General features: G+C 44.4%; 1 protein-coding gene and 1 long non-coding RNA gene across 2 annotated transcripts; one reads left to right on the top strand and one right to left on the bottom strand.

Annotated features, from left to right (window-relative positions):
- Positions 1–18,541: 18,541 nt before the first annotated feature.
- On the top strand, positions 18,542–28,751 carry PTGS2 (prostaglandin-endoperoxide synthase 2). Its single transcript, XM_090048862.1, has 10 exons — positions 18,542–18,928; positions 20,827–20,943; positions 21,089–21,232; positions 21,959–22,102; positions 22,447–22,628; positions 23,166–23,249; positions 23,504–23,750; positions 24,662–24,948; positions 25,515–25,662; positions 25,839–28,751. The coding sequence occupies exons 1-10, from the start codon at positions 18,874–18,876 to the stop codon at positions 26,246–26,248; spliced, it is 1,818 nt and encodes a 605-aa protein (XP_089904988.1). The 5' UTR covers positions 18,542–18,873; the 3' UTR covers positions 26,249–28,751.
- Positions 28,752–35,401: 6,650 nt separating this feature from the next.
- LOC149864135 (uncharacterized) lies at positions 35,402–66,008 on the bottom strand. Its single transcript, XR_016442632.1, has 4 exons — positions 65,910–66,008; positions 54,848–54,968; positions 50,159–50,346; positions 35,402–35,756 (listed from the first exon to the last, which is right to left on the bottom strand). It is a non-coding gene; the product is annotated as an uncharacterized LOC149864135 (long non-coding RNA).
- Positions 66,009–72,089: the final 6,081 nt, after the last annotated feature.

The raw sequence follows: 72,089 nt of genomic DNA, 5'->3' as shown, positions 1-72,089 counted from the left end.
GGCTGAAGTACTCAATGACATTTTTCACCACAGTCTTCACAGGCAAGGTCAGCTCCCAGACTACTGCACCTGAAAGCACACTTTGGGGAGGAGAAGAACATCTGGCAATCCCAAAAGAACAGGTTGGGGACTACTTGGAGAAGCTGGAGGTGTACAAGTCCATGAGACCAAATGTGATGCACCTAAGGGCACTGAGGGAGTTGGCTGATGTGATTGCAGAGCTGCTGGCCATAGTTCTTAACTCATGGCAACTGGGAGAGGTCCCAGATAATTGAAAAGGGCAAGGGAAGAATGAGGATCCAGGGAACTACAGACTTGTCAGCCTCACATCAGTCCCAGGGAAAACCATGGCAAAGGTCCTCAAAGAATGCAATGGATTCCTTGGAGGAGAAGGTGATTGGGAACACTTGGTATGGCATGCATCCAGATAAGCATGCACATGCCTCTTGCCCTGTCTGAAACCCCTTTGAGACAGGGCAAGAGGCACGTGCAGAAAAGAAAAAATGTTTTCTGCACTGCAAACTTGCAGCACGGGGAGAAAATTAGACCCCTGGATATCTAGGAGACTAAAAAAAAGCAGAGTCTTAAAGTGAGGCAGGCAACTGGAGGCTGGTTCCTCCACGGAGATGCTCTGGCTACAAGTGTCTCTGTGATTGGCCCCTCACCCCGGTGCTGAAACGCATGGCCTGCCCGTGCAGAGCAGGCAGCTGCTTCAGCACTGGGGCTCCAGTGCTGGTAAGTAGGAGGCCAGGGGGCTGGAGGGTTCATGGATTCATAGATTGTAGAGTCAGAAGGGACCACAATGGATCGTTGTGTCAGACCCCCTGCCCCTGGCAGGAAAGAGGATCGAGGTCAGATGACCCCAGCCAAGTGACTATCAAGCCTCCTCTTGAAGGCCTCCAAGTTAGGTGACAGTACTACCTCTCTTGGAAGCCCATTCCAGATTGTGGCCACCCTTACTGTAAGAAAATTCTTCCTAATGTCTAACCTAAATCTACTCTCCACTAGTTTACTACACTCATTGTTCCTAGTTACTCCCTGGGATGCTCTGGTAAATAGTGCATCACCAGTTCCCTGTTTTCCTCCCTTAATAAACTTGTAGGCAGCTACAAGGTCTCCCCTCAGCCATCTCTTGTGAAGGCTGAAGAGATCCAGATCTCTCAACCTCCCATCATAGCCTCTTTCATAGAGGCCACTAATCGTGCGAGTGGCCCTCCTCTGAACCTTCTTCAGATTCTCCATGTCCTTCTTGAAGTGCAATGCCCAAAACTGGGCACAATACTCCAACTGCGACCTGACCAATGCCACATAGAGGGGGAGTATCACCTCCCTTGATCTGTTGGTCATGCATCTGCTAATACACAACAAGGTGCGATATTGGCTTTGTTGATGGCCTCATTACGCTGCCGACTCATGTTCATCTTGGAGTCAACTATGACTCCAAGATCTCTCTCAGCCTCTGAGCTGCTGAGGCGGTCATCCCCCAACCTGTAGGAAGAATGAGGACTATGGGAGAGATCCCCTCTGGCCCTGCCCACTTCCCCCAGCGCCCCATTCTCTCCCCCCCCCCCAACTACCCCCCCAACCCTCTGATCACTTTCCTGCCAGGCTCTGACCCCCACCATCCCTGCTTTGCCTGGCCCCATCCCCCACCTGCCTCCCTGACCCCCCCATCACTCTTCTGCTCTGCCCCATCCCTCCCAGACCCCCCAATCCTTGCCTGCCCATGCTCCCTGCCCTACCACCCCTGCATCCCAACAGCTTCAAACAAAACAAACAACCCCCCCATCACTTACCAGCAGTTCCAGCTGCCCTCTGTCACTGGGGCCCCGCCCACACAGTGTGGGGCAGAGGGACAGCCCCAGTGGCCCCAACCTGGGCTCTTCTGCCCCCCCGTGCTGTCCAGGGGGCTCTGCCAGGAGTCCCCAGAGCGCCCCCCCCCCCCGCCCCGCTCAGAACCTGCTCCTGGGGTAAACGGAGGCTTTTTTTTTTTTGCTTTTTTTTTTTTTTTTTTTTTTGCTTTTTAAAGTGGTGGTGCCTGGGTTGGGGGGGTAGCCATGGGGATCTGGGGGTGCAAGTGGCAGTGGAACTGGATAGGGAAGCCATTAGGGGGTCTGGAGGAGCACGGGGGTGGGACTGGGTAGGGCAGCCATCAGAGGGCTGCAGCAGCTGGCAGGGGATGGGACCAGGTGGGGCAGCAATTGGGGGACTAGGGCAAGGCATGTGGGCCCTGCAGGGGGGTGGCAGCCCCTGCAGGGGGAGGGCCATAACCTCTGCTGGGTGGCCGTAGCCGCTGGGTGGCCATAACCCCTCTGAGGGGACCGTAAACCATATGGGGCCATAGCCTCTGTTGGGGGGCTGTAACTCCTGTGAGGGGGGGGCATAACCCCTGTGTGGGGGCCATAGCCCTGTGGGAGGGCAGCGAAGTATATATTCATGTTTCATGAATTAATGAATACATGTATTTAAAGTTCACTTCTCTATTATGATAGAGACACTGGTAGGCTTCCACATTGCTTTAACACTGTAGATATATCAATAAAACATTGCCCAACTGATTGCTGTCTCTGTCTCGTGCTCTCTCTCTCGCTCTCTTTATAGTGGTCTTTTGTTTTATTTGTGGAGGAACATGGATTTGGAGATATTTGACAGAGTGACTTTAGGATTTTTTTTTTTTTTTTAATCGGGGAATTTTTCAGTTTTCCAATAGGGAACACTAGAATTCCTGTTAGGGAGGCCAGTGACAGGACCCTGCTTGCTCAGAGCTGGCACAGTGGATCCATCTGGCTCTGGCTGACCTCCTGGACAAATGGGGCTAGGAGGGCATGCTTTGACAGTTCAAAGCAGGCTACCACACCTGGAACACCTTCCAAGTAATAGCTGCCCAGATGGCCAGGCAGGGGGCACACATGGCAGTAGTGCTGCACAGAGGCCAGCCCTGCAACCATAGCCCACTGGCAGCTGGCCCAGAGGGGCAGATGCCTCTACTAGCTCTGCAGTCCCCATCCAGGTCTGGCAGGTGCTCAGCAGGTCACAGCCAGGCAGCAGCCCCTGCTGCAAGACTGCTGCAGAGGGTAAAGTATGCAGGGAACTCTCAGCTGCTTCAACCCCTTGTGCCAACTGCACTGCTGCTTCCTCAGGTACCAATTGGCTGGGCCCCAGGAGCTCCTGAGAGTGAGTAGACCTGAGCTACTTGTAAAGGAGGTTTTTGTACTGATGAGGCCAGGACAGAGCAGCCTTTTTAAACTGCTGGGGACAAGCATATGTGCTGGCCCTGGGCTCTAGCTCCCCCTGGCCACAGATCCAAGAGGAGCCAGGCAGGGTTATTTTGCCCCAAGTGACACAATTTGCTTCACAACAAAGTGCATGTCTGAGCATGTGCGCTGAGGCAAAAAGCCCCAGCTGAAATTTGCACTGCTTCTATCTGAGCTGCTGCAAGTGCATGTGCTTGCATGTGTGGACATGCCCATTAAGGGAACATCATGCCTAACTAATATGATTGGCTCCTATGATAACATGACTAGCTCTGTGGATGCAGGAAAAGCAGGGGGCATGATATACCTTGACTTTAGCAAGGCTTTCCATAGCATTCTCACAAGCAAGCTAAGAAAGTACAATTTGGATTAATGGTCTGTCAGGTGGATAGAAAACTGGCTGGATTATCAGGATCAGAGGGTAGTAGTCAATGACTCAGACTGCTAAATAGACATTGAGCTAAGTAGAGTGCCCCAGGTATTGATCCTGAGGCAGGTTTTGTTCAATACCTTCATCAATGACTTGCAAAATTGGATGAAGTGAACCCTTAGCAAGTTTGCAGATGACATCAAGCTCATGGAAGTAGTAGATACACTGGAGGGTAGGCCTAGGATTCAGAAAGACATTGACAATTTGGAGTATTGGACCAAAAGAAATCTCATGAGATTCAATAAGAACAAGTGCAAAGTCCTGCAGAACAATCCCATGTACCAGTACAGGCTGGGGCCAGTACAGGCTTGGGACATAACAGGTCTGGGCTTTCCCCCGCCAGGACTGTGCATGTGTGCATTAGTTGGAGGTTATGGTGCCTCCTACCTACCTTTCACCAGGGGATCCATGGTCCTGGCATTTATGGGACTACCACACTGCCAGCAGTCCCACCAGGTCTCCCTGACCCTGGCAGGGTGCAGTTTTAGTGGTCGTGCCCAGGACCTGAGGCCTCCTCCTTCCCCATTGCCCCAGTCTGTACCTCCAAGTTTGTCCTGGCACAGGAGCTCAGCAGGGACATGTTCTTCTCCTGCTGGCTGCTGATGCAGTGAGTGCCCCCTCCAGCTCTGAAAGCAGGGCAGTAACACTTACAGAAGTAAAAAAATCAAATGGAAATGGGTACAGACAGCGTGAGGAGGGTGGTACTCAGTCTATCTGTAGCTGGAGCTTGGGGAACCCCAGCAGTAGGAGGTTCACCTTCAAGGACACCAGCTGCTCCACCAAACCAGGATCCAAGCAGGTGTGGTAGGGTGTCACAGCATCCCCAGCAATGCTGAACTCCCTCTCACTTGGAACAGAAGCCAGTGGACAGGACAGGACAGGTGTTCCCAGGCAACCATGGCCAGATAATACTGCCATATATGGCTGTGGCTTGCCCAGTAGGCCAAGGGGTTGCAATCCAGTGGCTTCACATCCTCAGTGAGACAGGTAGCCACTGAAGCCCTGGCACTACCTGCCTGAGGCTGGAGTCTGGTGCATTTGGATCCCCACCATTCAATCCATGGCCCACACTGGCAGTGGCTGGTGTGGAGGAGACTGGCTGGCACCAGTGCTGGGAGTGCTGTCATGGGAAAATGGACCCCTTCTTCCACATCCCCTTGCCTCTGCCCTTCTGCCTCCCTGACTCTACTGACCAGCACCTGCATCCAGTGATCAAGGGTTTTGGTGCTGCCAGTGTACACACTCCCCTTCCTCCTCAGGTTACACATGCCTACCAGCATGTGGACTGTATTCGACTACAAGGGATCCACCCATCTCCTGATGCCCTCCTTCAGCCACCTCACCAGTGCCTGCACATCTGGTGACAGAAGTTTGCCCCAGGAAGGAACACTGAACCCCTGGAACTTCTTCATTTGGTTCTCCAGTTCCCTCACTATGGGGATCACCTGGCTAAGGAGGGCATCGGCAGTGCTGAGGGTCTTGGTGGCCTCAAGGAAGGGCTTGAGGACCACCAAGATCTGGGAGATGGTACTCCATTCAGCTCTGTTAAGGGGACCGCTGATCCCGATCTCCCTGAGCAAGACCATCTCATGGATGGCCTTTTGTTGCTAGACCAGCCTTTCCAGCATGAGGTATGTGGAGTTCCACTGAGTCTCCACATCCTGCATGATTTTGTGCTGTGGGATGTTCTGTTTCTCCCACAGCATCTTGCCCCACCTTGATGCTGCGGTGGAAGTGGCCCACCACCTACCTACATTTTGAAATGAGCTGCCTGATAGTGGTAGTGGTAATACCATCACCAGAAGCCCTGTCCCTCTCCAAGGCATCCCTGACTATAAGGTGGAGCCTGTGTGCCACATCATGGACAGCCTTGACCATATTGGCCCATTGTTGGTGATCATGAACCCATAGGTGAGCTCGCCCTGCCCAACAAGTCAACCTTGTACCATGCAGTTCATGGCCACCATGATCTCCCTTGCCAGGTGGGACTCATCCAGCACCTTGGCTTGGAGGAAAGCCTACTGACGGCCTGACTGATTGCACCAGTGCTCTGTGAGGGAGAGGTAGGTGTGATCGCCAGCTGCTCCAGGTGTTGGAGATTAAGTGCAAGGCTACCTGTGGCCCTGCCTTGTGAAGATCCTCCCTCAAGTACTCCCTGTATGCCTCATACAGGGAGGGCACCACTATCCTGCTAAAGGTGGTGCATGCAGGCACTGGGTAAGATGGGGCCATGAGCACCATGAGCTGCCTGAACCCTGGCCACTCAACTAAGGAGAAGAGCTGGCCATCCAGAGCAAACATCTCCCCAGTGCTCTGGGTGACCTTGCTCACCTTGGACACATGCCCCCCTTTGTCTGCAGCTTTCCCCCACTGTTCAAGGGTGGCCTGCCTCTGCTTTGGGGGAACAGGGGCTTTGGAACAATCAGGTAGTTCCCTTTGGGCACACTTGCACTGATGCTAGGTTGACCAGGAAGAAGTGCAAGGGGATGCTGCCTCCTGAGATGTAGTAGCATCGCCGTGGTGGTGAAATGTTTCAACTCCTTGCCCCGGATGTTCTGCCTTTGGCAGTGCTGGCAGATAGCATACCTGGGTTTATCTGCCACCTCAAAATGATCCCACACTACACTACTCCCCTGCTTCTGGGTTGAGGGTGGGGATTCTGCCTTATCCCCCTCCTCAGCAGGCTGAGGCACAATAGCAGGAAGAGCTGACTCAGCTGAGGCACTTTCCTGAGCTTCCACAACCTTAACCTCAACCTCTTCCAAGGTGCCTTCCAGAGAAGGATACCTGGGGTCTGGGTGAACTTTGAGGGGTGTGGAGCACAAACTCAGATTTGTCCCCAGTCCCCAGAATTGCTTTAGCTAGGGTGCTCAGGTCCCCTGGTTCCAGCTCCAGCTCCTCCTCTGACAGTGAGAGGCTCCTGCTGGGAGATGCAATTGGGCAGTCTTTCTGCTGCTGGTGCCTATTTCTGGAGTTAAGGGAGGTGGTGCAGGTGCAGGGATGTCAGGTAGTACTGCTCCCACCTCCTTGCTTCCATCAGCAGCAGAAGCCTCATGGCTGCTAGGGAAGAGTATACGTCTATGTTGTGGGGGTAGGAGGACTTGCAGCTCTAGCTCTCCCCCTACCCTCTCTAGCCCCTCTCCCTCCCCAGCCAGAAGACCTGGCACCTGCCTTTCCAGCACGCTTCATATTAATTTTTTCATGTGCTGCAAAAGGTATGTGTATGTCTGTCTTCTTCTGTGTTGTTTTTTCTTTACTCTGTGTTGTGTGTGACTCTGCCACGATGATTATTTATTGATGATTAATAACTATATATGGTGTCTTCTTCTGTGATGTGACATATGAATTACAAATGTGAATGTGTGACTTCTTTTTCTTCTTCTGTGTTGGGTTTTCTTTACTCTGCATTGTGTGTAGTGTGATTCAGGCAATGCACTGCGCTGGTATGATAATTGATTATTAATAACTCTATATGGTGTCTTCTTCTGTGATATGATATGGATTAGGAATGTGAATGTCTGACTACTACTTCTTCTTCTGTTTTGTGTACCTAAAATAATAATATATTATCTTCTTCTTCTAGGACTCTGAGTTCTGTGTTATGTATGTTAACCTCAGTCTGAATCTCTACCTGTCGTCTTCTTCTGTTGTTTTTAGTCTGTATGTAAACTAACTATGACTAATAATATTAATAACTAATAACTATATACAATCTCTTCTTCTCCTATGAATATCTGACTTCTATGTTGTGTGTAAGCGTGTGTAATGTGTGCTTTCCTGCACAGTGATGGATCACACTGCCATCAAGTAAAGTAGAGGGATTCTAACCTAAGCTAAGCTATACCCTATCCAATCCTTTCTAAGGGCAAAAAGGATCAGGTGACTGACTAGGAAGCCAAGCCAGTCCAGTACCTTTCAGACGCTGTCACTCACTCAGGTGAAACATCTCACAAAAGGCATGGAAAGCCTGCAGACAGAGGCTTTTATGCTGTTTCTATGTCCCTCCCCCAGACACTGTGATTGGAAGGGGACTCAGGGAGAAATCACATTCACTGGCCAGCTAGAGATGTCAGTCCTTCCCTCCCTGCTCCCCCTCCCTCTACTAAGTTTCTGTTTCCCCTGAAACACCACCTCCGAACCTCCAAATCTTTTCTGAATCGATTCAGAGGCTCCTAATCGATTCAGAAAGTTTTAAGTTTCAAGCAATTTGATTCAGATTCAGAGATTTGACCTCTAAATTGGGCCAAATCTTCTCTAGATCAAATCACTAACTGAAACTTTGCACAGCCTTACTAAGTTTCTATTTGTTAGAGGTTGAGCATTTTGCAATGCGAGGGTGGAAAAGTACAGAGTGAAGAATTAAAATTGGTTAACCATGACAGGAGGTTCCTATTATTGAACATGATGATGATGTTTCCAAAATAGCATGGATAATGGAAACACTTGGAACATATTAAAATGGCTCTAGGACAAACTTTGTGCTAGTTTAAATGCAAGCAGCTCCACTGATTTCAGTAAAATTTAACCATTAGAATCAATAGAGACTGCCTCTTCCCTTTCATAATATTCTTTCATGTCATCTACAGAAAATAAGAGATCTATTGATATGATCAATTGTTGCTTTTCTTGGAACCCAAAAAAGGGAAACCATTTCTATTAGAAAGATTTTGTATCCAATAGATGCTGTCTTGGATGCTGTCCAATAGATCCCTGCTCAAGCCCTTAAAGTGGCAAGCACCCATAGGTGCACCACCACATAAATATGTTTTTATTAGCTCTGCATTTGACCTATTGTTCCGGAAGAACTCAACAGGAAATCTCTATAAAGTTTCATAGGCTGATAGTTATTTACAGGGGAAGGTGCCAGTTTCTACCATTAAGGAGAGAGAATCTGGTGGGTTTCTAAATTACTTACAGCCTAGAATAATTTAGACTGGCAATTAATAGAAGGTCTTAAGCCATCAGAGGCATAAGAATTTTGTACAGCTTTCCAATAACAGGAATGGTGGAAATACAACCTGTTTTTCAGGTGGAGCTTGATAAGTTTGTGGACAGGATCCTATGACAGGAGCTGACCTGATTCAATAACATAGGATCCCTTCCTATGTCTTATGTTTCCAATGATTCTCTGGGCATGGCTTTCTGTCCCACATAACACAGAACCAGCATAATTAAAATATTGTATATTATTCACTGCACCATAATATCACTGAGGGAGGCAAAAGTACAATATGTGCCACCCTTTTGAATCTAAAGACAATTTTTTGTTTATATAATTAAATAAAATAAAGCAAAATATACCACCAGACAGTGTATCATTCAATAAAAGCAAATGAAGCTACTACTGTATCTGATATTTGACTGCTGATCCTCAAATTAAAATATTTGGGTACTAATCCATCTTTCCTATAGAGACACCGTACATTAAATTTACAGCTGCTTTGAATTCTACTGTAATTATAGTACTGACGTATTTTGAAAGCACAGAATTGTTGACTAACCACTCATAAATGGGTGGGTTCAATGGAAATCTACAAATTTGGCCAAGCCCCACCAAAATGCTTGGCCCTCATAGGCCTCAAAACTTTTTTAGTGCCTTCGGCCCTCCTGGATTCAGCCCTTTTTCTTTTGTGATGCCCCCCTCAGTCTAGGTCCTCTCTCCCCACCACAACCCTGGCCTTACACTGTTCAGTCCCTGGGCCCCTGGCCCTGGTCTTGCCCTCTCAGGCTCTGCACCCCCATCCTGACCTTGGCCTTCTTGGGCTCTGAGGTCCTGGCCCTGGCCTTGCCCATCTTGCCCTGGCGTTGGCCCAGCTACTTGACTACCTACACAACCAAGTTATCCTGCTGTGCCTTCCCCTTTTCAGTAACCGGTGCCAACAAACCTGGGAGGGAATTCATGGTGAGGGATACTATTTAAAGCAATTGACAAAAGTGCAGGAGAGCAAAGTCTAGGACTAAGTCATGGACATTTTTTTATATGCTCTAGGTTTGTGATCCCTAAAGTATTACAAAAAAAAAATCACATTAAAAAAAAGAATTTCAAAAATCTGAAAGAAGGGCAATAAATATTTTATGCTAGTCTCTAGTCATACGGAGTTGTCACCCAAGACAGAGACAAACTGTGGAGGAAAAAGTATGGTAAGAGATAATGTACTGATTTGGCTATTTTGCCCAAGATAACCTGTCAGTCAACATCCATAGCAAGTAGAGACAGCTGAGTTCAAGGCTATAAGAGGATAATAACTAATATAATTTATCTAACAACAATAGTGATGTGTCCAGGGGGACCCAGAGATACATACATCTGTTCAGGGCACATCAGACTATTTAACAAGGTTCAGTTAGTTTCAGTTAATAGAAAGCTAAATCACTGTAGCAATGAGCTATGGTGATGTAGATCGTTGCTACAGCAAAGTAGCATTGGCAGGCACAAACCATGGCAATGATGCTACTGTGCAATAGGGCTGGAAATGACCTGTGAGGTGTCGGGACTGCTCAGTATTGGTGGTTACAGCCATTTAGTATTTGCTAAGGCAAGACAAACTACTGTGCAGTAACAACTGTGTAGTCGGGCACACATGTAGACACACCCAAAAAGATTGTAAGCATTTGAAATTCTAAGTTCTATTAATATAGTGCATTAATTGTAGTTATTATGTTTGGCAAGGAAAAGTTCTACCGTGAACCAGCTGAAACTGGTTGGTACGTTATACAGTGTTATACTCTGCTGCCAAAAATCCAAACCTGTGAGAAGCCCCTTAGAACAGATTATATGGCTCCCTCTGCCAGATCATGCCAGTTCATGGGGCCAGTGCATGGCTGGATCCAGCACACAAGACCAGGCCTGCATGCTGGATCACACCCTCTGACAGACCTTGCATGCCAACCATGCCAGTAGAATCCGGCCCACAGGGCCAGAAAGTTGAACACCATTGGTCTAACTCATTTTTAAAGGCTGGAAATGACAAACCTATGAGTGCCATCTAGTGGTTACTAATGCAATTAGTTTAACCAAGTCAAAAATGCCAACCCATCCTGTAAGGGTTGTAATGTAGTAATATTCTTGCCAGGATTCAGCTATAAATATTTTAGCCACACAACACAAAACCTTGAGGTATATCCAATCAAGTCTCAGTGAAGTAACTGAAAATTGTTTGCATGTATTTGAGGGCGTACTCATTTTTTTTTTTCAAAGCACCAAGAAATGATTAAGTCATGCTAGAACAAGTATTTGCCCAAATTAAGTTCTAATAACTATAATTTGAAACTTTAGCAGCACAAAAGGCACTTTGAACTATTCATCTTTTCTTTTGTAGTTATATTACTTATTGCCTTATTTTTTGTGCTATTTATGGGGGGGTATTTACACCTAAAACTTGAATATTTTTGTCTTCATACAGAATTTTTGTGATATGGATTATAAATCTATTAAATGTAAGGATTATAGCTTAGGGATTACTTAGAAAAGCTGGACATATACAAATCCATGCAGCCAAACGCAATGCACCTGAAGGTTCTGAGATAATTAGCCAATGTGATTGCACAGCCTCCTGCCATAGTCTTTAAAAACCCATGACAAGTAGGAGAGGTCCTAGATAAGTGAAAAGGGGCAAATATAGCACCCATCTTTGAGAAAGGGAAGAAGGAAGATCCAGGGAACTACAGACCAATCAGTCTCACCTCAGTCCCAGGAAAAATTATGAAGAAGGTCCTCAAGGAATCCATTTCTAAGTACAGTACTTGGAGAAGAAGGTGATTAGGAACACTTAACATAGATTCATCAAGGGCATATCATGTCTGACCAACCTGATTACCTTTTATGATGAGATGGCTGGTTCTGTGGATGCAGGAAAAGCAGCAGGTGTGATATATCTTGACTTTAGCAAGGTTCCCACAACATTCTCCCAAGCAAGCTAAGGAAGTACAGGTTGGAAGAATGGTCTGAAGGATGAATAGAAAACTGGCTGGATCATCAGGCTCAGAGGGTAGTAGTCAATGGCTTGATGTCTAGTTGGCAGCCAGTGTCAATTGGAGTGCCCCATGGGTCAGTCCTAGGACTGGTTTTGTTCAATATCTTCATCAATGAACTGGAAGCTAGGATGGAGAACACCCAAAGCCTATTTTTAGATTACACCAAGCTGTGGGGAGTAGTAAATACACTGTAGAGTAGGGCTATGATTCAGAGATACCTTGATGAATTGGAGGATTGGGCCAAAAAGGAATCTCATGAGGTTCAATAAGGACAAGTGTAAAGTCCTGCATTTACAACAGAGCAATCCCATGTACCAGAACTGGCTAAGAAGCAGCTCTGAAGAAAAGGACCCCTTTTGGGGGTTACAGTGGACAATAGGCTGAATATAAGCCAACTGTGTACTTCTGTTTCCAAGAAGGCTAACACCACCCTACGCTGCAGTAGTAGGAAGGAGCACTGCCAGTATATCAAGGGAAGTGATTCTTTCCCTCTTTTAGGTACTGGTGAGGCCACATTTGGAGTACTTTGTCCCAGTTTTGGGGGCCCCACTACAGAAAGGATGTGAACAAGTTGGAGAGAGTGCAACAAAAACAGTTGGGAGCTGGAGCACATGACATAAGGAGAGGCTGAGGGAACTGGGCTTATTTAGTCTAGAGAAGAGAATACTGAGAGGGAAATTTAATAGCAGCCTTCAACTACCTGCAGGGTGGTTCCCAAGAGGATGGAGCTAGACTGTTTTCAGTGGTGGCAGATGACACAACAAGAAACAATGGTCTCAAGTTGTAGCAAGGGAAGTTTAGGTTAGGTATTAGGAAAATTGCTTTCACTAGGAGGGTAGAAAAGTACTGGAACAGGTTACCCAAAGAGACTGTGGAATCTCCATCCTTGGAGGTTTTTAAGACCTAGGTAGACAAAGCCTTGCATAGTACGATCTAGTTGGGAATGTTCCTACTTTGAGCAGCGGGTTGGACTAGATGACCTCCTGAGGTCCCTTCCCACCCTAATTTTCTATAATCCTATTATGCTATGATTCTATAATTAAAGCACAGGCATGATCTAAAAGGTAAGAAGAGCTAAATAACAGCTTTCTACCATCACTTGATTTATCATTTAGAAAGAAAAAAAGTTAAGCAGAAGAGGGCAGTAACACTCAATAAATATTTGCTAATGAGATCAGTTGTAGCATTTATTCAATCCATTTCTTACACTTCAAAAACTAATCCAGAAAGCTGGTACTTCAGGATTGTGCATATTTAGGCCTGACAGGATTTGAGTTTTATTGATAAACATCAATAAATGTTAGTTTCACCTCACACTCACAAACTATGGAAATGGAAAATTACTTCTATCAGTAATAATCAAAATTTATAGAAAGGAGACTATAATAGAAGCAGTGGAAAAAGAAGGGACAGAGGGTGGAGGAGATAAAGAGGAAAACAACTGGCAGCCTAATGATTCATCAATTAAAAAATTGTTTGCTCCTTTCACAGGTGTGGTCCAGAGAAAAAGGGAAGGGAGAGGGGAGGGTATAAGTATGAGTTTTTGCAGCTCCAGCCAGGTGGCAGCAGGGTCCCATGTTCCCAGGACTCTGAGCGTGATGCTGCCCTCCTTTTCTGTCCCCGTGCAACTGCCATTGCATGGTTGCCTTCACTTAATTTGAGCAGCACCAAGGCGATCTATGTTTGCTATAGGATTGTGAAGGAAATTAGCTGGATCCACCCAACCCTGCATCATCACCCTGGAATGTAAGTTAAAAGAGTTGAGAAGGTGCCACATTTTGAGCCAACCTGTTTTCTGTCCCCAGCCTGACCTCTCTTCCCCATCTGTTGAGAAGGGTTAGGACAGTGAAAAAGTCTTGACTAGTCCTGTACCATCAAGGTCCTCCTTATCTGGTGTGAGGACCAGGGGAATCTTCCTCTGCTTACCAGTGTCTCGAGAAGACTGGAGTAACTTATTCATTATTTCTTGTTTTTACATGATATGTAATAAACACAGTTTAACAAAATAGATGAAAAATGGTTTAGGCCCCTGTGACAGGCTCACAATTGCCACACCACTGATGGCATGCCCTGCCTTTTTGATTATGTCACACGAGGGTCTACTTGCCTACCACAACTTCTTGTTATATGGGGTTTTGCCTGGAGGTGTTGTTTGGTGGTCTTCCTAAGACCCTGGGCAACTCCGCTGGCACTTCTTCTATGGGGTTTCTCCTCCCCCCAGACACTACCCCTTTCCATGCAGGTGTTATGGATCAGCCTTGATAGTGTCTTGGCATGACAATGGTTCTGTTTCCTCCAGCGTTAAGGCCTGGTCTTGTGGCCAACGGCAGGGGTACAGCTGTGGCCTCTTAGACTACCAAAATGGTAATGGGACAATACTTTAACCAAAACAGGTTGAATGATATGGTGGGCAAGGAAATGATGCCCTCTGTGCTCAGTGCTTCCCTTCAGCTCTTGGGACTTCTTGAGGTGGGACACACCCTGATCCCATGTAGTCTTACACCGTGGGTACCCCATGTTGAGCCTGCACCTTGGGCTGGCTACCACCTGGCTATGTATTGTAGTGTCCCGCGAAGTGTTTCTCCATGTCTACGTGACACTCATTGCTCTGCCAACTCCCTGCCAGGAAGCTTTGGGTCTGCTCAGTTGGGATGAGTAAAGTTGGGGGTGTTCCTGGGCAGGGTCTTTCCCTCTGTGGGTCCCAGCAGTGCCCACCAGGCTGCCATCTCCCAGCCCCAGCTGACCTATGTGCTCCTGTGGGGGTTGTTGCAGGTGTCGGTGAGCAGTGTCAGATCTGGGCCCCTTGGGCCATCAGCTGCCACTCCCAGGTTGCTACCTGGATTGTTTACCGGTGCTGGCTGGGTGATCCAGGTGTCCTCAGACTTTCTGGTGTGCTGTGCCCTGGGGAGAGCCTCCGACTTCCTGCTGGCAGTTGGCTGCACACCTAGGTCCTCCCTGGACACTCCAGTGGTGGGACGAGTAGGCGTTGCCTCTCTGGACGTGCTCCATCTGCAGGGATGTGCTGGCTCCTTTCCAGCCACAGGGGAAGCATCCAGCTCTGCCGCCAGTGCTCCCTTGTCTCTCCCTCTTGGCTCGGCTCCTGGGCTTCTTTTTATGTTCCAGACCAACTGATGGGGCATATTCCAGCCGTGAAGTGCCGGTCAACTCACCTAAAGACCAGCCACCTGGACGCCGGCACCACAGTGAGTAGGGTGTAAACCTGCCGGAAACCCATAGACTCAAGACCCATGAGTAACATACACGGTTCGACTTTAGATGGTATCATAACATGTAAGTAAGAGGTATGTCTTCAGCTATAATAAAACAATTTATCTTTTCCTATTATATTCCAGTATTTTTTCTCCTGTCTTAAGTAGAATCCCTGAAATATTTCTTCTTTTCTTTGCTTATTTTTTAAAATAGTTTTAATTTAGCTAGAAGTTTTAAACTATTCTGCCTATGAAAGCTGAATGCTAAAAATTATACTTGCCTTGCTGTGTATCTTCAAGTGGGACCCTAAATCAGCATAGATATGCATACTGATAAAATACTTTCCATGAATAAATACATTCCATTTAAGGACCTTAATGTGCTTCACAAATGTTGACTAATTTAGGGTATGGTACTATGTATATTAGGAGTATAGTTTTTCCATCTTACAGGTATGTGACTTGGACAAGACCCAAGTTCACCCAGAAGTTCAACAGACCTTCTAAGACCCTTCCTTCATTTTAATCATAGGGTCAACCCTAGGACACATATATTATAGGCCACTGTACCTAGTTTTTGCATATACCCTTTGGTATACTGCAGCTCAAATCACTAAGGGAAACATTCTGTTCTTTCCAGGTTGTCAAAGTGGTCATAGTTCGGCCCTCTACAGAGGAATTCTATTCCTGGCCATGTAGGCCTGCACAGCTATGTAGTCACATAGATTAAGCAAGTGAAGTATTAGGCAGAGCATATATATGTGTCTCTTCTGGGTACACAGTGGCTTTAGATGCCTGAAAATGGAGCCAGCCCAACCCATGATTTAGCTTCAAAAGCAGAAAAGGACCATATGCACATCCGTCCCTCTTTTACCCCCTTAGGTCTGTGCTAGGGTACTCACCTGGGAAGCCAGAGGTCCTGGGTGCAGGGGGGATTTGAACAAGGGCGTCTCTTTCACCACCCATGGCAACAGCATAGCTATGACATCACAGGTCATGCATTACACAGTCCCTTTTCCAGTGCTCCTTTTGAAGCCAAACTACTAACATATTCAACTGGAAGAAAATGGACAGAGGGTAGTACATGGGGGAAGTTTCTGTCTAATTAGGAACAAGGCCTCAGCTACAACTTAGGGTCCCCTCTCGTTCCAGCAAACAGCAACCACGCTAAACCATATGCCCCTGGCTTGCCCCTTTCTTCCTGGCCCTCCATACTTTCCATATACCTTCTTATGATACCCCAGGGGTCACCTTCAATGGGAGCTCCAAAGAAGGGACAGGATAATGGCTTGACTATGGTGTGAAGGTTGGAGTGCTGGCCTGAGAAGTTAGGGAGACTCGGGTTCAAATTCCCCTGAGATCAGCGGTGGGGAGAGCTAGGACCTCTGTCTTCCTAGGTGAATGCCCTAGCTACCTAAATAACCAAGTAAAAAATTAAATGCCATTCTATGTAATGAAGGTTAGGCTATGAATAGATTCTAGCCTTCCATTATAGTGTTTCCTATACTTCTCTCTGAGGTGGTTGTTGTTGTTGTTATTATTATTGTGTTATTAAAGAGTGTGGAAGGAGGTGAGGGGCTGAAGCCTGGGAGAAGGGAAAGCCAAGAAGCAATTCAACCATCCCAAAAGCTGAGCTCTCAGCTGCCCACAGATGCTACCAAGAGACTCAGAAGCAGAAGCCCAGCTCGCTGCTGCACTCAGATCCACCAAGGTGAAGCAGCCACCTCCTGAGCTTCTAGAAAACCCATGCTTTGGAGCTCTGTTTCCCCTCAGGAAGCAAGGAGAGGAGTGTGGCCGTCCTGGGAGGGAAAGGACTTACTGGTGGGCTGGAAAGGAAGAAGGTATCACCTGATCTTAAAGAAGAGCTGACAACAGAGGCGGGGAAGGTGTACAGGGTGAAGAAAGTACAAGCAACCCTATGCAAATGCAGAGGGAATTTCCCAGTCACCAGAAGCGCAAGATACACCATTTCTACATCACTTTTGCCCATAAATTGGGAGTTGACGTGAGTTGGGCCACAGCAGCCTGCAAAGCCGTAGCATCCCAAGCAGAAGAGCTTGCCAAGACACAGCTAGCACTCGCAGACTCCCCTGGACAACCCCTTCACTATGATCCTGCCCTGCGCTTTGGTGATCTTACTCGTGGCTTTCAGCCAAGCAGGTGAGTACTGAAGCCTGTCTGCCCTCCACACCATCAAAGCTCAGGGTCCTGTATCAGGTTCTCAGGTGCACCTGGGACACCATAGTGAGCAGCAGTAGTGGCTCGGGCACCCCTCAATCTGTACAAACAGCTCTTCGCAGGGTGTCCGGGACACTGTCAGCAGGGGCACATTTGGAGTGTAGAACCGGCTTGGGGGAGACTGCCATCTCTCCAGAAAGGCTCCATGAGGAGAGGGTGGGAGTGCCACCAAGCTCCATGTCCCAGTCGGCTGGGAGCTCCCTCCCCCTGCCCCTGCCAGCCCCAGCCCATGGAGTAAACCCATCCCATGGCATTTGCATGTGTAGGCACACTCCTAAGTAATTTTGCATTATTTTTTATGAACAGCAAATGTAACAAAAGCATGTATTATTAGGAGTTAGTTGGCGGGGGGGAGGGAGAAGATCATGCTCTATTTGAGCTGAGGTGGGGGAAGTCCTTCCAAAAGGAATGCCATATTTAGCAGGTACTATGTGGCCTGCTTTTAATAATGCTTTCTTATAACATGCAATTTTTCAGGAAATTGCAGGGGCAGGAAAATAGAGAAGCCAAGTTTTCACTGGCATGGGACATAAGGTTTGATGTAGCTGCCTATTGTTACCATTATCATTATTGCTGGTATTATTATTATTGCTGTTGCTGACAATAATATTGTTAATTGTTCCTGTTAATAAGAATAACCATATGGCTTTGTTATTGTTATTAGTTATTACTGTTGTTGCTGATAATACTAATACTAACAATAATAATAGCTAATAGAATTAATAACAAATCATTATACTAACAATAACAATCTTAGTGTTGCTGTTGTTTATTGTTGTTGCTGCTGACAAAAATATTGTTGTTAATTGTTGCTGTTGATAGTAACAAGAATAAGAGTCTGATTTTGTTATCTTTATTAGTTACTACTGTTGTTGGTGATAATACTAACAATTATAACTAATAGCTAATAAAATGAATAACTAATAATTTTATACTAGCAACAATAATAACAATATTAGTGTTGTAGTTGTTGTTAGTTGCTGTTGCTGATAACAACAACAAAACCATACGGTTATTCTTGTTATTATTGGTGTTGCCGACAATGCTAATACTAACATTAATAACTAACGGCTAATAAATTTAATAACTAATAATTATAACTAAGAACAATATTGGTGGTGCTGTTGTTTATTCTTGCTGGTGCTGGCCAGAGTAACAAGATCACCCTTGGCGGTCCCTGCTCCTGTTGAGAAGCACGACGAGACTACCCGTATGGTTGTATTCTTGCTGCCTGTTGTGACTGGTGTTGCTAATCAGCCCGATAGTAACAACAACAACTAATCACGACAACGAATACAATCAATAGGTCATCACAAATAAAATGACTAACTGCTCTTCACCCTAGCAAGAATAACAATATTGGTGGAGTTGTTCAGTTTCCTTGGCGTTGCTTTTAATAACCAGTTATTAGCACCCTGTTATTCGGATTAGTCTTCTGACTAGTCCCCTCCCCGCTCTTGCTGCCGCCGCCGCCGTTGACGTGCCGCGTTGCTCGGGGCAGGGGGAGGGGAGGGCGCCTGCGGGGGCTCGGCCGGGGCGGCGCTCGGGAGCACTGCGCAGCGGCAGAAGCGGGTAGGCCAGCTTCGCGGCTCACGTCTGTAGCCGGAATTTCCCCATCTGCTGGGGGGCATTCGCGCGTCACTCCTTGCGGGCCATAAATAGGAAGGGGAACGAAGCGGGGCCACACCAGCCTGCCGAGCCGCAGCATCCCGAGCCGAGGACACAGCCGTCTGCAGCGCGCACCGACTCCCCGGGCAGCCCCTGCGCTATGATCCTGCTCTGTGCGTCCCTGATCGCGCTCGTCCTGGCCTCCGGCCGCGCAGGTGAGTCCCGCAGCCTCCAGCCTCTCCCTCCGGCTGGTGCCTCCTCTCGAGATCCGGACCTCGGGGCTTCGCTTGTCTCTGCCTCTGGCTCTTGCTGCCAGGGCACCTCCAAGGACTCTCTCTGAATAACCCTCGTCTGCGTTTCCTCCAGATCTAGACACCACCTGCTACATCACGGGCTATAGGTCTAGAGGAAACACAGATGGCATTTACTACAGGAAATCCAGGTATTTGATGTGGAGCATGCAATTGTAATATCTGCATTTCCTGTAGTAAAATGTGGTCTGTGTCTTTTCTAGATCTATATCCTCCAGGTCTAGAGACTGGCATATTGCATATATCAAATGCCTGAAATCGCTGCAGTAAATGTGGTCTGCGTTGCCTCTAGATCTATATCCTCCACATCTATAGACCGTCATATTGCATGTTCTGTATCAAATACCTGAATTTCCTGTAGTAAATGTGACCTGTGTTTCCTCCAGACCCTCTAGATCTATAGACTATCATATTGCATGTTATACATCAAATACAGATGTTTCTATATTTATATATGCCCACAAGTACACGTGTATATGTGTATATAATATATGCATGTACACACACAGGGGTGTACACACACACGGGCAGATCAAGGATATATATATGTGTATGTACACACACACAGGCAGATCAAGGATTTCAAAAAGGAGAGGTGCAGGTGGTGTGGTACATCCTCACGGCATGATCCACCTTTGTCTCCAGTTAAAGCAGACACTTTACTAATATATGAGTACTTTGTCCAGTTCTGGACGCCGCAGTTCAAGTGGGATGCGGACACCCTGGAGGGGGTCCAAAGAAGAGCCACTCATCTGATTAAAGGCCTGCAGGGAAGGCCCTATGAGGAAAGGCTAAGAGACCTTAACCTCTTCAGCCTCTCCAAGAGAAGGCTGGGAGGGGGACCTTGTGGCGGCATACAAATTCATAAGGGGGCGCAATATGAAATAGGCGGCACTCTGTTTACCAGGGCATCCCCTGGTACAACAAGGAACAATGGCCATAAGCTACTGGAGAGTAGCTTTAGAGTGGACATTAGAAAAAAGTTCTTCACGGTCAGCGTTGCTAGGATCTGGAATGGGCTTCCAAGGGAGGTGGTGCTTGCCCCATCCTTGGGGGTCTTCAAGAGGAGACTAGACAGGCACCTGGCTGGGATCACATGATCCCAGGTTTGGTGACCCTTTTCTTGCCTGCCAGGGGTAGAGGGTCGGACTAAATGGCCCACTGAGGTCCCTTCTGACCCTGGAATCTATGAACCTACAAGGGGCCCAGCTCTGTGTTATTCAGCTGATGAGCAAAGCATAAACCAATATAAACACTGGAAGTTATATTAACAACTGAAAGAGGAACTAGTAGAGAATTAGAGATATCAGTACTTATTTGTATAATGTGGAAGCCCTAGCCTGAACCAGAACCCTAATGTGCTAGCACTGCACAGCCAAACAAAAAGTCCCTGCTCCATACACTTGTAATCCAGAGATTTGTGCCATAAGTGTAAGATGAGAGACAATATGGCCATACATATTGGAAACCCTGTATGGCAGAAGTATCCATGATAGGAAAGCTATAATTCTGGAACTGTGACCATGTCCAAATTAAAATGTTAAATCACTATGGCCATTCATTTAAACTACTTTTTCCAGTCCCTAAATTGGCAATAATACTACTTTATCTCTCTCTGAAGTGGTTATAAAGAGCACCAAACATGCCTATCTCAATTATTTAACTTACTATCTTCTCCGAATTGCCAGCTAAAGAACTGCACTATGTGAATTACTAACAACTATCTACTATTCCTCAGAAAATTGACTAAAGATTTTTTGGTGAGATGAAAACAATTAATAGTACTCTCCATTCCATTATAGCTAATCCTTGCTGCTCAAATCCATGTCAGAACAGAGGAGTTTGTTTGACAACAGGCTTTGACAAATACGAATGTGACTGCACAAGGACCGGGTACTATGGGGAAAACTGTGCTACACGTAAGTATCTCAGAGTTATGTTTTTATGATTAACAATAATAAACAAGAAAAGCTGCAGAAGAACATTTCAGTACTTTACTTTCAGATTTGCATATTACTTTCATAACTAATTTACAATGTTCTTCTTTTTCCCCAATGTTAACAGCCGAATTCTTTACCTGGTTGAAAATCACATTGAAGCCTACTCCTAACACTGTCCACTACATCCTCACACACTTCAAGGGAGTCTGGAATATTATAAACAACATTCCTTTCTTACGTGATGCCATCATGCGATATGTATTGACATGTAAGTATGTTCTCTTCATACCATTATTCTTCAGTAATAGAAGTTTATATTAGGATTTTCAAGGGTTGTTCTGATCGTAGCATATGTGCACACATTTGTATACACCTCATATGTGGTATATAAAAACTTCTGGATTGGAGAAAAATGTAAACCAGAGACAAAACAACTGAAAATAGGAAAAGCAATGAGAGAGAATCTACTATGATCAAAATTATTCTTTTTTTGAAAATGCGAAACAAGCAGCTGGACATATTTTTAAAGCATATATAATTTGTTCAGCTGTCTAATTTTAATATGATGATTCAAATATATGTTAGCGTACAGTTACTTATTTTTAAGATTTAAACAACAAAAAGTACAAAACTAAAGTTATGTTAAGGAAAATCTTGAATCTCCACATACTTCAAAATTTGGGAGAAGTTAAGCTTCACATTGGTAAGCCAAAGCTGCTCCTTATTTCTGTGATGGTCTGAACATAAACCTACCTTCCCAACACCAGAGACTTCTGCCAGAATTTCTATCTGAATGTGGTGTTTGTCTTTATCTCCGCTGTTAAATATGCACAAACCTTTTTAACCTCACAAATTTGAATAACCTTATTCAAATTAATTGGTTTAAAAACACTATGGGCAGATTTTGCCCTATAGCTAATTTATTAAGTAATATATAATGTTTTAAAACAAGTACTAATTTTGGGGGGTTTCTTTTTTTTTGTTTGTTTTTTAGCAAGGTCACATTTGATTGACAGTCCCCCAACATACAATAGTGAATATGGTTACAAAAGCTGGGAAGCCTTTTCCAACCTTTCCTATTATACAAGAGCCCTTCCACCAGTAGCACGAGACTGCCCTACACCCATGGGTGTTAAAGGTAAGGAATAAAATAGGTTTCTGACCATCAGTTTTGGAGAAGGAAGGAATCCATTTATCTTTCCTTTTTTTGAACATATTTTCCAACAAAGTAATTTCATGTGGCTATTTACCCTGAAATCAGCCATGGTATATTGTAAAATGGCTGCATATTGGATGTATAGATTCAGTCTAGGGGAAATTAGATTTTTTTTAAGCAAATGGCTACAGTGATCTGCCTCTATTTTCATATGCAGTAGGCTCTTTATTTAAAGAAGAAATTATATGGGGGGGAGGTTTAAAGTCTTGTTTTTTCTAAATGTAGAAAGGGAAGTAAACTGATGTGATTTTTTTTTTTAATCACAGGTAAAAAGGAACTCCCGGATTCCAAGTCAGTGGTGGAGAAGTTTCTGCTGAGGAAAAAATTTATTCCAGATCCGCAAAGCACAAATATTATGTTCACATTCTTTGCTCAACACTTCACCCACCAATTCTTTAAGACTGATCACCACAAAGGACCAGCCTTCACAAAAGCCCTTGGGCATGGGGTAAGCTCACAAAGCTTTGACTTGACTTGAACTGAAAACTAATCGGCCTCTATAGTGACAGTAATATCTTTTTGTGCGTGGGGAGTTTACACAAACATCATGATACCTGAAACAGGATCCAGACAAAACTTCCATTCAGTTCTATGGGGTCAGGATTGCAGGATCAAAGCCTAAATTGATCAATTAAAAATCTCCTTATCTGCACAAGCTGCTTTGTAAACATGAGTTCTCACACAAATCTATTCCAATGTAGTAAGCCTTCCTAGGATGTTTGTGTGTGTGTGTGCTGTTATTTTATTTAATGTTATAGCTGTATCTGTCAGCTATGCAGCATCTTTACAGTACTGTGTGATGTTACATCTTGCTCTTTTAAGAGACTTTGCTGATGGAAAGCTCACTATATGAAATGTATAGTATAACTTGACATGCAAACGTCTAGTGGCACAACTCCTACTGACTTCAACAGGAGTTGGATATGTTCTAAAATAACCAGATTTTTAACTTGACCTCATGTTCCAAATGCTTTTTATTTTATAGGTTGATTTGAACCATGTCTATGGAGAGACTTTGGACAGACAGCTTAAACTCAGGCTTCGTAAAGATGGGAAGCTAAAGTATCAGGTATGCTATACTTTAAAATTCCAACTGTCCAATAGGAAAGCAAATTAATTTTAGAACTAGCATCTACTAGTATAAAGCCTAAAACTGTCCAATGCAGCCATGATGCCAGAGAGTCCCCATTGGTTCTAGTGAAAGAAGCACCCATTTGTGCTAAGGCAGTATTTGATTTGCAGTCTGAAAACTGTAGGACCAATATATGTTTTGTAATTAGTATTCTTAGCTTTGTTTTTGTTTGTTTTTTTCCTTAATTGTAGATGATTGGTGGAGAAATGTACCCTCCAATAGTGAAGGATACTGAAGCAGAAATGCTATATCCTCCTCATGTTCCTGAGCACCTACGATTCTCTGTAGGACAGGAAGTGTTTGGTCTGGTCCCAGGTTTAATGATGTATGCTACTATATGGCTCAGGGAGCACAACCGGGTCTGTGACATCCTTAAGCAGGAGCATCCAGAATGGGATGATGAACGGTTATTCCAAACTACCAGACTCATATTGATAGGTGAGTAAAAAGAAATGAACTTACTTCACTTTATACAAATGCAGTGCTCAGCTTCAAGGTGCTACTCTTCTAGAAGTGTTGTTGGGCATCTCAGTTGACTACTTAAGACACTCTGAAGATATATGATTTCTCAGAGGATGGGTGTCTTGTTAGGCACCCAGATTGTTAGCCAGTAGGCATTATTCTATCCTTTTTCTTTCTTTCTTACAGTATTACACTTACAAAACAGAAAATAATAAACACATTACAATAACCTAGGAGGTTTTTTTTGTACCTGCCATCAGCTTCAGAAAATTTGTTAAGAAAATAAATTTTACCTGTACTCTTAAATAAATATCCTGATTCATTGTTCTGAGACTTCTTGGCCTGCTGGCCCAAAAAAATAGCATTTTTCTTTCCCTCCCCTTGGATCTTAGTTCATTTACAGTTTAACCTTCATTAAATTTAGGAAGTTCCTGAAAAAATAATGCACCGACACAATAGATAAAAGATCTGTATCAAGTTTCTTTTCCTTTCCATGTTATTGCTGATGCACATCTACTTGGGAAAAATACGTAGTTCTTACCCAAACTGAGAATGCAAGATGATGCTAAGTTCTGTGCAGTATTATTGGCATATTATCTTTCTGTTAAAGGAAACTGTAGATAAGTATAGAAAAATCAGCTTCTAAAAGAGACTTTTCCAGCTTTTTTGTACTTAAATCTCATTGGATTTTTTTAATAAGAAATGACAAAATTTTATGCTGTATTTGCAGCCATCACCTCCCCCAAAGTATATATAGTTTAGAAAAGTGGTTGGTCATTTTTATATTGTCATTTTTATGTCTTCTCAGACTGAAGTCTGAAAATTCAGAATTACTCAGTTAAATCAAAGTGATACCAATTTTCTTTAATATCTCATTGAACTTACAGGGGAGACCATCAAGATTGTTATTGAAGACTATGTGCAACACTTGAGCGGCTACCATTTCAAGCTGAAGTTTGATCCTGAGCTTCTGTTTAACCAAAAGTTTCAGTACCAGAACAGAATTGCAGCTGAATTCAACACTCTGTACCACTGGCACCCACTTCTACCTGACACTTTCCAGATACATGACCAGGAATACACATTCCAGCAGTTTCTTTACAACAACTCCATAATGCTGGAGCATGGCCTTTCCCACATGGTGAAATCCTTCTCCAAGCAAATTGCTGGCAGGGTAAATATTCTCCCTTCCTAATTAGTCGATTGTCAGTCCTTGCATATTCTGTGCAAGTTATTGTAACTCACTGACTTCAAATCATGCTCAGAGGATGGGGAGATTACTTGGGGCAAGGGGTTCTTCTGTGAAAAGGATATGTACACAATAATGAAGTGAACTTTGGTTCATCAAAGCTTGTGCTCCATGTATATATCTTCTTTAATTAGTCTGTAAAGGTGCATAGCTACTCTGCCTTCTGACTAACTTCAGACTAACATGGCTAACAACCTCTCTCAACAAGTATACCCATCGTAGCAAGATGCACTTTCTACATCAGATATTCAGTGCAATAGATCATGAGCTGTGCTGTGCTATGGCTATGCTACTCCCACACAGTTAATAAAAATGGTAGCACTAAAAGCACTAGTAACGTACCAGTTCCTTGTTTAGGGTAATTCCTATTCATGTCAATTAAAATGTTACTGGAGGAAGCCATGCAGGATTCCACCTAACTTTAAGCAGGCAATATATATTGTGGTGAGTTTTCTTAGCTTTCTTATTCTTTGCATTCTTTGTTTTAATAGGTTGCTGGAGGTAAAAACGTTCCTGCTGCAGTACAGAAAGTTGCCAAGGCATCAATTGACCAAAGCAGACAGATGAGATACCAATCCTTGAATGAATACCGGAAACACTTCCTCATGAAACCCTTTAAATCATTTGAGGAACTTACAGGTAAGAGCTATTTTCTTTAAGAAACAGAAGATGTTTTTTCTTTCAAATGGCTGACAGAAGGACAGGTTACGATTTCCAAGTATATATAAACATGAGTTATAATAGGAAGTAGAGTTAAAACACAGGGTATTATTTGGAAATGTTACCTTTTACTGTTCTGTTTGTTAATATTTTAGGAGAAAAAGAAATGGCAGCCGAATTGGAAGAGCTTTATGGAGACATTGATGCTATGGAGCTGTATCCTGGTCTGTTGGTGGAAAAGCCCCGTCCAGGAGCCATCTTTGGTGAGACCATGGTAGAGCTTGGAGCACCATTCTCGTTGAAAGGCCTGATGGGAAATGCTATCTGCTCTCCTGAGTACTGGAAGCCTAGCACTTTTGGTGGAAGAGTAGGCTTTGAAATAGTCAACACTGCCTCCCTGCAAAAACTTGTCTGCAACAATGTAAAGGGTTGTCCCTTTACAGCTTTTCATGTCCTAAACCCTGAATCCACTGAAGCAGCAACAATTAATGTCAGTACCTCAAACTCAGCAATAGATGATATCAACCCCACATTACTACTGAAAGAAAGATCTGCGGAATTATAGACTATCCACCTATTTATTTATTTAAGTAATTTTGTAAATTATTATATTTATATCTTTATACAAAACCAAACTAATGCATTTTCTATACTTTGGGTATCACCCTAGATGAGTTACTCAGGTAAGGGATCCATTGATAAAAGGAAGAACACTGAGCTTTGTGGTATTAGATCCCTTTTTTAATGTCTTCTGTAACAGAACTATGTATTCCAAAATGGATTTAATGAGAACCAAATTTCTACTTTTGTTTTGCTTCAATACTTGACTGTAACTATACTGGTTTTTTTTTAATGGGTTCCATAACACTACAATCACAATTTACATTATCAACAGTTATCAAATTTTAACTTGAAAATTAATTCTCAAGCAAAACATACAAAATAATGTGATCAATGAAAAGTGCCCATTTTAGTACTGTTTTTCAGTCCTATCACTAGTAAATTAATGTAAAAAATATTTTAATAGTTAAAAATGGGTTAAAACATTTAAAATAACTGTTAATTATTTCCTGTAAAGTCAGGAAATGAGATAGTTAAGTTTCTCATGAATACTACCTCTCAGTCACAGTTGCTGTATATAAATGAAGAGCCTTAACTTTCCTTTTTGGCCTTTTTATGTTTAAACTTATGCTTTTACATTTCACTAATAAATATTTAAAAAATCAACATAATTTGTGTTTAGGCCACAGTCCAAGTTTTTTTAACTTGTACTACATAGGTCAAAGGGATGACTAGCTATTGCTGCTGATTACTTAAGGTTCATTGTTTGCTAACCTGGTATAACAGGGCATTTGTATTCTGATAGGTGTTTTATAAAAAAAAAAAAAAAAAAAAAAAATTCTTTTGAAAGCTTAAGATACGTAGAAAGAATCAAAAGATTTTGAAAGCCTTTAACAGAGTCTACATTTTTTTCACATATGCAGTTTTCTAGCCAATGTGGTATCAAGTAATTTTGATCTATATTTTAGAAAACCGGGTATAATTTCTCATGTAAACCATCTATATATCATTTAAGGACTAAAAGAAACAAAAGTATAGCCTTAACTGTGGATGTATCAACATTGTCAACCTAACTAGTGAGTTCATGTACTGATATCATAGTAGTCAGGACAACATAGTGCCCATCAAAAAAGCTTCTGAGAAGTTGAGAAGCCTATTCACATGATTTCCCCACACTCAGCTTTGTGCTGGCCAAGCTATGTTATTACTGCTACCCAAATTTGAAACTAGCTCAAGTATATTACAGTAGTGTACTGAGGCTCCATAGCCTCACTTACACATTGAAAGCCATGGAAATGTTTTATATAGTATCTTATAAACAAAAGCTTATAATCTGTATTTCAGTCTTAAATAAAATATTGTAGCTAGCACAATAGGTTATGTATGTGGTACTAATCCAACTCCCACTGAAATCTTTGTAGCCCTGTATGAGAAATAAATCAGAGAAACAAGTTACACAAGATTTCATAGTAGCACTTTAGATTTTACATACAATGTGGTTTGTGTATGTTGTATTTTTTTAAGGAACTGCAGAAAGTATTTTTTAATAAAGAGAGAAGCAAGGCTTTTTTTTAGTGATACATATGCAGCTGATACAGTAAAATGGATCACTAAAAAACAAGTTAGACAGGCCTCGAGGCACAAAGTGCCCTTTTTCAGGTCTATCATTTTTCTAAGAATGGAAAGAATATAGTTATTCAAGCCATAAAAGGCTGGAACAACAGAATTACATTTAAATAATTTTTTAAAGCCCAACAATTTTCATAAACATTTTCAGGCAGGAATTCATATCTAAAAGATACAATCTCCCCTTGACATAAGGTATCAAGAAAGTGGTAATGATTATGGCACTACTACAGTTTAATTGCTTTTTTTTAAGTTTCTAGTCACTTTGTAAATTCTCAATTCAGTTATCAACAATGAAGAATTCACCCATCCTAATGTGATTGGTGTAATTCAACAAACTAATTTATACAATTGGAAAGGTTCATGCATGTGTGGGGACAAAAGGGAAGAAATTAATATATTTATTTCTTATTTTTATTATTTTTCCTGTTAAATGTACTGAGTGTACTGTGTATTTAAAAATGTTGACTGTTTCAATGTTCAGAATTGTAAATGTTAATAAAACTGAAGCTATTCACTCATCTGAGAAGTTAAACAGATCAGAAAATGGATTTTTTAAACTATGCTCTATCTAGATCATAAATTGGAATCTAATCTAGCCTGTAACTATTGGCATTTACTGTAGTAGAGTTTTCTGTCCCTCTAAGCTGCTCTATGAAAAGACCATGTTCATATTCTATTTTGTATGTGTGATAATATTGTTTTTAAATGAGTCCAGGTTATGTGCAGCCTGACCTGCTGGCTATGATTAGGTTGAGATCCTATGTATAAAATTAGGTTATTTATTTAATATTTTATAACAATGCAATTTTTTTAGGTTTATTTTTATATAGCAAGGACATGGTTAAAATTCAATTTTTAAAATAAATCTTTTGAAAATATTACTGGTGTGGACTGATACTCTCTAAAGCAACAAATTATTTTTGTTCCTTCACACTATAACACATTATATTATTTTATTTTCCATACCAAGAGCTTTACATGGAAAAAACTATGACGTTTATCGGTAATTCAAAATTATAGTAATACAAGTTCTAGAGCTTCTAACTTTGCATGACAACTGGTAATAAAGATAATTTAAAACCTAGCAAATTATGTGTCACAAATATTTGGAACCAGAAATATCAATTATAATTTCTCAGACATTTCTATCCCATACACAAGGATAAAGAGTAGAACGAAACAGCAGAACAAGTAGCCTTTCTGTGGGGTCTGGGAAGACATGGCAAAACAAAAAAATATATAAAGGGGTCAGGTGTGGAACAACGGAAAGAGTAAATTCTGGATTGATTTTTATCAAGTATAAATAGTCATCAACATAATTTAAGAATAACGCTTGAACCAAGAAGTAGTTAAAGATGATATCTCCAACCATCATCTACTTCCTTAGTCCAACTGAGATCAAAAGACCTCAAGGTCTAAACATTCCACCAAAGGTGACACTCAACAAGGTATCCAAGGAACTTGTTCATTCTTACTAGTCTATTCCGCATCTGTCTCTGGGGCTATCTGATGAACTATTATTACAGTAGAAAGACTGTAACCTTGGGTTTGAAATGTCTTGCTGTGCTAACTACAGTTCAGAACACAATACACAACATCTCTCTCTGAGATGAGAGCATCCAATTTCAGCAGTCCAGAAATTGCAGTATTTTTGCATTTACTTATTCTGCAACCATGTATGAAAAAGGAACTCAAGCTCCTTCCTCTTTGGAACCAAACTTCAGGTAGTTGAAGGCTGCTATCAAACCCTTCCTCACTCTTCTCTGTAGGCTAAATAAACTCAGTTCCCTCAGCTTCTCCTCAGATACCATGTGCCCTAGCCCCCTAACAATTTCTGTTGCCCTATGCTGGACTCTCCAACTCTCTCCAACACATCTCAGTGTGGCTACTTCCACACAGTCACAGTAATGTGTGCTTTAAACTAGAATGCTCTCCTTCCCTTTTCAGCCCTAGAAGTCTCAGAAGTGCTGGACATGTGGGGAAGCCACATGCCACAGAAAGCTATGGACCCATCTTGGCTGATTCACTGACACCCAGGCCATCACTCTAGAGTGAAGTCAGGCTGGGGCGTGAGTAGAAAATGGCCCTGATCAACACAGCTGTGCTAGCTGAAGCCCGCACTGTAGATACAGTCAGAGAAGCAAAGCTGTTTTTGCTTTGATAGTTCATCTTACACCAGAGGAATAAATTATATCACCAAGCTATGCCAGTATAAATTGCATACTCCACTTTGATAATGGTACAGCTAGCAGTACTGTACACTTGGCCTCAGACTATTTCCAATGCTTTTAAATATTTTTTTGCTCTGCCTGGTTTTACACAGGCTTGAATCAGGGTAGAGATCCACAGAATCATAGAAAATAAGGGTTGGAAAGGACATCAGGAGGTCATCTAGTCCAACCCCCAGCTCAAAGGAGGACCATCCCCAACTAGATCATTCCTGTCAAGCTGGGCCTTAAAAACCTCCAAGAATGGAGATTCCACCACGTCTCTAGGTAACCTATTCTAGTGCTTTACCACCCACCTAATGAGAAAGTTTTTCCTAATATCCAACTTAAACCTCCCTTGCTGCAACTTGAAAGCATTGGTCCTTTTTCTACTATCTGTAACCACTAAAAACAGTCTAGCTCCAGACTCTCTGGAACCACATTTCAGGTAGTTAAAGGCAGCTACTAAATCCCCCCTCAATCTTCTCTTCTGCAGGCTAAATAACCCCAGTTCCCCTAGCCTCTCCTCATATGTCATGTGCCCCAGCTCCCTAACCATTTTTGTTGTCTTCTGCTGGACTGTCTCCAACTTGTCCACATCCTTTCTATAGTGGGGACCCAAAACTAGACAATACTCCAGATGTGGCCTCACCAGTGTAGAATAGAAGGGAATAATTACTTCTCTCAATCTGCTGACAACACTCAGACTAACTCAACCCAGTATGCTGTTAACCTTCTTGGTAACCAGGGCACACTGTTGGCCCATATCCAGCTTATTGTCCACGATAATGCCCAAAAGGAGTCCTTTTCTGCAGATCTGCTGTTTAGCCAGTTGGTCCTAAGCCTGTACAAGTGCATGGGATTCTTCCATCCTAAGTGCAGGACTGCATTTGTCCTGATTGAACCTCATGGGCATGTCCACATGAGTGCACACATGTTTTTTGTCCCGCCTCAAACCCCTTTGAGGCAGGGCAACAAGCACATGTGGGGACAAAAAAAGTGTTCCCTTGGATATCCAGGAGTCAAAAAAAAAAAAAATGTTTAAAAAATTGGGGCAGGGTACAGTCCCTGATCATGCCCTGAGGTAACTGGAGGCTGGGTCCTCCATGGACATGCTTTGCTGCCAGAGCCATTCTATGGTTGGCCCTCATGCTGGTGCTGAAACACACGGCTGGCCAGGCTGTATGTTTCACCACCAGGGCTCTGATGCCAGCGAGGAAGGGGTCAAGGGGGCTGGAGGAGTGGGGTAGAGGCTATGGGGGGACTCCCAACAACTCCACCCACTCCCCCAGCCCCCCGACCTCTGCCAGCCCCCCGAGGCCCCTGACCCCTGCTGAAGCCATCCCCTCCCCCTGCCAGCCTCCCTGAGCCCCTGACCCCTGCTCTGGCTGGCCCCCCCCATTAGGGGGGAGGGGCCAGCCAGAGCAGGCTGTAGTCTGTAGTCTACAGTCTATACCCATAGTCTGTTACCCGTAGTCTGGCTGCCTCTGGCTAACTGGGGCCCCGCCCACATAGTGCAGAGCAGGGTGACAGCCCCAGTGACCCCAGCCCAGGCCCTGCTGTCCTGCCGCTGCCGTCTGCTGCCTAGAGGGGCTCTGCCAGGAGGATATAGAGCCCCTCCTCCACCCCCGCTTCTCAGGCAGAGGCAGAGGCTTTTTTTTTCCATTTTTTTCTGGTTGTTTTCTGGGGTTTTTTAAAGTGATGGTGCCTAGGGTTGTGGGGTTAGCCATGGAGGCCTCAGGGTGCAAGTTGGGGGATGAGGCTGGGTGGGGCAGGCATTGGGGGGGTCTGGGGGAGTTGGGGTGGGGCTGGTTGGGGCAGCCATTGTGGGGGCTGCAGCAACTGTTGGGGGAAAGGGGCCAGGTGGGCAGTAGCCCCTGTGGGGGCCATTTTGCCCCTGTTGGGGGGCTGTACCCCTTGTGTGGGGGCTAAATCCCCTGTTGGGGGGCTATACCCCTTGTTTTGGGGTTAAACACCCTGTTCGGGGGCATAACTTGTGTGCAGGTTGAACCCCCTTTCTGGGGGGCCAAACCTCTTGTGTGGGGGCCATCACCCTGTGGGAGGACGGCAAAACATGTATTCATGAATTCATGAAACATGTATTTAGAGTTCACTTTATTGTTATGGTAAGAGACTTGCTTTAATACTGTAAGATATACCAATAAAACATCTGACCACTGTGTCTGTTTTGCTCTCTGTCTTTATAGTTGTACTTGTGGAGAAACATAGATTTGGGGGTATTTTCCAGAATGACTCTGGGATTTTTTTTTAATCGGTGATTTTTCAGTTTTCCAATAGGGAACACCAGAATTCCTGCTAGGGAAGCTAGTGGCAGGACCCTGCTTGCTCTGAGCTGGCACCTTGGACCCATCTGGCTGTGGCTGACCTCCTGGACAAATGGGGCCAGGAGGACATGTTTTGACAGTTCAAAGCAGGCCACCACACCCAGAACATGTTCCAGGTGATAGCTGCCCAGATGGCCAGGCAGGGGCCCAGATGGCAGTAGTGCCGCACAAAGGTTAACCCTGCAACCACAGTCCACTGGCAGCTGGCCCAGAGAGGCAGATGCCTCTACTGGCTCTGCAGTCCCCATCTGAGTCTGGCAGGTGCACAGCAGGTCACAGCCAGGCAGCAGCCCCCACAGCCAGACTGCTGAAGTGGGTAGAGGGTACAGGGAATTCTCGGGGCTGTTTCAGCAGTCCAGCTGGCACAAGGGTAGTGTTCCCAGGTACCAATTGGCTGGGCCCCAGAAACCTGAGTGCTAGTAGCCCTGAGCTACTTGCCAGGGTGGCTTTTTATACTGCTGGGGCCAGCACAGGTCCTGGCCCCGGGCTCCAGATTCCCCTGGCTGAAGATCTGGGAGGAGCCAGACAGGGTTATTGTGCCCAAATGGCACAATTTTCCCCAGCAACAAAGTGCATGTCCAAGCACGTGCACTGAAGCAAAAAGCCCCAGCTCAAATTTGCACTGCTTCTATTTGAGCTGCTGCAAGCGCGCATGCTTGCATGCGTGGACACGCCCCATGAGATTTCTTTTGGCCAAATCCTTCAGTTATTTAGGTCAGTCTGAATCCTACCCCTACCCTCCAGCATATCTGCTACACCCCCCAGCTTGGTGCCATCCGCTAACTTGCTGCATGTGCAATCCATCCCATCCTCCAGGTCATTAATGAAGATATTGAACAAAACCAGCCCCAACCTCTGGGGCACTCCACTTGACACCGGCTGCCAACTAGACATCAAGCCATTGACTACTACTCATTAATCCTGACAATCCAGCCAGCTTTCTATTCACCTTACAGTCCATTCATCCAATCCAAATTGCCTCAGTTTTCTTGCAAGAATGCTGTAGGAGACAGTATCAAAAGCCTTGCTAAAGTCAAGGATTATCATGTCCACTGATTCTTTGGTGAATCCATACTGACTGTTCCTGATCATTTTCTTCTCCTCCAAATGCTTAGAAATTGATTCTTTCAAGACCTGATCCATGTTTTTTTCCAGGAACTGAGGTGAGGCTGACTGGTCTGCAGTTCCCTGGATCCTCTTTCTACCCTTTCTTAAAGGTGGGCACTATATTTGGAAGAAAGTACTAAAGCATGGTGCAGTAGCACTGTTGCTGTATGGGCATGTGTAAACATGCCCCACATGAATTATCATGGATGCAGGAGAGATGAAAATATTATAGTCATGATATAAGCAACATTATAGTCATGATCTAGACATAATATTATAGTCAAGTGAAGGGAGGTGTTATGTTGCTGCCCATAGTTTTATCTTACTGTTTTAATTAGGGCAGGGCCAGCCAGGAAGGATTCTCCTAATGTTGCATAAGATATTCAATAGTGATAGGGATCCTCCTTTCCTCTAAGCATAGGCAAGACTGGGATGATACAAAGGGCAAGAATGCTTGCCTTTGTAACCTATGAAATATTTGCAATAAGTCTGAACTAGGTAATTGCTTCACCTAAGGCAGTATGGAATGAGAGGTCAGCACTGACTTTGCGCTGAAGCATAATTCATCAATGAGCAAGGGGTTTCATGGAATCGCCAGAAAATAAAAATTTGAGAGTAGGCCATAACGAATAAAATTTAAAATGATTATTGTCAGTATTCCATTTTGTCAGTATTCCATTTTGTTAAAATTGTAGCAAAACAGAATGCTGAAAATAACCATTTTGAACTGGCCGGTCAATGCGTCTTTCTAATGGCTGTTATAATGATTAATCTCTGAAACTGAATAGGAAATAAGCACAAGGATATTTCTGATATGTCCTGTATTGCTAGACAAGCCTTTAAGGTAGAAATACATACATACATATATTTACTCATAGTGGCCACATTACAGTCTAACAAATTAGACCAAATGTACCAATTCCAATAAAAGGTAGTATGATGAAGTTACAATGATCCAAGTGTGTAGTGTAGAATTTATTAATGTGACCTGCTTCCTAACACAATCCTGAAAAAAGAATGAATGGAGCATGGCTGAATATACTATAATAGAAATAGCAGGATATTCATAATGGAATGGATTTATTCCATTATTTCAAGCATGGATTAATAAAGAGAAAATCAAATTTCTGTCTGTGCAGCTAGTTTAATAGGTGCAGATTCTTGGAAAGATTTACTTTGAGCATGTGTCATTTTCTCAAAGACAAAGAAAAAAAAAGAGCTAAGAACCTTTATCAGATAGGAAGAGAGACCAACAAGCAGTAGTCATAAGTAGTCAGATAGTTATCTGTTCTAAATTTAGGACCATCTACCAGAAAACATTGTTAAGTTGTGTAAAATAATAGTTTGAACTCCATTAGGCACAGTATTCTTAATAATCTATACAAATCCTTTGTCTAAACTTGTAGCAAAACTACACAGTCAACCCTGACACAAGATATAGACACCCAAATCTGCCATAGGTAAAGCAGGTGGGCCACGGCTGCCAACATCCTGCTGCTGTAAAAATTGTCAATATACAGTCAAGAGATCCCAGGAAGAAGGCCATGCCCCACACCACAGAAAAAAGCAAAAACATTCATAGTCCAAAACAATCTGACCATGGAATAAAATTCCTTCTTGACCCCAAATATGATGATCAGTCTGACCGAGTGGAAGGACAAGACCCTCTACCCAGTAACCTCTGGCTTCAGTCCCAGCAGAACTAACACACTTCCATCAAAGTCCCCAGCTCTGGCTGTAGCCAACACGCAACATTTCTGAGCAAGGTTTAAAAACACCCATAGACAGACAAAACTCTTGGGGTAGAGGTGATATCTTTTATTAGACCAACGAGATAGTTGCAAAAATATTATTTGCAAGCTTTGCGGCCCAAACACCCTTCTTCAGGCGAAGGCAAATTCAAACATTGTACAATTTATCCTGGGTAGAAACAAAACTTTATATTGCATAAGAGAACTGAAAGATGGTATGGTTCTCTTGCATGGGAAAGTTCATTTGTAAAAAAGCTGCTCTTTGAGTATGGACATTAAGCTCAAACAAAGGGTGGAACAAACTATTTACCTCAAGGTTCCGGCAGGATGTTGAATTTTAAAACAAAATTCATTGGGCACCTTGACTTCCATGTCTCCCATGACTTCATGAAGATCATTGTCAAGGACTCCAACATCTCCTCTTCCAGTTCCTTCAATACCCTAGGGTGCTGGGTACCAGTTACTTACTCTGCCTAGAAAGACAGAGTGGACAAAACTGGATAACTGAATTTATATAAACAGGAAAAGATTTGCCACAACCAAAAATGCACTCTTAGTTTCCTAATATGCAGTTCAAAAGTAAGGGAAACAAGGAAGTAGATCTTGAGAATGAAAGAAGGAAAAAGTATTGCAAGAAAGTGATAGTACCTTCTCATCAAGATGTTCAATGGTCTCAGGAATTTAAATACAGATTAGAAAATATGTCTAAGTTCCTGAAACTGATTTGAAAATATCAAATGTTTATGGCTATGTGTGTGAGTTCGTGCCGAATTATGTAAGGACTGAATTAAGCACAGGCTCAGACCTGGATGTTCAATTTAAAACTTTCATTGTTTCACAAAGTCATAAACTAAGGACGTCTGTTGGTTCACAAGGTTCCCAAATCAGGCCCTTGCTTTCTAACCCGAAGGCTAGGTGCGGCTGCCTGATTCAGTAGTCTCAGAACTGGTCAACAGCTCATTTAAAAGGAGTCCCTTATCTTTTTTTAGACAAAAGATACAAAACTGTCCCCACTCTGACAGTGAGGCATCTAACATAACTTTACTATTACTTATATATGATAATACATATACATATGTATTTCTAATTTTACTTCTATTGGTTACTTAGTTAACTCATCTATATTATAATATCAGGTGATACGCTCTGTATTATAATTTTTATGCTTCTTATGCTAATTCTTAATGACCTTAAATATAACATTTTCCAGACTCTGCTTGACCTTAAATATATCATTTTCTAGACTCTGCGGTTTAGCCATGTGGCTTCCTGTTTTAACAATATAAGCTGCTTGCTTGCAATTTTTATCATTGTCAGCATTTTCATCTAAGGGTCAGAAGGTGATTACCAGAATGTCAATCGCTGACTTCTCAACCTCCTTGAAGCATTCTGGGAGTTTCAGGGCATTGTCCTTGCTGCTAGGCCTTGCTTAGCATAAGCACTCTCTCACACTATGTTTATACAATTGGACAACATTGTGGGGCAGCCAACACATGCTATCTGAATAGAATGGAGTCATAAAAGATATCGGTTCATAAGGTAGCATGGCGGGGAAAATACCTGACAGCTACCATCCACTGACAATGCTAAAACTCATAAAGTCTTATTGAGGAAGAGAGGAAGGTAAAAAGCAGCCAAGCAAAATAAAAAAAAACAGGGCTAAACTATGGCAATAACTTGTTTACATAAATCATTTTGGTGTAGCATGCAAAAATGGTTGACTAGACAGAAGACAACTTCGGAAGCCAAGAACTAGGAGAAGATGGTTGGGAGTCCATTGGGAAGACAAATGACTTTGAAAGTTACTGCTTTTAAGCTACCAGTGTCTACAGCAGCTGAAGATCTGACCATAGTATAGACAACACTAAAGAAATGAAACTTGTTTTATTTATTTTATCTGACTGTTAACTTTCAGTGAATTTACAGGTAAACTCACAACCCATCCCTGCTCTCCTCTAGTAAGCACCAGCCTCTCCTCTAGTAAGCAATCTCCTCTAGTAAGCACCAATTCTCCTCTAGAGAAACCACCAGTCTTTATGACTGTTAGAGCCTTGTTACACATACACTTGCAAGAGATGCCAATCATTGGAATGTTGTGATGTATTAAAGTTTAAGTTAATACATGTTATGGTGGCATCACACAGTCACTCGCAACAATTGCAAAGCATTGGAATGTTGGAATGTAGTGACATATTAAAGTTAGTACACGTTAGAAAATGACCCACATCTGAAAAGGAACAACTTTGAAATGACACTCAACACATGCTAAACAGCTTGAACATGTATCTGCTTGCTGTTTAATTGCACTTAGTAAGCAATAAGTTGAATGTGCAACACCACCCTTAAAGTATGCAAAACCAATTCCCTTTCCTAATGCAAAAGTGCAACTCTACTGACATCATTTGAATTGTGCTAGGGTATCAGCAGAGTTTTCAAATTTATATTAAAATTAAGGACAATCAAAATTTTCCTGTCACACCCTTTTCTTTTGGAGGGCGAGGAGGAACAGAAAATTAGGATGATGACCAGATACAAAATATAACTGAAAATGCCTGCTTTCCTTGAAAAAAATTCATTTTTTATGAAAAGAATTTAAAACTGAAAAAAATAGTTTGGCTTTTGGCCTATATATATAATTAGATCTATGTCTATACATATATAGTTGTTGTATATAAATTATTTATTTAGCAAATCAAAATGTTCCACTGAAAATGTTAATTATATATAGAGATACGGATTATATTTGTAATATATAGAGAAATATATGGGATATAAACAATAGATAGCTAGATAGACAGATGGACAAGCCAATTGCCTATCAAGAATGACATGGAGGGTGGGGGGGCTGGGATGGAGCACTTGCAGGGAGTGGGGTTGGGGAGATGAAGCCAGCGCTGCTGGCCTCGACTCCTTCACCCTCTTTCCAGTTCTTGGCATGGCTTTGGAATCATAGTGGCACTCCCCCATGCTTGGAGTACTATGATTGGCTGTTTCCATCAGCCAATCAGAGCACAAATAAGGTGTTACAGACAGACAGACTTAGGTTTTATAATTTTAGAATAGATATAGATATATAGAAAGAGCCTAAGGATAGATATATATCAGTAGGGTTAGAGCCAGTTTAAAAAGATGATCTTTTTGTAAAATAGATATATATATATATTTATTATTTTGCATACTTGCATAGAGTAAAAACATAGAGATCGTTAGTCATAAAAACAGAGGACCAGTATGTAATCTGAAAAATAAAGAGAATTTAAAGAAAAAAATATAATATATCTTGTTAGGACATAGGCCACTTAATTCTTTTTCTTGTTCAATTGTTTATTTTCTTCATTGGTAACCAGGCACATTTCATCATTTTAGGCTTATAAAGTAGTGATATAGGTGTGTGCACATCCCTGTTCAGACCTGCCCTGCTGACAGGTAACTTTTAACGCCTATTCATTTTCTGCATTTTACTGTATTTGTGATAAACTTTCCTATGGATGAGAATTAAAGATGCTACACCCTTTCTCTCTACCTTTGGGGAATATACTTTCATAGCAACTACCTAGGACAAAATGGGAGAAGGGTGGGGCAGGAAGTCCACGTTACACTACAAGGAACACCAGGAAACTAATTAATATTATACAGCAACATGTGCCATCTTATTTCTATAAGCATTCCTTTACAAGCTAATATAAAAGTCTTTCCTATTGGCTTTAGGATAGAATTGTGATGCCTTATTGCTAATAATGCATCTGAAAATCTGCTGCTGGGATCCCCTGACTTCAGATAGTGGGTGACTGATGTTCTGAGATAGAATGAAGCTTTGAGGTAAAAACAAACTATTAAAGATTGCTAATATGTCAAATGTTCTATTTTACCTCAGGGCTAGAGAATAGTAATGCTCTCAAGACAAAGTAAAACGTGACAGCATTAGTACCAATTTGCATACTGAGTCTGTAAGAACCATGTAATGAAAATTTACACGACTTGATAAGCTTCCAAAAGTGTATTTCAGTTACCTAGACAATTCATTGATTCTGCTTAACAAACAAAATGGGAGTTGCTACGTGCCTATCAAAGTTAATAATGAAGACTAAATTATATTTAGTTTATTCAGCTGTGAAATGCTAGTTCTTCCATGTGCTAGTGAGTGCATTAACATGTGCAATTAATGTGAAGCAATAAACTCTGGAGCAGTTTACTGCTCCTGGGCCTAGCATCTACACATGCACCCAGGACAGCAGCAATATAAGCCAGGGTAGAACAGGCCCAGGCTGGCAGGACACATGGGGGATCAGCCTCAGGCTCCAGGTGGTGGTGTTGGGTGGTGGAGTGCCTGGCTGGGGCATGAGGGTGCCACAAATACAGAGTCATGTACATAGGCATCAGGCAGAAGTCTGGCTACCTGCTGTCTGGGTTGGCCAGGAATAAATTGTGTGATCAACATCCAAAGGTGCATTTACTTGAAGTTATTTATTTCACTCTAAGATTGTACTATCAGAGACAGTCTCCAACATTACAATCTTATGGCAGAGTTAATTAGTTTACTGTGACCTAATACTGCTGCATATGCAGATGGTGATGCTTTCACTGTGCAGCAAATTAATCTACTTCTCAGTAAAACCCACATGTAGATGCTCCCACACAGTGGGTGTGTCTATATATGATTTTAATGAGCATGCTAATAATATGTGCCACTAAGATGAAGAAATAAACTCTGGCACTTATTACACTGGTGTTTTTTACTCCTGGGCACACTGTTTGAATGTGTGCCTGGGACTGCAGCATGTTGATCTGTGTTGGAGCAACCCTGGCTGACAGGGGCCCAAGGGCTGGCCTGCCAGCCCAGGGCTGCTCCAACCAGCTTAATATGCTGCAGAAGGGCTGGCTGGGGCATGAGGGTGCTCCAGCCAGCAAAGTCAGCATTTATACATGTGGTAGTGCAGAGTGTCACAGAGCAGGATCCCCAGGGGTGGCTGTGATGCTCCTGAAAGCTCTGTGACTGTGCAAGCTCTGCCCTGAGGGCATCTTCTTATCTTTTGTGCCATGTCTTTGATGGAAAAATAACTCAGGAGGCTTCGCTTAGTCTTGGTTCTCTGAGCCTCATTCAAACTCTCTGATCTGTATGCCCTTTGCCAAGCCTCTGTTCAGCACAGCACTGCATGAGATATCTCAGGCCTTATCAGCCAATTGCATGGCTCCAACCATCCCCCATGCCTCACGGGTGTTACATTGTTGTTATGCTCTACTGGGGCCTTGGCCTACTCGGACTCCGCCTCTTTGATATACCTAGGCCTTCTAGCCTGAACCCACTATGTTGGGCACAGCTTCGAGGCACTAGCCCACAAACTCCTCTTATTACTGGGCCTCTGGCCCTTGCAGCTCACACCCTGGCACTGGGCTCTCTGGAAGTGCTTCTGGTATACTTCCAGGTCTGCTGCTGAGCACGCTGGGGAGCCCCCCATACTTCTGTGGGACACTCCATGTGCCCCAGCATCACAGCATTCATGAGCCCCTGCTACCTAGAGGTATGTAGAAAAAACATTTAATGCTGTCTCTATGTCCAAATCTTCAAATCTTTCCAAATCTCTCTGAATCGATTTGGAGGATTCCAATTCAATTCAGAGAGATTAAAGGGTCCTTTGATTCAATTTGGATTTGAAGATTCGGTCACCAAATCAGACTGAATCTCTGCCAAATCAAATCAGGGACCAAAGCTAATTGTTATGTGTTGTGCATCCTTTTCCATATGTATACCCAACATAATTCATTTTTCTTTCCTTCCTTATTGTAGAACCACTTAGAAAATGTAAAATAAAGCAGAGAAACAAGTTATGTCATATAGGTCATTATTTGTATTTTTAGTGCTTAGAATTCAAATAGATAAAATTATGAGATTACCACTATTTCTGTTGGGATACCATTCCATTGTCTGAGAGATTTCATTATTAAGCCTTTTATTGCTTTTCAAACTATTTTTTCGTTTCCTCACCTCTTATCATTGCTTCTTAATTATACACCTTCGTGCAAACTCTATATACTTCTTGCCCTGCTTAGTATTTGCACCTTTCTAAAATTTGTGTGCTGATGTTATTATCAAGCTATGCCTATTTAGCTCTTCATAAATCTAATTTCTTTAAGTATATTAGAAGCCAAAGACCTGCTAGAGAGTCAGATTCACCTTTGGATGATCAAGGTGTTAAAGGAGTGTTAAAAGAGGACAGAGCTATTACTGAAAAATTAAATGCATTCTTTGCATCTTTCTTCACTGTAGAAGATGTTAGGTAGATTCTCTCAGCAGGGACAAGTCTGTGGAACTGACCCAAATTAAGGTTTCAGCGAATGAGGTCATAAAGGAAATTGATAAACTAAACAGTAAGAAATCACCAAGGCCTGACAGCATTCACCCTCGGGTCCTGAAGAAGTTCAGATAAGAAATTGCTGAGCTCCCAACTGTAGTATGTCAACCAGCACTAAGAATGGCTTCAGTAGCAGAGGACTGGAGGGTTGCCAATGTGGCTCCAATGTTTAAAAAAGGCTCCAGAGGGGACCCAGGGAACTATAGGCCAGTGTGTTTAACTCTGTTCCTGGAAAACTGGTAGAAAAAAAAATAATAATAATAAATCAGCACATGGATGGACATGATTTGCTGGGGAGGAATCAGCATGATTTTGTCAAACCTCACCAACCTTTTAGGATTCTTTGAGGGTGTCAATAAGCAGGTGGCTCAGGGTGATCCAATTGACACAGTATATCTGTACTTCCACAGGGCCCCCCATCAAAAATTATTAATGAAGTTAGGTACTCACAGGATTAGAGGAAAAATCCACTCATGGATTAGAAATTGGTTTAAGGATAGAAAACAAAAAGAGTGAATATAAATCATCAGTTTTCAGGATGAAAAAAAAACAGTGGGATCCCCCAGGGATCTGTGTTCATTCTTTTTAATATACTCATAAATGATGTAGAAAAGGGGGTGAATAGAGAAGTGCCAAATTTGTGGATTACACAAATAATTCAAAGTGGTAAAAACCAAGGCGCACTACAGAATGATCTGTGAGGCACTACATAAGGATCTTGCTGCATCGAGTAAATGGGCAACTAAACAGCAGATACAATTCAATGTAAATAAGTGTAAAATGTTGCACATGGCCAATAATATCTCAAACTATAGCTACACTATAATGGGCTCTACATTAGCTCTCCATTACCACATAGGAGACAAAATTGGGAGTTAATGTAGACAGTTTGCCAAAAACATCAGCTCAGTGCTCAGCAGCCATCAAAAAGGCAAAGGATGTGTTATGAAATATTAAAAAGGGAATTATAAATAAAACAGAAAATATCATTATGATCCTTTATAAATCCATGGTTCATCCACATTTTGAACACCATCCCACAGTTTTGGTCACCATAACTCAAGAAAGATATGGAAGAACTAAAGAAGGTACAGAAAAGGGAACCAAAGTTAATTAGTAGCATGGAGGTGCTTCCATATGAGGAAAGACTAAAGAGGCTAGGCCTGTTCAGTTTAGAAATGAGACACTGTGACAGGGTGAGGGGAGGAGGAGGGGAGCAGGCATATGATAAGGGTCAACTAAATTTTAAGTTGTGAAGAAAAAGTAAATAGGGGTTTATTATTTAGTATCTCTCACAATATCAGAAGTAGAGGTGATAAAATTAAAGTAATAGGTACCATATTTTAGGGTGTGTAAGTCAGGTTTTGAAGCCCAATTTTGGTGTCTTAAAAAACAAACTTGACTTATATATCATGCCACTTCAAAAAAATTGCTGCTGACAGACCATTACCTTAGCGAACGCATGAGACATGGTTGTCTTAACTGCACTAATTGAAGGAAGAGCAACACCATTAATTACAGGAGGGACAGTCACACTAATTACCAGCACTATTTTAGTGAAGACCAAACTTAGGGTACTTACCAGTACTCAAGATGCTGCCGAAACAAATGAAATACAATGCCAAATTCACGACCAGAGTGATAACTTTGCTCTTGGTACTAACAACAGTTCTGCAGTCTGTCATTTTGGTGTGCAATTGCTAATGCTAATTGCCACTGATGGTGTTATTCATGGTGAAAATTGTTTGTTTCATTGCTCCCACTCTGCGCTGACTGATAATTGCACATGACCCATGGCAACCAGTTCTGATTGTGCCAATCATGCCAATTACTCTTTGTTATTGATTCTGAATAAAATGCAGGCCAACTTATACACTGGGCCTCTCTAAATCCTGATATTTTGCATTGAAAAACTGGGGTCAGTCTATATACTATGTCAACCTATACACCGTGAAATACAGTAGTAAGTTTAAAACTACCAAAAGAAAGTTATTTTTCACACAGTGTGTAATTACTCATTGACATAGGATATTGTGGAAGATGCCAGTTTAACCATCTTTAAACAGGGATTGGATAAATCCTTGGAGGAAAGGTGCATCAGTAGCTATTGAACACAGGTGTTAGGAGCATCGCCTCTGAATCAAAACCTCTTGGACATTAATGCTGGAGGCTGCAAATGGGAGAGAAACAAGGGAAAAACCCAAATCACCCTGTTCACTCTCCTGTTCAGCATCCACTCTCTGCCACTGTGTGATACAGGATAATGGCTATAATGGATCTATGGTTTGATCCAGTAAATGCCAGTTCTTATGTACATTCTTAGAAATGCAAACAGATATTTGTTAATGCTCAAAGTTATACTCTCAAAGCCAGTTTTCAGCTGATTACTCAAAGCAACTGAATACTTTGAGGAAAGGAACTGTTTTGTTTATTTTCTAAATTATTTCCTAGCAATAAACTTATAGACTCCATACCCCATCACTCCTTTCCTGAGTGTCCCCTGAAAGGGGAATACACTCAATATACTTGTTGCTTGTATCTTGGTAGCTAATTGAACATAAATGTGTTTCCAAAATACAGCCGGTTGTAGCATGCAGGGCTGGGATTCTTGGCACAATTCTTTAAACATGGCTATCCTACAGCACATTAAAGTGTCCTTCAAACCTACCATTTCACTCCAGTATTCCCCTCCTGGAGGCATGAAGCTTCAGTGCCCTACCTTTCAAATCTATTAACAGTCTTTACAAGGGCAGGGCTTGGAATTCCGTCCTTGTACTTACTCATTACTGCTGTAAAACTGGCTAATACTCACACAGCCTGAAGGGAATTTATTTGGTGGGGGGGGGGAGGGGGCGCGGCATTTGAGAAGGGTTGAAGAGGAAGGAGATATTTTTATTTCCTAGGCTTCCTGGGGACATACTGTCAGCAGGAACCCTAACCTCTCAAACATAGGAAGATGCTATCCTGAAAGCAAAACAAAACAAAACAAAAAAACGTAGTTAATTATACTAGATATTTTTAATGCTTTTGGACAAACGAATTATCAACTACTTTGCCAAAATACAGCAATAATAACCATACTTCCTATAATCAACAGTTTCCTCAGAACGTGAAGGTATATTAAGATACATTTATCTATGTTCTTCCTATACAGATGGGTTCACATCATGTTAGCAGTATGGGTGAGAAGTTAGAACATGTTTTAAACTTCATTTTTGAGACCTGAGAATCTGTCCAAAATTGCCAAAGAAGTATAAGTTATGGTAGTGAGGTTTATTTTTCCCTGATAGGAACAGTTACCAAATGAACACCAAAAAAAAAAAAATCACATAATGATAGCTATTTTCTAGTAAAATATTTTATGTTCACTTGAGTTTAATGGTCTATTCCATAAAATATTCGGTTTATTCATTTTAATGAAACCATAAAAGACTAGAAGAAACCTGATTATTAATCTGTTAATGAATTTTGTGCATATTTTTCCTCCACTTATTAACCATGCTCTCCCTCCTCAGCAATTCCATTCCTTTCACTGTACATGCAAGGATAAAGGCATAAGCAGCAGATTTCCACCTATATTGCTCATGGACTAGACAACTATGCTTTGTGACTGACTTTACCTTTTATGATGCAACCAGATTCTATTGGCTAAAAAAAAGTGTAAATGATGAAACTTGACTTTGAAAGTAATTCAGTGTGTGAGCATAGGCTGGATACACATCTGATGAGTCATTTAAATGGGGAAAAAAATCCCACTTCTTAAAGCCACCACCTGACTACCTTTTTGGATTTTGGCTTGTTCCTCATGAATCCTTTCTACCTTCTAAAACCTGATTTGGCTTTGTTTTGAGCAAAATTCATAACAACAGAAAGTAGATCTGAAGGTTGAAGTTTTCTCTTCTATATCAGCAAAGCCAACTGCAGATATGATAAGAAGATTTGATATTTTGGAAGTGACTATGGCTTGGCAGCACAAATCAATAAGACTTGATTCTTACATCTCTTTAGCACTTCTGAAAATATGATGCTAATCTTATATTGTAAATAAATATGGCAGATATAACTGAGCCTGATGGTATGCGCAATTATAGTTAGATCTTTTGAGAAAACAGGTGTCATTATAAGAATACTTTAATTAAAATATGTAAAATTAGGGATGTAACAGGGAGCCTACGGTTCCTGTTGCTTTAAGGAAAAATAGCAGTAAACAGTGTTCAGGCAGCCAAATAAAAGTTAGCTGCAAAAGAATAGGTAGCCAGAGACCAGAAGCTACGAGTGCCTATTGCTGTACCAATTGCACAGCAATAGTATAATAGGTCAGAGCCCACAGAAGCAATACAGTCATTGCTGTAGGAGTCAGGGTAGCAATAACAAGGTGCCTAGGAGAACGAGGCAGAGGAGACTGAGAATTATATCAGGAAAAACTTCTTCACGGTAAGAGTGGCCAAAATTTGGAATGGGCTTCCAAGGGAGGTGGTGCTTTCCCCTACCTTGGGGGTCTTTAAAAGCAGGCTGGATAGGCATCTGGCTGGGGTCATCTGACCCCAGCACTCTTTCCTGCCTAGGCAGGGGGTTGGACTCAATGACTTGAGGTCCCTTCTGACTCTAGCTTCTATGAATCTAGGAGAGGGGGGCAGCTATGCCAAGGCTACCAAGCCACCTGACCAGAAGTGGGCAGGGCTTGAGTGATATATAAGCTAGGACCTGAACCAGGGCAGTCAGTCTGGCTTGGGAAGCCATAGACAAAAGAGCTCTGCAAGGAGTGGGCAATAGCTGCAATAATAACTGAGATCTGGATAAAAATGGGACCTGGAGAGTAAGAAACTGAGGCCTTGCAGGGTGCAGGGACTCAGGATGAAGGTGATTTTGGTATGCAGCCAGTGAGCTGAGGACTTGATGTTACAGCCAGAGTGCTCATGTTTTGTTTTGTTTTGTGGTTTAGACTAGTGGACTCGGTTTGGGGAGGTAGGGGAGGTCAGGAGGTCCCAGTAGTGCCACAGAGACAGCGAGGCTTGAACCTGCTGGAGGCAGGATGCAAGCTGCAATATAGCCCAAGAGGGGCAGAAAGAAAGGCCAGAGGCCTAGCGTAGGAGATGCAGAAAGAAAAGGACATGGAGGCAGGGGTCAGGAATCCAGAGCCCTGGAAAGGGCAGAGACAGGGCCAAAGGTCCAATGTTGAGAGAGGCAAAGCCAGGTTCAGGGACCCACAGCCCAAGAGGGGAAGAAATTAGGGCCAGGGGCCCAGCAGCCCAGAGGGGCAGTAACTGACAAGGGCATAGATGCCAGGGGAAATGTGGAATGAGAGTAGGGGCCAAGGGCCCACTGAATCGATTAATCATTAGTACCTGTGAGGCATGGGCATAGCTATAAGGGGTGGTGAGAGGCCATGATTAGCTCATAAGGAAACAGGTGCCCTGGGTGCATGTACAGGCCTGGAGGGCCAACTAAGTGTAAGGCCTTCAGTGAGTCCATCAGACTTTGAGCAATGCAATGGCAGAAGGCCAATGTAGAGCTTGCTCTAGGGCCCTGGGACAGCCTTCCTTTTCAAAATTCTCTAAGAACATTAAGGTAAGGCAGGAGGGAGTGAAGGGAGGGTACCTACAACTAGAGCAGGTCAGGAGCCAAGAGGCCACCAAAGGACATCATGGCCATCCTGGAACACTGGTCCTATTCCGAGGGCAGCAAATGAGCATTCACTTTGTATCTACAGAGGAGAAGATTGTCTTATGAGACATTCAAGTTCTTACAAGAGGACTCAATGAATAAATATTTAAAACTACCCAGCTTCCTCTTCTTTAGTGAAGAAGATGATTTCCTCTTAAGAACTATTGCCAGACAACATTTCCTTGCAAATACTTCTCATAATTTCATCTGCAAATACATCTGTAATCAAAACAGGAAGAGCCTTTGTTCAGAAAATGTTTATTTTAATATCAGTAATTCCTGTGTCCCAATAACCACATTTTAAGTCCATGAATTTTTAGACTGAAATTCTTCAACTGCAAACACTTTGCAAAGTTTCACGTACCTTCCTAGAAACAAAGGGCACATATTGTTCAGTGCCTTCCACACTGCATGTGCAATGGAGCAAAGTGGAAAGAAAAGCCATTTCATTATTTTATTAGTTAAGTAGCATAAAAATCAACAGGCATCATTAAGCACCAAACAGCAGAGGCGTCACTAGCTATTTCAGTGCCCTGGGCAGAGATGCTGTTGAGCAGTAGAGAGCAGGAGTGGAGGGTGCCAAGCCCCAGAGAATATGGTGCGCAGGTATTTGTCTATGAGGGTTCTGAGACTTGCTCCCTTCCCTAGTACTCACCTTGGTGTGAAAGAGGCCAAACTTGGTTAGTCTTCCTTCAGTACACTGCAAAATACAACTGTTTCATGAGGATTTTGGGGTAGACTAAGGATATGCCTCCTACAGCAATCAAGGGCTTGAAAAGAAGGTCTTTTTGAAGGTGGTGGGCTGATAGAATTCCTTTTTGCATAATTAATTTAGTTTTGCTGCCTTTTTTGTGTAGTGTAAATTGCTATAGAACATCTACAGCACTGTGTAGCCATATTTTTAGTAATCAAAAAATAGCAGCTTACTTCTTGATATATTTGAATAACTTCAAATACTTGTCATAGAATTTTTGTGCTATTTCACTGGCAATGATTTACTGGAATGGCTTCATATTATGAAACATATATTATGAAACAGAAAATAACGAATAAGCATTTATGCAGTCTAGATTAAACTAATGAACTAACTGCTTCGATCATCATGCTCAAAGAGCAAATGTCAATGGCTTGATAACTAATTGACAGGACAGCTGGGAAAGGTTTAAACTATACATCAGTGTGAATCCACAAGAAATGGGTGCCAGGAAAAAGGGCAATCAAACATACTGTTGTGTTTGTCCAAGGACATTCAGAAAATAAAATGATTCTCACCACAAGCACGGGTGAGAGTGCTGCCAGGCTGGCCAGGATAAGATATATTATGAATATATGAAAAATGAAATGTATTAGTTGCCATGAGTAGATGCAAAAAAAAAATAAGTTTAGATTCTCATGTTTACATAGCTCACAGAGCCCTATTTCTCACTGTAGATTATTGTGACACTTCAATGAGTTTCAGTTAATTTCAGCTCAGTTGTCTCCTCCTTTCTTGTTGCCAGTGGCACCGGTACTGCAACCTATGTCTCCCAGGTTGCAAATTAAGGGGGAGCTGAGCCCCCCATAAGAAATGAGAGCCCCCCCTGTAAGATTTGAAAACCATAACATGGGGAGGTCTCTGATGGGATTTCTCCTTCACTTAGTTGGACTTATTAATCAATGAACTAGTTCAATTTTTTGTGGATCCCCCACCCCCACAGAGTCAAAGTGTATTTTGAACCCTGCTGGCTCCTGCTCACCCACTGTCTTGGTGGGTACCTTTTCCTCCCCTTTTCTCTATTTGAGTCCCCCTGAAACTGAGGTGACTAGTGGGACCTTTCCTACTCACTGGGGTTTTACAATATCTGTGAGGCTCTGACAAGGCTTTTTCCTCTAAGTGTCTCTTTTTAGGGTCTCCTTACAGGAACAGTCCATTAGCTCCTCCTCTGGGAATTTCACCATTCTCCTCAACCCTGTATCTTCTCATGATCTCCTATGAACAACACCATGTCAGGTATCAGTGGGCCCCACTTTTGAAAAATTAACTCTTTGACCATCTGGGTGGCAGACCACCTTGTTTTAGGAGTCACTCCTTCTTCCCCTCTGTGGACCTTGCCTTATTCCATACTTGAGTCCTAGTCACTTCAGCTGAACAAAACTGCTGATCTCTTAAAACTCAGCAGAGGCCTATCAGGTTCTTGAGCTCTGTGCAGTTTCTGAATGAGCATCTCGTCAGAGCAAGAAGTAGAACACCAACATTCAATTTTATACCAGATCTACTCACTCTGTCCTCCCATCTTCTCTAGCTGCCCTGCCCAAACTCCACTTCTTAGGGATGCCAAAGAAACTCTCATAGTTCTGCCTCCCAAATATCTCCCCATCCCCCTCTGTTATGTCCGGGATCCCCAACAGATGCTATGCAGAGTACACATGACTGCTAGGCTTCAGCCCTTGCTTTCACTAATCATTTATCTCCTCTGTAGCTTGCTCTGTTCTTTAAATTGACAAAGACACATTTAGTAGTGACAACTAGACATGCCAGTACACAGGAGGAAACCCAAAAATACACATTTCCCAGGCTTGATACTTTAACCTAAGAATATATGGGACATACAGTATTGTATTTTGAACATCAACATCATGCAAATCAACATTGCTGTCCTTCATCGGCACAACATGAACTCACACCCTATAAGCATCAGATCCTAGCTGTTTACTTCAATCTGTGGCTATCATTTATTAAACTAACTTATGCGTAGAATTCTTCCCTTTTAACAGCTACAATAATTTCTTGCATGTTAATGGATAACTTGTGGAATTTAATGGCAGTCTTAAGCAGTTAATGCCTTCCGCAATTACAGTAGACGTCTCTGTAACCACCTTACCTTAATAGCTGTATATGCTCCCAAAAGTCAGCTCCATGTCGTCAGTTCTCCTGCTTCTTCCGTGTGTGATGTGCTCCATTAATTATTATTATTTATGTTGTCATACTGCCCAGAGGTCTCGGCGAGGAACAGGTTTTCATTGCACTGTAAAGAGCAAACTGTAGTCACTCCTCTGAACAGCTTATCCTCTGCAAAGACAAAACACAGACAAGGATGTGGAGAAGGGTGGATATTCCCAGCAAGGTAGTCAGAGAAAAGATGGGTCATGATCTTATTAGTTCCACTATTTATTTATTTATTTTATTAATTTGGGGGGAGGATTCTATTTAGGTGGCAGGGATAAAGTAAGCAGGAGGTGCAAGTTAAGGGGAGCACAATGACATCGGGGAGAAAGGGTGAAAGGTAATAATGAAGGGAAAGAAATGGAAATGAGGAAAGAAAAGGAAGTGGATGAGACTGGCAGAAGAAGAGCTGTGAAGAAGAAGAGTATAATGGAAGAAGGGATAGCTCAAGAGGAGCACAAATTGTGGGATGAGTGAGGTCAGATAAAGCAGATGCAAGTGAGCAAACAAACACTCAGCAAAACAAAAAACATTGCCCAGACTTCTAATTGTGCATTTCGCTGCCACCAGGAGGCTGTGAACATCTGTGGTGGGGTAAAAGGCAGGGAAGTAGAGTGGACCCTCCTCTGGGTCTTTTGAAATCTCTCTGGGACACCTGGTTTATTTCGGATAGTAACTTGGGAAGCTCTGATCCTTTTACCTTCAGTACCCATTGCCCCAACCCACACCAAGCTGGGCACAAAGCTAACAGTTGGGGGGCGGGGAGAGAAGGGGGAACCACCTCCGTGCCTCTGCTCACATTGGCTCTGCTCCCATTGGCTCTGCTCCCAGGTTGGCTCCCAGCAGCACAGCCAGGAGCAGAGCTGGTATGAGTGACATCAGAGAAGCAGGGGCAGGAGCAGAGCCAGAAACAGAACCAATGTGGGTGGCAGTGAGGAGGCAGTGTGCCCCCCCCCCACTTCCACCATCACTCAGACTAGCTGGCTCAGCTCCTGGGAGCTGAGCCAAGAGAAAAGCCAGTGTGAGCAGTGGTGGGGAGACAGTACACCTCCCCCCTGCCCCCTGCTGCCTTGGACTGGCTTGCTAAAGCTGTGAGCAGACCTAGTCTGAGGGATGACAGGAGGCATGGGGGGTGCAGCATTCACTCTACCTGGCAGGAGCAGCAATACTGTCTTTCGTGATGCTCCTAGTCCTGCCCCTGTTCACACAGCCTCTAATGACAAGTTACAGTTGTGCAGGTGAGGGGCAGGCAGAGAAGATTTTTTGCGTTACTGTGCGACTGCTCCACCTGGGGTCCCAGCTGGTCCAAGGAGACTGGCAACCTCATGGCATTGTGAGGCTAGATGGAGGTGCAGCATCAGGGGGTGGACACTTCAATGCCCACATCTATGAGGACCTGTCAGGCCAGATGCAGGAATACAGGCATAACCAGTTGGCACAGCAGTGCTGCATAAAGGTGAAGGCCTTGTGGACACAGCAGGTCCACTCCACCGAGGCAGGTGTGATCCAGGCAGCAGTTGAAGTGGGCCTAGTGGGGATTCAAGTGGCTGATGTAGGGCCGCATGAGCCAAGGTAAGAGCAGATAGGCAGGATCCCCAATGACCAGGGGCAAGACAGCCACAGTGCCTAGCAGGTCTGGCACCCCCAGTGCAAAGTGGCCACTCTCCACCAGGCATTACTGGAGTTCTGGAAGATGTGGGTGTCATGGGTACCTACATGTATAAAGGCCCCACAATGGTCCACAAAGGACTGGAGCACCACAGAATGAAAGCCCCTCTGACTGTAGTAGGGCTGGTCTCTGTGGGGCAGGCAGGTGACAAGGATGTGGGTCCCATCCAGAGCCCCAGTGCACTGGGGGAATCCCAGGGCACAGAACCCTGCCACCACCACCAGGGGGTCATGCATGCACACCTCTAGGATGGCCTCCCTGACAATGGTCTTGCCCATGCCAAACAGGTGGCTGATGTACTGCAGCCTGGTGGGTGTGGCCAACGAGCAGGGTGAGGGTCAGCCAAGTGTCTGCAGGGAGGAGCAGCCACATGCCAGTGTCCTTCCACTTCAGGTGGGGCTGGAACTCCATGAGGTCCCAGAAGGTGGCCTGAGTTATGCAGAAGGCATCCAGCTACTGTTCATCATCCCAGGTGTGCTGGACAATGGGCCACCACAAGTCCTGGCTGCGTAGATGCACTCAGTTTGGTTTACAGCCTCCTGAGGTGTGTCTTTTTGAGCTGCTGAATAATGGTTTTACAAACTGCTCATAATTTTTTGATGTTGGTTTGATGTGTACTGCAATGGTGTCAAGGTGTTTGGTGAAATCATTCCACTTTGACTTCTTGGAGTTGAAGCAGCATCAGAGGGGTTCTAAGATTGGTATTATGACTCATTTGATTTGTAAGATGATCAATCTGTGTTGTGAATGGCGAATAGGTTCCACTTTGCTTTTGTTACACAATCTAGCTATATTGGAGTTCTAGCCCCCTTTTCGGCAGCTACTATTAAAATAATTGATTCACAGATGAGCAGTTGATGTGCCTCTGCCTACACTTCAGTCTGTTTCCCATCTTCATGGGTTGTGGTTGTATCCCTAGTTGATGCTATGACTATTAAAACTGCTAATGATCACTTGCATTTTACCGTGGCTAAGGGTGATGGGCTGTAGATTTAAATTTCTCAGGTATCCATTGTTAGAATTTCAATATTTTCATAATCAGTCATAGCTATTGTGTTGATGATGAGGTCAGATTTAATGAAGATTACATTGCCTTATTGTTCATGTGCTCTCGATGGCAAGCTTTTTCCCTGATCTCTCGGGCAGTTATCATCTGTCCCTCAGTGTGTCACTTGAAGGCATAGTGCTTGGCAATCATGATCAGTACACAGTTTGGCAAGAATTCCTTGTTTAACAGCTGAAAGCCCATCAACATTCACAGATATGATTGTCAGCGATGGCCCTGATACAGACATTTTATAATGCTTATCACAGGGGTGGGCAATTATTTCAGGTGGAGGGCCGCTTCCTGAGTTTTGGCAAGTCATCGAGGGCCACATGACAGGCAGCAAAAGGTAGATAAATATTAATTTTCTAAATTTCTTTGGGGCCCCATAGGCTGCATAGAATAGCCTGGCGGGCCGCATCCAGTCCACGGGGTTCATTTTGCCCACTCCTGGCTTATCATGTCTCAGCATAGTTTGATTATAGCTTTGATTGAGGTGATCATTGTGCAGCAGGACTTGCAGACTCCAGAGTAAAATAAATTTACACTGTAATAAAAATGTTGTGTTCTCAGTTTCTGCACCTAGGGTATGTACAGCCATTACATGACCTAACTGCTTATCTGTGCAACTTCTTCAGGGGAGTTTAAACTGTCCCCAAAATAGTGGGCCTGATCTAAATTAGTTCACCTCTGGAGGTGGACTAACTTAGATTGGGAATGGGTTAACCCAATTTATTGAATTCCTGTATGCATTCGGAGTACAGCCCCAGAGCTGAGAAAGTCAAGCCACTTACCCCAGCCCCAGGGCTGCATGCTTCATACCCCTCCCCCACAACCATAACTGGGAAATGTTTAGCTCCACAACTCCACTACAGACAGCACCCCCCTGTGAATCCACCAGCCCCCGCCATTGACCTGCTAGCCCCCGCACAATCCCACCCACCCCTTCCCCGACACTGAGTTACTTATACCAGCTTTCCCACATGGTTCCACACACCGCTTCTGGTCTATGTTCATGTGAAAGTAGACTGGGTATGGTAAATGGCTGTTTGAACCCTTCACAGCTAAGAGAAGGGACAGGAAACTTCTTAAAAGTATTTCTCTTTCCATGAGTCTCACAAGGTGCTAATTCAGTTCTACCAGATTGAATGGGTCCTTAGTAGATAACACTAAACGCATTCACCCAGAATTAGCAAAATCAGATTTCCTAAATTTGGGAAGTTACTGCCTAGCTCACTAAATGAAAGTCCATTTCAACAGGTGAATAAGTAAGCACTGATATGTGTTTTCTGTAAATGCAAAGCCAACAAGTTTCACCTGTATACTACAGCTGAGCTTGATATGGTACTGAAGGACTGGGAAAGGGAGAAGAATAAAGTTACCTACTTACCAGGATTGTTTCTCCTTTGTTACAGACTCACTGGGGTCTGTACCTACCACAGGCTAGAACTTTACGGGGTTGTGTAGATGTGTACCCAACTCCATCAGTCCCTCACCCAATTCCCTACGACTCAACATGCATATTTGTAAAAGGTCATCCATTGTTATCTAATTCTCAGAAGCTGACAGTTAGCCAAGTTGTTTGCAATATCTATTGCACACCTGACCGTTCTTCCTGCTTAAAAATCATTTCTGAAGCAACTGGTGTTAGACAGCATATTACAAACATGAATAGAAAGGTCTCTGTTTTAAAGGAGCTAAGTCTAACACCCATGGGAAATGGACACCTAGATATTTTTAAAACATAGCCCTCAGGGCCTATAAATTATTATGAATGTATTAGTGGCAGGTCTTATAATGATTATAAGCATACTTGTGATCTACTGAGACCTATATCAACCTATAATAATTGATTCAGCATTTTTAAACACCTTATACATAGAAACTTAATGAAAAGCATGAACCCTACTCACTTTTTTACTTAGTTTATTTTTTATGCCTTGCACCTAGTGTTGCCATTCAGGAATGGTGAACTTGTTCCATACCATTGTAATAAACAGAGCCTTCATTGGCAGTCACAAGCTTCAGATGTTCCTTGAAAAGAAAAAAGGAAACAAAAACCCAACGATCATTCCCAAGCTTACTTTTAGCCTGACCCGCACAACATAACTGCAAGCAAAATATGCAATAATAAATTAAAACAGTTCTTAAGGCTTTGGACAGAGACTTCATATAATCCAAGCATTTAAGGAGAGAACAGTACTCTCTGAGGACACAAAGAGGAAGAAGAAAGCAATGTCCAAATTCAAAGCATGCTAAAAGAAAGCCTCCCTATACAAGTTAATCTCAAGACTATATGTGTGTGTCCCTATGAGTATGCATATGCAGTTTGCAGTCCTCAAAGCCATTTGAGGTGCCACAAACCACACATGGCACACACATACCCATATTCTGTGCTAATTTGCAGCACAGTGGGGGGTGGGGAGGTTGGCACTGAGAGATCCCCAGGTGCTAAAAAAAAAATACCACTAAAAAAAAAGTGTCACAGTGCACATTCCAATAGCATGTGCCAACAGAAACCAGAGCCTGGCTAGTCAGAGAAATGCTCTAGCTGCCAACCAGGCTCCAAGCAGAAGGCTCAGTGCTGCTGCTGCCTCAGGAAGCCCCCAGGACCACAGGTAAGGCTACTGGGGCCACCACCTATGCCTTCACTATCCCACCTGGGTCCTGGTGCCATGCACCAGAGCATATGTGCAGAGATGTGCCCTGGGACAAAGAACAGCGACACAAGTATGTGCTGCTGCTATTTGTCATGTGGGAAACATGAGCCCTTGCAGGTATGTGCTCACAGGGATGTATCCTATATGACCTTTCTGGAGAAGTCCAAGTCTCTGAATAAAAGAAGAATAACGAGGGCAAGAAGGAAGCAGAATGAAAAAGCTAATCAGTTTAAAATGAAGATATAAAATCTATTATCACCTTTAGTAACTATCATTTCTCAGAGCAAGTAGCTGATTAAATGCAATACACTTTGTAAGAGTAGAGTTCTATCCAAGGAACAAAGACTGAAGCAAGATGAGAAACTGTTGGAAGAGCTTCTGTCTAAATTGCTTGAAATTAATATTTCTTGCAGGGACAGGGGAAGGTATTGAGTTCATTGGCAATAAGAAGAAGAAAGGAACTTTCACAAGAAAGTCACTTTGTTGACTTTTCCATGGTCCAGAGATCCCTGGAGTTTTGAACATATCTTACTACAGAAAAAGAAACAGTCTTTAAAAATAAATGGATTCCAAACTTCTCAGATTCTAGCCCTGCCTCTCAAAACAGACTTGTCAAATGAACTGTCCTGGCACAGCTGTTCTGCTTCACTAGGCAGCACAGACATCGTTTGGTATACCAATGTCACAGATATCACCTGAGCCCCTGTCAGTCCCAGGGCATCAAGGGCCCAGTCCTAATGGACACCTGCAAATGGGGGAACCACAGGATCCCTACTTAAATGCATGTGCCCCAGGAATCCCCCAGCAGGAGGTTCCCCAGGTGTGTTTATTGCACTGCTGTGCCCCAATCTGGGGTGCATCTCTGGAAACAGGAGAATGTTTCCCAAGTATTTTTCCAAGTCAGAGCACAACAGCATGATACATATACCAGAAGAATCCCATGCCAAAGGATTCCTGAGGTACACATCTGCAAATAGGAAACTTGAGATTCCCCAATTTGTAGAGGCACACCCTGAATTGGATGTAGCAGTGTAATATGCATCCAAAGAATCCCCTGCTGGAAGATTCCTGGGTGCACTTCTACAAATGGGACAACCTGGGCACATACTCACAGGGCTTCAGGGGAACATGCTGCAAGCTCTGGAAATGGGAATTCCTGGGGAATGCATGATCAGGCCCCTGAAGCCCCGGTAGTGCTTGCCCGGGATGACTGGAGAGTACAGGCAGCTCCAGGCTCCCCATACTCTCACCATAAAGCAAACAGGCATCTGCAGCACTGTTTTAAACCACCTATGTTGCAGCCATAAATGTTGCAGCCAGGGCATTTGTGTTGCAACAAGGGACATGGACATCTGTTTGTTTGGCTTGTATAAGGTATTTCTGTCACACGCACACCATAATGGTGGCATCGATGCGCGAGGCACCAAGATGGCAAGCCCCGCCCTTCTTCCCCGCAACCATCGCAAAAGGGTAAAACAAATGCTGCCATACCACTACTTTCGTTATCAGAGTATCACCAACATAGGTGAGGTCAGCTAGTCTGTAACGCCAAATAAGGCCAGGACACAGAACCCTGAGAGGTGATAGGTGAAAACAGCCAGCTCACCGTAGAACGTGTCACCTGAGTAATATAAGGGAGCGCACAGCCGCACCCAGGCGAGGTCATTCATCACCCGCTTTGATTATCACAAGGGACGCTAGCCTGATCACCTAGCTTCTGCCTCCCGTTCGCAATTAGCAACTGCTGAACGCCGCTTCATTGCCGGCCCGACATGATTAGCAGTCTACTTCTCTGCATCTCGTTTCTCTCCTCAATGCTCCCTGTGAGTAAATAAACCTCTACCTTCAACTACTCTCCATCTCCGTGACTATCACCTCACCTCCAGTCTCTTCGGGCAGCGTGAGCTGGACTCACGTTAACCGTCCCATAGAGACCTAATCAGCCCTTCTAACCCTGCCATTCCGGTCCCTTGCACTGCGATTGGAAAGCAGCATGACATGGCGTCTCGAACAGGATTCACGGATCTGCTGGTTGCTGTCTGCTCCTGAGGTCGGGGCTGCCGTACCACCGATAATGATACAGAACTTTGGGCGCATATGAGTTACCACTGTGCAAGCCCCACCCCAAAAGACTGCTGAGGGTACTTGTCTTTAAAAGAAGGGTCAAAAGGAATGGGCCTTCGAGGGGTCACCAGCTGCTCTCGGCTGCCTACTATCAGACCCAAAAACCCTGTTCCACCCAAATGATGAGGGGCACACTGTGTCCTTGAAGAAAGTTAAGGGGTATGGGACGGGATACTCCACCCCCGTGCAGACATGGGCCAGAGGTCTGCGACATCTAAAAGATCTAGAAGCTCCCATACCGGTTGATAATTTCCATTGCCCTCCTGTAAAAGAACGTTCAAGGGGGCACGAAATGGCCGGGGATCTTATCAGTGACCTGGAGACTCACAGAAAAGCCGCGGACAAATGGACTGGTCCGACCTGGGATAAACCTAAGTGTCTAGGTATCCTCTACCAACACTTTGTAAATGCTGTGCACTCATATTTCGATCTCGAGTCACAGTTTTGTGCAGCAGTACAGCAAGCCGGAGATACAGAAAAAGAGGAAGTGCCTCCGGCAAAGAAGGCACAGTCACCCGAGGCTGCACCTCCCGCACCATCCACCCCACCTCCACCATACGGGGTCCAGGACGTAGAGCCATCAAAAGGGGCTCCACCTAGCCTCTACCCGGAACTACCTCCCCCGCCAGACTTGCCGCAACCTGTCACAGCCCTCCCAAACAGCACCACTAAGGTCATGGTCAGGTTAGACGAGCACCCAGTAACGACGTCCTCCTGGCAAAGCAGGTCCCGGGCAGAGATCTGTGACTTAATCACTTTCACCACACACCATCCAGGGGAACCACCACTAGTCTGGCTGGGCCAGATGATTATAGACCACGGTTATGACTGAGTCAATCTAGAAGAAACCACCATGATGTTACACAGTCCCAGCTGGACGTCCGGACTGGGGGGAGTGAATGCTGCGGTCCATAATCATGATTGGCCCATACCCCTCCCAGCGTTGGTGATCATGGCACTATCAATGACACCACATATGGTCCATGAGGGGCCCCAGTCTACAGCAAGCCGGGGACGGGACTCATTAGCCAACTACATCATAGGTTTCAGTAACTACCATTGGGACCTGATCATAAATCCAAGGGGGCAACTCACGAATGCCCAAGCGCACAGAGTGCACCCCCACCGGTACCTTAGTGACCCGGGTTCAGTCCCAATACTCATGGCAGGGGTCACCACCGCCTGTGACCTCTACTGGCCCAACGATCCCACTTCCCATGTGTGGCTTCATACTTTCTGTGGACAGCCAGTCAGTAGCATCCCAGAGGCTATCCACAAACTGCCAGCGGACCCCCCATCGAGCGGGCTCACACTGTCTGTAATGGCTGCCTATACGGATAACTTTGACCACAGTTTACACGACCGCCCACACAACCACGCCCAGCACCAGGGCCGGGAACACGAGCCCCAAGGACCACCACACCAGATGCCAAGAAAGCGGGCCACGTTTGGGTTCCTCCTAAACCAAGGAGGGATGAGCAAGCAGCAGATACACCACCTAGATGAAGACACCCAAGAGAAGCTCGCATCAGCCCTAGGATTCCATTGGGATGACGACAACAGAGGCGACCTAAGAGAAAGAGCGATGCATCCAAAAAACGAGCAGCGGCCACGAGCTCTGAAGCCCGACCTGGAGACAAGCGGCTGTATGCTCCCCTATGGTATCACCACCCGACTGAACCAAAGACCATACCCCACTCCACATCACATGCTTCTCGACACGGGCACGCAAGTCAATGTCATCACCCCCCCCTTACCTCACGTGCACACAGGAGCAACCATCTTTGTTCAGGGACTAAATGCGACTGAAAGTGTTTTGGTGGTCAAAGTATTAGTTTCACCATTTAAGCCACTCAGAGCAGTGGCCAAACTTTTGCGAGCCGTCCTGGGGAGTCAAGTACTGCTGGGAGCGAACGGAATACGACATCTACACCTCCAAGGACCTGTAATGCAAGCACTCCCCACAAAAGAATAATCGCCAATCTCATTCACTGTAAATGCCCCAGCACATCGGCCGAAGCCACTTCATTCAAATCCTTGGAAATTTTGCCCTATTCCAACAAAAGGGCCCTTAAAAGCCAGCCTAGACAAACTGCTGAAATCTCTTCTCACACAAGGCTGGCTAGAAATAATTACTCTATCTAAATACCTGTCTCCGGGATGGGGCATCGCTAAGCAATTGGACCCCTCCCAAGCCAGGCTTGTTGTGGACTAGCGAGTGGCAAACAGTCACATCAAACCACTTGCCACCCTGGCGGCGATGTCCATCAGCCAGTTACTACACGACTTACGCCAGCACTCGCAATCGTGGGCCTGCACCATCGACTTAAAGGACATGTTCTTTTCTGTCCCCTTAACAGACGATGAAGGCCTCCTTAACATGTGCATCGACGGAGTTATGTACAAGTGGAAAGTATGCCCTCAAGGCTACCGAAACTCCCCCGCAGCAGCGACGGGGGCATTAAGCCTGGTCCTAAAGAGCGTGGTCCCTCCGAACTCTGTGCAGATTCACTCTTACATAGATGACATCCTCATAATGGCCCCCGACTCTACTGCTGTGCAAGAAACAACTGAGTGAGTCTCCCACGCTCTCAACATGAAAAAGTCCATAAAAAGACCCAGCCAACAGTTCACCTTTCTGGGAATCACATTTACCTCTGAAGGAATTTCGATTGAAAAACCAGACCAAATATCTTGTTGGAGGGAGCGATGACCTATGACAAAGAAACACTTTCAAGAACTCCTAGGCCAGCTGATGTGGGTCCGCCACTTCATCCCTTCACATCTACACCCCTTCATCCAACACCTCCAGAAGAAAATGCGCGGCAACTCCTGGCATCCCTGTTTCTGGGACAGGTCAGATGAAAAGAAGTTTGATGAGCTCCTCAAGTTTTTCTGCAACCCACCAACACTTCACGGTTTCTCCCCATCCAAAACGCTGCAGATCAAGTACACGTGGTCGGATGATCAACTGTCCCTGGTGGTGTACAACGCCGAAGGTTACCCAGTGTACTACAACTTCACAGCCATTGCCAGTGAACAGCACCAGTACGGATTAGGCCTAGCTTGTCTAGCCGTCTGACTTGTGGAACCCTTCTTGGCGCAACAAGGGGTGATTCTCGGCCCGAGTGCAGAAACCATCCCAGCACTTGACCCAAACAGGCCCTCCTTTTGCTTCAATGGACTCTTAACGACCTGGGCCAAGTTAGTCAAAGAAACCCATGCAAGGTGGAGCCACTGGCAGTTTAAGGAGGACCCTCACCCAGTAACCACCTATCAGGAGCATATCTTCCTGTATGGAACCACCCAACCAGCGCGGCTGGCCTCAGATGGATCTACAAAGGACTCACAGAAGTATGGAGTGACGTGTCAAGCATGCGACTGGATGGAGATCCAACACGTAGACTAAGACACCAATGCCCAAGTGCTAGAGCTAATGGGGTTCCTGTGTGTACTTCAACACATTTCAACCGCCCATAACCCAAGACGACCACCATGCATCATTGCCATTGACTCTGAATACATCTACAAAATGTGTACTGGTGGCGGAACTCCCACCGCACATGTCCCGCTGTGGGCTGCCATCCTCAACCTAGTTGAAAGCCCTGATCCTTTGATCAAGCACACCCAATCTCACCACCCCAATATGGACCCCATTCATGCACACTTGGACAAAAAGCTCCAAGCTGCCCCAGCCAGTGTTCTCCAGCAGAGCCCGACCTCATCTGATCACCTCATTCAATGGCTACATGAGTTCTAGGGGCACCCAGGAACAGCAAACGCCCAACGACAGTGATGCCGTTTAGGAGGCGAACCAACAAAAGTACAAACCTATCAGTGGGTAGCCGCTACCCCTCAGTGTGTGGCCTGTCAGGCCAATAAACCCACCGCCTCCAAGTGCCATGAGAAGAAAGCGTTTGACTCATCGCACTTTAGCCCTGGAAAAACTTGGCAAGTTGACCTCGTCGGCCCCCTCCCGGGTGCAAAGAGCCACCTAAAGGGTGTAGTAGCTGTTGACCTCGGGACCCACAACATAGCGTGTGTTCTCCTCAGGCGCACTACAGCCAAGGATGTGCAAGGTGCCCTTCAGCAAATCATCCAGTGGTGGGGAGAGCTAACCGAAATCCAAACTGACGGAGGCCCCCCGTTCACTATTAAACTGCTAGACCAGTTTGCCTCGGCACACAGCATTGTGCTCCACATGCACCTACAGTACCACCCTGAGAGCAACGGTGTGGTCAAAAGGGCCATAGGGCTGCTCAAACAGGCGCTCCGCACAACTGGAGGGGGTAGTTATAAGGGGTGGGAGAAACGCCTCCCCGAGGTTTTAACGAACCTCAATTCTGACAAACCACACTGGACGGTAAAGCCCCTTATGCCACCACCCCCCTGGAAACCTGTGTATGCTAAGGGAGATCTTGTGTGGCTTACAATCCCCGAGGGGCCCCAACCCTCGACCCCACTAGAGGCCACTGTTCTTGAGCCCGCTACTTACCCCAATACGTACTGGTGCAATGGCTCTACGGCCCATATTTTAAATCATCACAACTGGCTAAGTTGCCGAGAAAAACAACTGTCATAGCTTCTTGTTTTGCAGGAAAGACCAGAGTTAGAGAGTAATGCGTTCCTCTCGTCCAATAGTGCGGGCAACACGATTCAACATAACGGGACCTTCGTTGCCTGTATCCAAGCTCCAAGGGGGTCCACAGACCTAACGCTTTTCTTTAACCCCGTCATTCTAAATTCCACTGACGCAGAGGAATGGGCAAACTCAGCCAAATGTCCCGTAGCCCGCCCGGAGTCGCTAAATGGAATCCAGTTAGGCTCTCTCAACTACATGGGAGGGGGACTCCCTATCTTTCAGCTTACCAATTCCATATTCTCCAGTAGAATCACCTGTACAACAACAATTGCTGCCGCTATCCTGCAATTTTACCCAGCTGCGAACCACTCATACCGTCAACTGTTCATTAACCTGACTGTTTGGGTTGCTACTGCCGCAAGTCAACCAGAACATCGGCTACCCAATGGAATCCGAGTTATGTTATCTGCGTGTTATTCCGCCCATCAGTCGTGCAGTATTAGTCTGTTGTCTGATGGTCTCAAAGTTAATAGTACCCTCGTTTCAGAAATGCAGTTTGGAAACTTCTGTACGCGATACACACGAAGGATGATCTACCCAGAAACCAAAAAAGGACAATCAGCAATAACAGGCAACTGCCAAGTCCTGCCAGGTTCCAGAAAGCACAATCAAAAGTTACCACCCGGTTGGATATGGTACAAACTCGATACTCACCTAGCTTACCTTTCAATCCCAAAAAAGTCAAAAAGTCAGTGGACATTAGTTACTACAGCCATAGGGTCCCCCCACTCTTCTTTCTATGCAGAAAAGAGTACGCCAGGCAACCAACATGCGCCAGGATGGAAAAAACTAAATGTCTGGGGGGAGATGTCACATCTTGAGCGGCTGGGAACCATTTTCCCAAGCTGGAACCCCCTTAGCACTCACGAAGCTTGTGTATCTCAACCAAGCTTTTGAAATGTTCAGAAACTCCACCCAGACAGGTTTCCAGCATATTGGGACTGCTATTAAAGACCTACAACACGCTGTGTACCTTAATCGCTTAGGCCTTGACTACCTCCTGGTGACAATGGGGGGATTATGTCAAACCATAGGAGGCATCTACAACAACTCTGCCCCTCGCCTGTCCCTTAACCCACATGAGAACTTTGCGGACTGTTGCCTGAGATTCCATGTTGACAGTTTCAACCTCACCGATGTTTTAGAAGGAATAGATGTCGCTGTCAACCTCACACGCCAAGCTCGCAACGTAGGGTCAAACCTCAATTGGATGTTCAGCTGGCTCGACATGTTCGGCCTCAGACACTTGAAGAAACTAGAGCTAACCGCCCTGATTATTTGCACGATAGGTATTGCCATTTGTTGTTTGTTCTGTTTTTTCTTACAATGGCTAAAGTCACGCCTGATTCACCTATCTGCTTTTGTATATACATGCTTACCCAGTGCTGACCAAAATAGCTATGAGGCCGTACAAGCAGCATATAACGAAAGTGAATATGATGCTATGGTGTAGATACAGTCAACCCTTGCTGCCTTGTGCAAGGGGGCATGTCACACGCACACCATAATGGTGGCATCGATGCGCGAGGCACCAAGATGGCAAGCCCCGCCCGTCTTCTCCGCAACCATCACAAAAGGGTAAAACAAACACTGCCATACCACTACTTTCATTATCAGAGCATCACCAACATAGGTGAGGTCAGCTAGTCTGTAACGCCAAATAAGGCCGGGACACAGAACCCTGAGAGGTGATAGGTGAAAACAGCCAGCTCACCATTGAGTGCGTCACCTGAGTGATAAGGGAGCGCACAGCCGCACCCAGGCAAGGTCATTCATCACCCGCTTTGATTATCACAAGGGACGCTAGCCTGATCACCTAGCTTCTGCCTCCCATTCGAGATTAGCAACCAATGAACGCCGCTTCATTGCCGGCCTGACATGATTAGCAGTCTACCTCTCTGCATCTTGTTTCTCTCCTCAGCGCTCACTGTGAGTAAATAAATCTCTACCTTCAACTACTCTCCGTCTCAATGACTATCACCTCACCTCCAGTCTCTTCAGGCGACGTGAGCTGGACTCACGTTAACCGTCCCATAGAGAGCTAAATCGGCCCTTCTAACCCCGCCATTATGGTCCCTTGTGCTGCGATCAGACAGCAGCATGACACTTTCTTTTTTCTTTCTTCTTTCATTGTAGTACAAATATCCATAGAAGCATAGCAATCCAAATGCTTGTTGCCAGAAAAGACATATAGCACATATAGCACAGTAGTGTCCTGATTTTTGTTGAAATCTATGTAATACCACACTATAAATATTTCCCCCATAAACCTTCAAAAACAGACAGTACAGTAATCCACAGCAATTCCTTTTGTTTGGTTTCATATACATTTCTCTCTTACTTTGGTTTCATATACATTACTGTCTACCAACTCTATGCAAATTCCTGTTTTCCCTGCCAGAGAAACATTCAATTTTGGTGTGTGTTATAAAAAAATGTTTAGTATAACTTAAAGTTAAAACAAATACTAAATGACTAATAAATAGGGATGTTGGCATGCCAAACTGTTTCAAAGTCTGGAGTATGATGGATCATGAAACAGACTTTCCAGGTCTGTTTCTTTATTGCCTATAATAAAGGTCTAAATTTTAAAAAGCACTTCCAACAACTCTTACTGTTATATCTGATTCATTTTCACCTTGTGAATCATTCATCCTATTTCTCCCTTTTACCAGAAACTGACATCAGACCTGTCTAAGGGATGTATTCATCAGGTAAGATGCATGTGCAACAGAGCATAGCAGCAGAGGGGTGTCTGAATCTAGAGTCTGAGACCCAGTCATCAAATATTCCTGGGTCTAGTCCTGCTCAGCTTACTCAGTGCTATATTTAAATAGGGAGACGTGTTTTCCCAATTAAAAAATCTTAAACAATATAAAAGTGCTTTTAAAGAAAATGTAAGGAGCAGAGAAAACAGCTGGATGGCTTACAAAACTGATAATAGAATATAGAACTGATCGCCTTTAAGTCAGCAATTTAAACCCATCAGTCCTGAAAGTATTTTTTGTCAGATTCCTGATAGTTGGTTGGGTCTCAGTTCAGTTCCTTATAGAAGAGCCTCACATCAACACAATCCCAGAACAGTAAAAAAAATCACAGGACTGGCCTACTTTATTAAGTTTTGTCAGCAGAATATGAGCTATTTTGCATGTAACCAGACTCAAATTTTAATGTAAACTGGCAAAATCCAGCCAGATTACAGATGGTCTCAGCTAACATGCAGTAAAATGCTTATGTGAATGTGTTCCTTTGACACGGCAAAACCAGCAGGTTTAAGCCATTCATTCTTACCAATGTGCACCATGCCTCTTCCCAGTACAGCCTCTCTCAGTTGACTTTCATTAGTAGATGTTTAGGATTGTGAATCCAAAAAAGATGACATAGCCGATAAGGAAATACAGATTGCCCGAGCAAGGAACTAACATTAGAGGGATGGGGGTGAGAAAGGGGACGCAACTAGGTTACAGGAGATACAATGTTAGCCAACTAAGCCTAGGGGTGGAGGGAGGGGGTTCGCAATGCTGAGAGAGATGGAAGATAGATACAAACCCATTACAATGGTCTGCAATGGTGGAAGAAGTGGTTCGAAGAAAGCGTCTCAGTCCATTTAGAGTCTCATCACTGGGGTCCTCTTCAGGTGGAGTGGGGTCGTCCGTTGCTAAAGAATCCTCTCAAAGTGAAGGTCCATCTGGTGCAGAGGGGGTGTTCAGGTGGTCCCCTCTGGGTCCAGTCTGGTGGCAGTTCATCTGGTGGGGTTGGAGTACTGGCAGTGGCCCATGATGTGTTTCACGTAGATGTCGCGGGACCAACCAATGGTGTCGGACACCATGAAGCAGCGCATCAGCTTGGCGTAGCGGTGGGAGATGTCGCACGCACGCAGGATGCTCTGGTTGCTGGGGTCCCAGGCTCTGAGCATTCCCACGATGAGCACATTGACCGTCACATCATAGCCATGGTCCCTCAGGATGTCGGCCAGGATGTACACGCAGCATTAGCCAAAAGTTAAGGTGCTCTAATGACAATGTCATCCATCCTAGACAGGCAAAAGTTCTGATGGCAAGACTACAGTGTAGACATGGATTTAAAGAATCCAAGAATTGAACAAACCTTGCAAGTTCCACAGTGCTCAACTGTTACAAGGAATTCCTCAGGTTTTTCTCTTAAGGATCTATGGAAGCAACAGCTAGTACAATGGGTATCTATAGATACCTCTAGATACCACCTCTGCTATGGTGAAAGGGGTTCAATTTGTACTAAACCTGGGGCTACGTTTTTTGAAGAGTCATGAGGAAATTGGATGCCATTTGTTTTCAATAGATATGGGAAATATAATTCTATTTAGCCCTTGACTTCCTGGTATTCTCACCTAACAGCTTTTAGGGTCATCTCTCATAAAAAACCCACACAAAATATTTTGATAAAGGCTGAAGACACATTTCTCCCAGCTAGCACTCAGCCAAAAAGTGAAATGCTGAAAAATTCTAAGTTAGAGCATTCAACGTTCTGAGAATCGGGTCCCTTTAAGATACTTTCACAATACCACAGGTAAACATTTATAAAAACTTATAATCACAAGATACAAACAAAATGGTGGGTGTTCTGAGGTGTATGGAGTTTTCTCTCAGATAGGATTTTGTTGCTGTAATTTCTGATATGCAGACTGCTGGGGTTTATGTATTCTGGAAAGCCAACACTAACAGGTAGTTTCCAGATTCCAAAAGTGATGCAGAAAATAACTCAAATCTATGTTCAGGGTGAGGGCTCAAAATGTTTTTTTGTCCTTGAACAGTACACCAGTTGGTCTGATTAATGGTCAGTGCAAATTAGGGTTCATATAGACATTAAGGGAGCTTAGGGGGTGTTCATAGACATTAGGGCTGGAAGGGACCTCGGGAGATCATCGAGTCCAGCCCCCTGCCCAAAGGGCAGGAAGTCAGCTGGGTTCATAGGATCCCAGCAAGATAAGCATCCAATTTACTCTTGAAGGTGTTCAATGTAGGTGCTTGAACCACCTCCGCTGGCAGACTGTTCCAGACCTTGGGGGCTCGGACAGTAAAGAAATTCTTCCTTATGTCCAGCCTGAAACGGTCTTGCAGGAGTTTGTGACCGTTCGACCTCGTCATCCCTTGGGGTGCTCTGGTGAACAGACGTTCCCTCAGATCCTGGTGGTCACCCCTGATAAACTTATAGGTGGCCATCAGATCACCCCTGAGCCTGCGCTTTTCCAGGCTAAAGAGTCCCATGGCTCTCAGCCTGTCATCATAAGATGTTTTCCTGACCTCTGATCATGCGCGTGGCTCTCCTCTGCACTCTCTCAAGCTTCTCCACGTCCTTTTTGAATTGTGGAGCCCAAAACTGGACGCAGTACTCCAGCTGCGGCCTCACCAAGGTCGAGTACAAGGGGAGAATGACGTCCCGGGATTTGCTCGAGAAGCATCTATGGATGCACGCCAGCATTTTGGTCGCTTTACTAGCCGCAGCATCGCATTGCAGGCTCATGTTCATCTTGTTGTCAATGATGACCCCCAAGTCTCTTTCTTCTGTAGTGCTATCCAACGTATCACTGCCGAGCCTATAAGGATGCTGCAGGTTTTTCCTCCCAAGGTGGAGAACCTTGCATTTTTCAGTGTTAAACACCATCAGGTTCTTGTCTGCCCATTTGCTGAGCTTGTCCAGGTCAGCCTGGATCACCCGCCTATCTTCTGGCGTGGATGCTTTGCCCCAAAGTTTGGTGTCATCGGTGAACTTGGCCAGTCCACTCCTAACTCCAATCCACATCGTTAATGAAGATGTTGAACAGTATGGGTCCCAGGACAGAGCCTTGAGGGACCCCACTGGTCACAGGGTACCACGATGAGTGACTGCCATCAATCACAATCCTCTGGGTCTGACCACGAAGCCAATTTCCCAGCCAGCGGATTGTGGTGGAGCCAAGGCCACAACCGGACAGTTTGGCCAAGAGGTGATCATGGGATACCAGATCAAAAGCTTTTTTGAAGTCAAGATATATGACATCAATCTCTTCTCCCTTGTCCAGATGATAGGTCACCTGGTCATAGAAGGAAATGGGATTGGTCAAACAAGACCTACCCGCAACAAACCTGTGTTGGCTGTCCCTTAGAATGTTAGCCTGGGCCAGTCCCTCAAGGATGGCCTCCTTAATAAACTTTTCTAAGATCTTCCCCAGGAAAGAAGTCAGGCTAATGGGCCTGTAGTTAGCCGGATCCACTCTCCTCCCTTTCTTGAAGATCAGCACCACATTGGCCTTGTTCCAGTCTTCTGGCACTACACCAGAGCGCCAGGAGTTTTCAAAGATCCATGCCAGGGGCTGGGCTATGACGCTCGCCAGCTCCTTGAGTACCCTGGGGTGCAGATTGTCAGGGCCAGCTGACTTGAAGGTATCCAGCTTCTCAAGGTGTTCCTTCATGAGGTCAGCATTGATGGAGGGCAGGGGATTCCCCTCACCCAGATTTCCCTGTCCCATAGCAGGCATGGGCATCCTGTGTGACTGATGAAAGACTGACGCAAAGTACCTATTTAATAGGTTGGCTTTTTCCTGGGCATCAGTTGCCCCATCTGGTTTAGCAGGGGTCCAACATTGCCCTTGCTTTTCCTCCGGCTCCCCACATATCTGAAAAAGGACTTTTTGTTGTCCTTGATGCCTGAAACTAGTTGGAGTTCACTTGCAGCCTTGGCTTTCCCGGTTTGGTCCCTGCAGGACCGGACCAGCACGGAGTAATCCTCCTTGGAGGTGAATCCCGTCCTCCATCCTCTCTCCTCCCTTGTCCAGGTGATAGGTCACTTGGTCATAGAAGGAAACGAGATTGGTCAAGAAAGACCTACCCACAACAAATCCATGCTGGCTATCTCTCAGGATGTTGGCATCTTCCAGGCTATCTCTCAGGATGTTGGCCATTAAGGATGGCCTCTTTAATAAACTTTTCTAAGACCTTCCCTGGGATAGAAGTCGGGCTGATGGGCCTATAGTTAGCTGGCTACACTTTCCTCCCTTTTCTTGAAGATTGGCACCACGTTGGCCTTCTTCTAGTCTTCAGGCACTACACCAGAGTGCCAGGAGTCTTCAAAGATCTGTGCTAGAGGCTGGGCTATGATGCTCACCAGCTCCTTGAGTACCCTAAGGTGTAGATTGTCAGGGCTGGCTGACTTGAAGGTATCCAGCCTCTCAAGGTGTTCCTTCATGAGGTCAGCATTAATGGAGGGCAGAGGATCTCCCTCACCCAGACCACCCTGTCCTGTGGTGGGTATGGGTGTCTCATGGGACTGATGGAAGACTGATGCAAAGTACCCATTTAATAGGTTGGCTTTTTCCTGGGCATGAGTTGTCAGTCGCCCTATCTGGTTCAGCAGGGGTCCAACATTGCCCTTGCTTTTTCTCCGGCTCCCCACATATCTGAAAAAGGACTTTTTGTTGTCCTTGATGCCTGAAGCTAGTTGGAGTTCAGTTGCAGCCTTGGCTTTCCTGGTTTGGTCCCTGCAGGACCGGACCAGCGCGGAGTAATCCTCCTTGTTAGAACACATTAAAAATGGCCACCTGAGTTAATGTAGTTCACCAAGGTATGGACCATAAACAGAGGCCAGATAGGGAAATTATTACTGGTGCACCAAAACATCAGCTCAATATAGGATCAGTACTATAAAGAAAATTTGCTTCATCAGATATTGGCCCAAAAGGGTTGATAATTTGGCCAATAAGTGCTTGTGCTGTGAGCAGCTGCAGCACAACACTCAGGCAGCCAGGAGCAGAGCCAGCAGCAAGGAGAGATGCCTCCAGCTGGTCAGTCCATTGTGGTGGAAGGGGAGGGGGGAAGGAAGGTGCATGGGAGGGGTAGATCAATGCCCCCTGTGGTGAGGGAGGGGACAGGGCGGGGCATGGGACAGAGTCACAGCTCCTTGTGGGGGGGACATTGGCAACGCAGAGGGAGTTCATGTGCACCCCCTGGAAATGCCAGCCATGAAACTGGAAGTGCCGGCGGAAGTGCACTTCCAGTTTCACTGTTGGTGATTTCAGGCTCAGCAGTCAGCCACTGGGGAACCCCCCCGGTCACCAATTGGGTGCCCCCCAGACTTGGGAGGCATGAGTCACCCAAAGGGGGGCAGTTACTACCAGTGCTTGCACCCCCAGGAGGGCACGGGGGGTGTACCCCCAGATCTGCATGGGGCGGGGTGGGTTGCAGCCAGGGCTGCAGGGGCCTCTTCTCAGCAGGGACTGGACTCAGAGTGGGCACTGGCAGGAAGCTCCATCCACGCCAGATTTTGCCACAGCTCAGCTCCCAGTGCTGCCCTGGCTTTTCCCAATGTGTGACTGAAGGTGGGGCATTGAGCCAGAGCAGACAGCTGGCAGCGGTGGTGCTGGGATTGGAGCGGCAGCAAAATTTGGGGTGGATGCAACATTCTCCCAGTGCTGCCAGTGCCCGCTCCAGCTGCAGCCCACCCCACTCTACCTTGCACAGATGCTGGGGGCATAGCCCTCCCTGTTCCCTCCTGAGGTGCAAGCAGTGGTGGGAGCCTCCCCCTCCACGAGCCACAGCTCCATCCTCACCATGCCCCTCCTGGGCAGCACCTGCCCCTGTGTACCCTCCCTCACCGTGGGTGATGTTGAGCTGCCCTCCCTGTGCTTCTTCCCTCCCCGTTCTGATTCCACCACACAAGAATTACCAGCTGGAGGAAGCTGTATCGGAAATCAGATCAGTATTGGCCAATATGCCTCCTTAAATATCAGCTATTGGTATCGGACCCCAAAATCTCTACCAGTGGACTCCTAGAAATTACACTTATTGCAGGGTAGGCACGCAGAAAGTGCTCTATAGCTATAACCAAACTAACAGTCAGGGCACATAGAGCACTGTAAAAATGGTGGATCCCACTTAAGATAACTGTGGATGGATGTAATATCAGATTTCAGCGCTGTAGGTTATAGGGCCATAATAAACATTTGTACCAGATCCCATCCCAACTCACAGTAGTGTACATGCATCGGAGGTTTAGTTCAGTTTAGTTCTCCCTAAATTGAAACAGTGGAAATGGTGGGTTTTTAAAAACCCACCATTTCAATTTAGAGAGAACTAAACTTCCATCGCATGTACAAGCACTCTCTAAGAAGAACCAATATCTTCAGAAACAAGCAGCTGGACCTGTCTGAAAAGATATGAGCTAGCTTTGTAAATAGGTGGATTCTAAAAAGGAACACAGTCTTTATTTTGGACACGGTTAAATGAAGGCCAGCCAGGGGATGGAATCAAAAACACATTTCCCATAGCAGTGCCAGCTGGCTTCTGAGAACCAAAAGACTTCCTAGTAACTGTAATTCAAGACTGGAAATCTGGATCTCATACTCTCAAAAGCAGTCAACAACATCCTCTGTAGCCATAGAAGTACAGCGGTAAATAAGCAATGGTCTCAAACGTACTTTACAAACACCCATTCTGAAACCAGTATTGGCAATTAAGGGTTCTTTGCAGTGGTAAAAACTTATGGAACAGAGGCTGGTGGAGTTTCCCCAAGACAACAGTGAGTATGTGAAAGAAGAGCATATACAACTTCTAACTTCCTGGTTCCCTCCTTTGAGCATTAAATTACAAGCAAAACCTGGACCCAGGTTCTGAAACAGCACATTTTCCTTAACTATTGTGATCCTGGTGGTGGTAGCTATGATCTGTGTCTGACTGCTCCGCCTCATGCATCAGGAAGGACTAGGAGGCCAAGGTGCAC

This window comes from Crocodylus siamensis, chromosome 5 (genome assembly GCF_052110815.1).
Source record: "Crocodylus siamensis isolate JL-2025a chromosome 5, ASM5211081v1, whole genome shotgun sequence".
In the NCBI taxonomy this organism is placed as follows: domain Eukaryota; kingdom Metazoa; phylum Chordata; order Crocodylia; family Crocodylidae; genus Crocodylus; species Crocodylus siamensis.
Note: the sequence above shows the minus strand (reverse complement) of the source record. Positions and strands in the feature narration are given on the sequence as shown.

Coding starts and splice junctions, on each gene's coding strand:
- PTGS2 (XM_090048862.1), top strand. CDS start 18,874: ATGATCCTGCTCTGTGCGTCCCTGATCGCGCTCGTCCTGGCCTCCGGC. Junction 20,944..21,088: donor TGGGGAAAACTGTGCTACAC/GTAAGTATCTCA, acceptor CAATGTTAACAG/CCGAATTCTTTACCTGGTTG. Junction 25,663..25,838: donor ATCATTTGAGGAACTTACAG/GTAAGAGCTATT, acceptor TTAATATTTTAG/GAGAAAAAGAAATGGCAGCC.